Raw genomic sequence first — 72,089 nt, 5'->3', positions numbered from 1 at the left:
ACTTGTTTTCTAAAAATGCTTGATGGTCATGTGAAAACTTTACATCCAAACATACATGGGGGTATTCTTGCTAGAAGAGACCAAAAGCATCACATGGAAGCTCTTAATGAGCATGGAATTGGTACTTTTGACGTGGTGGTGGTGAACTTGTATCCGTTTTATGATAAAGTTTCTTTGGGGGGAATTGAATTTGAAGATGAAATTGAGACACAAGCTCAAGATTCTGATGAACCGGTTAAACAAAGTCGAGAAGGTTGCGACGCTCAGCAACCAAAGTTTACTATATATTGAAGGTATGAAAATGATTGTTGAATGCAAGATTCAAAGGAAGAAAAATGATGATCCATAACAACTTCTTGAATCTATTGAGAGAAAACAACAACTTTATGTTGAAAGGGTGCTTAATGTCTTGAAGAAAATGAGTGATGAAGACTACATTTTGTTGGGACTAAACACCAAGTACGCTCGTCCGAATTGGATGATTTTGCAAGTGCTCTTAATTCCATCACCTCCAGTGAAGACATCCATAATGATGGACACTTCATCACGGCGTGAGGATGACTTAACCCATTAGTTGGCTTAACTCTAAAGGCAACAACGAATTTGGTCAAGTAGACTAAATAGGCTAGTTGCATGGACAATGGGGCGGGTTCACTGATGGGGCTCTCCTTGAGAGATATTCAATATATTGTGCTGCAAGGAATGAGAATTGTTTTTCTCATTTGGAAAGATCAAATGGTTGGAACGCAAGTGTTAATAAGATAAATGTTGTCACTAAGCAAGGAATTAAAACCACCAATATCAGCAGAGCAATCCCGATTGCACCTCGGGCCCCACTTTCGCATGGCCATGCATAGCCACCCCCATTGTATTACCCTAAAAGGCCAAGTGTCGATCCTCTTAATTCTTTATCTTTTGATGTTAAAAATTTAATTTTTTAAAAATTCTGTTCTCAAATAATTTTTCAAAATTCCAAATTCCAAATTTAATTTTCAAAACTTCCATTTTCAAATAATTTTTCAAAATTCCAATTTTCAAAATTAATCTTTAAAACTCTCATTTTCAAATAATTTTCTAAAATTTCAATTCTCAAATTTAATTTTCAAAACTTCCATTTTCAAATAATTCTCCAAAATTCCAATTTTCAAATTTAATTTTAAAAAAGTTCCATTCTCAAATAATTTTTCAAAATTCCAAATTCCAAATTTAATTTTCAAAACTTCCATTTTCAAATAATTTTTCAAAATTCCAATTTTCAAAATTAATCTTTAAAACTCCCATTTTCAAATAATTTTCTAAAATTTCAATTCTCAAATTTAATTTTCAAAACTTCCATTTTCAAATAATTCTCCAAAATTCCAATTTTCAAATTTAATTTTAAAAAAGTTCCATTCTCAAATAATTTTTCAAAATTCAAAATTCCAAAATTCCCATTTTCAAATAATTTTTCAAAATTCCAAATTTTAAATTTAATTTTCAAGATTTCAATTTTAAAATAATTTTCAAAACTCTAGTTTTTTTTTTTTTTTTCCAAATAATTTTAATTCCACTCCAGTTTTTAAATATTTTTAATTCTACAACTTTTCATCCTTTATTAGGGTTCTAGGTCACCAAAAATCTTGAATTTAGTAAACTTGCTATCATTCTTCTTCTAGCATGCACTTTTTAAAAATTTTCTTTGATTTTCAATTTTTTTTTCTTTTTTTCGTTTTTTTATATAAAAATGAATACATTTTCATAATTCCAAAATAATGGAATTCATGGGAATTAATTCATAACAAAATAAATTGGGATTTGGTGGAGACCCTACATATTGTGGACCCTCATTTTTCACGATCCGTTCCCACTCGATTGGTGAGAATCGCTTTTGATTAAAGTGAAAAACTAATTTTATAAAAAAAAATTGGAGTCACCACTTACTTTTATTTATTTTTAAAGGGGAAAACAAGTAAGAACAAAACCCCTAAAAGGACTCCTGATTTTTTTGGAAAAGTTGACTGCGAAAAACCCAAGTTTGAGTCTGATGATCAGGTTACCTATCAAGAAGGTATATCCAAAAAGGTAGAACCTTTCTAAGCCCTAACAAGGTCTCTACTAGCTTAATTGAGGGAAATATGACTATAGACCCTCCATCTTGTCCTACTAGCACATGCCCTATTGTGTGTTCGTTTAGTACTTTACAACAATTCTCTAGTGGCCCATTACTACTCATGTAGTCTATATTTTCTAAGCCACCTTGGGAACTTTGGTTGAGGGATTTATCTAACCTCATTGTGACTCTAAGCAGTCTTAATTTAGACTTAAGCTTGCTTAGATACTCTTGGCACCACTTTAGGCTCATTTAGATACACTTGACCCATTAGGCACCATACTTGGCCCTTTAGGCACCAATCTAGACCCACTTAGGCATCCTAGGCCCATTTAGACACACCTAACCCATTAGGCACCAACCTAGGCCCACTTAGGCACCCTAGACCCATTTAGACACACCTAGCCCATTAGGAACTACCCTAGGCCCACTTAGGCACCCTAGGCCCATTTAGGCACACTTGACCCGTTAGACACCACCTTAGGCCCACTTAGGCACCCTAAGCCCATTTAGATCATTTTTTGCATGGATGCATGGTTTGCATGGCTTGCATAGTTGCATAGCTCATATGACTTGCGTGTGCTTGATTTTTTATTTTTTTTAGTTTTTTTTTTATCTTTCTCTATTTATTAGTTTTATTCATTTATTTATTTATTTTTAGGAAAATTGCATGAGCTTAATAATCAGATTCATTTTGTTTTTATTTATCTATTTATTAATTTGTTTTGATAGAAAGTTGCTTGAGTTGATAATTCATTTTAGTTTTGCATGTGATCTATATTTTTAATTTTGTTTAAAATTGCATATTTTGGATTTTTAATTCTTAGTTACACGTTTTTTTTTTTTTTGTTATTATTCTAACCTTTATTTTTCTTTTATTGGAATTTTTATTTTCCTATCCTTTTTTTATTTTATTATTTGTTTTGCATGGATCCCATGTGCCCCATAAAAGAAAAAGATTAAGAAAGAAAAGAAAAGAAAAGAAAAGAAAAGATGGAGGCAGTCGGTGGATTGGATAGAAAAGAAGCGAGAAAACGAAAGTCAAAGGAAAAAAGGAAAAAAGGAAATTGAAGTGGATGGAGGGTGATTGGAAGAGGAGAAGGAAACCTTTTCTACTATTTTTTTTTCCATCACCGTGGCTGCAGAGAAGCTAACTAAGTGATGGAGAATGGATTAAGAAAGAAAAGAAAAGGAAAAAAAACACACCATTAAAGGGAGGTTTGATGGATTACTGAAGGAGAGGAAGGGTGATCCGAAAGGGGGAAGAAGGATTGTTTCTGTTGTTCCTTCCATTACCATGGTTGGAGAGAGAAACTGATGAGAAGAGATTAAAAAAAAAAAACACGTGGAAGAGGATCCAGCATTCTGGATGGATTACCGAAGAAGGGGGAGAGACAGCCATACACAGGGAGAAAAGAAGAGATCTCCAACAGTTTGGGGGAGGATCATCGAAAGAAGGTTGGAAGGTGGATTCATGGATGAAAGGTGGATTTTTTATTTTTAGAGAAATTGACATCTTTGGGAAGGGAACCATCGACCAACCGCACCATTCTTTATACACTTTTAGTATGCATAAGAAAATATGGAAGAACGGAAGGATTTTGAAGAAAAATAAGGGAGACGACATTTGGACTGACCGATGGTAAGATCCTGAACACCCAGATTGTTTTGGTCAACCCCGCCGCTAAAGTTGACGTAGCCAAGCCGGAATTGGTGTTTGTGTCATCTGAATTTTCCTATTGCATGAGTCTTCTGAATCTTCATTTCGCCTAAAATCGGGAATCAACCGATCAACAGCCCACCCATCTACGCCTCCTTGAAAGCGGTAAACTCTCAAATTTCCATCATCGTCAAGGGTCAATCTACGCAACTAGGCCGCACCGAGATCCGAAAGAATTTGCTTTTCTCCATTCTCCTGCCATACGTCTTCATGTTCATCCAACTTCTGGAACGCATTATCTGTATTCCAGTGACTATCAGAATAGTTGAAAACCAGTTGCATGGAGTTCTTAAATTCATAATTACCGTTCCTTGAGATGAGCTTTGTATCGTTTATTTGTTGATTTGAAAGAATAGTATTGGTTGAAGAACCAAACTCGATCAACTCCCATCAACCAGTAAACCATTGTTCCCGAGCATCATTGGAGAAGTGAAAACAGCTACACACCACCAGGTTGTTTTGGTAAGTCGGCTAGGTAAGTCAGTTTTTTATATGGGTTTTTAGTAGCATTTAAAGTTTGGTTTATTTTTCAAGTGGGATTATTATATTGGGTGAATCCTTTGACTTATTGACTTATATTATTGGCTCCAGCATGTATTCGTTTTAATATGGCAGCATAATCTCACTTTTGTTTAATTTTTGATTTATTACATTAAAGATTAGAATTGTGTTTAAGGTTAGTTTTGATTTATTATATTAAATTCAGAAAATATGATTTTATGTAGTTTTACTTTAAGAAAAAATATAGTTTGATCTTTCTTTAATTTAGTTTTGATTCATTTAATTATTAGTTGTTTGTTTATTTATTTATTTGCAAATAATTTAATGATTTTTAATTAATAAATTAATTTATTTATTTATTAATAAGATTGATCCTATGGGTTAAAATTTCAATTTTAAATATAAAAAAAATTATGTTGTAGGTAGTTTGAATCGGCTTTAGGTTTAAGTAAAATTTTAGTTTGTTGAAATGATTGATTTTTATTTTTTAAATATTAGATTTTAGACTTGCCTTGATTAGTGTTAAAAATGTTTGTTAAGCTTAAATTTTATTTTAGTAATGTAAGTTTATTCAAAAAATTTAATTCCATGAATTCGTATTTTGTTTTAGCTATATTTATTTATTCATGCGTTATCTATTTCATTTATTTATTAATAAGATTAATTTTATAGATTAGAAATTTAGTTTCAAATTTAGTTTTGGATAGTTTTCAATTTAATTGTGGGTTTAAGTGAAATTTTTGTTCTTTAAAATAGTTAATATTAAATGTTAAATATTTGATTTTAGGGTTACCATAATTGGTGTTAAAAACCTTTTTAAGTTTAGATTTCATTTTAGTAATGTAAGTTTATTTAAAAAAATTAATTCCATCAGTTCATATTTCGTTTTAGTCATATTTATTTATTTTTGTGTTATCTACTTATCCATTTGTTAATGAGTTTAATTTTATAGGTTAGAAATTTAGTTTTAAAATTTGTTTTGGGTAGTTTTATAATTTAATTTTTGGTTAAAGTAAAATTTTAGTTTGTTGAAATAATTGATCTTATGTGTTAAATATTTGTTTTTAAATTTTCTTTAATTAGTGTTTAATTCATTTTGAGCTTAGATTTCAATTTAATAATGTAAATTTATTTAGAAAACTGATTCCATGAATTCATATTTTGTTTTTAGTTTCCTTTCATTTAATTTGATTCATTTTAATTATTTTAGGTGTTTTTTTTTATATAATTTTAAGTTATTAATGAAATCAATTCTATATTGAAGGTGTCTGTCTTTAGTTTGCTTTGATTTAGCTTCACTCATCTATTCGGTTTAGTTATTTTCAATAATATTAGCTCATTAATAAAATTAATTCTATGATTGAGAATTTATGTTTACACTGATTTAATTAGGTTCATTTTAATTAGTCTAGATACGTTTGTGTGTTTAATTGATCACGTGCTAATTCGTGATTATTATTCTTAATTGATATGTTTCTTGAATATTAGTCATTAATTTAATTGATTTAAGTTTGAATAGTTTATTGCTTTGGTGATCTCTAGTGATTGTTATTCTCAATTAACGTGTTTCTTGAATATTAGTCATTAATTCTTGATGGATATCTCGTTAGCTTATTTGATCTGAGTTTGAATAGTTTATTGCTTAAGTAGTCTTTGGTAAAATTTACTTTTCGGAAGCCATAGGAAGATAGTGAAGATTGGCCTCCATTCTCACCACTTTAATTTTTTCGGTTGTCAAAAATTCTACTTGATGATTTTGTTTTCTTTTGTTTTGCTTGGTATTTTGTCTCATACATTTTGTTGTTTTTTCAAATTAATTTTTTTATTTTAAAATAAAATACTTTTCTCAAAATGCTCCTCTTAAAAATCTATTTTAAAAATTCATTTAGAGTCCTCATGATCAAAATCTCATTTTCTTAAAATAATATGCGACAATTTCTTGATCGGTTTGCATCTTTCTCAGTTTTCAATGAAAATTTTGGTTTTGAGCAAAACATGAATCAAGGATTGTGGTCCCAAATAAATGGGATAATCCTAGGCTTGATCCATGTACATCAATTGCTGAATTGGTGGAACCCTTATATAAAATCTTCAAAACCCTTCCTTGCTGTCAGTTTTTACTCAATCACCGACCCTTAGCTTTAAAAATCGTTACGACAACTTTAGAATATTTTTAAAAAATTTCCAAAGCTTGTATGACTTTCCTCACTCCTTGAACTTGAATTTAAAGTTTCGTTTGAATTAGAAAACAATTCTGGGATAGAAAATATAAATGAGTCTTTAGGGGGGCTTCGTTTTCACCCAGTTCTGGACATCCTAGACCTTTTTGAAAAAATAAAATACCAGACAACTTTTTAAATTTGATTCAATATTTTTCTTCAATTATAGGCTTTTTAAAATTGATATTAGACATATAAAATTTTAAAAAATATGCCTTTTTTAGGGAGATATTTTTCAAACTCGTACCTTGTGCATGATGGAATATGGACACTTAATTAGTTGGAGCATTTTAAAAATATTTTTTAGTATTACCTGACCCTGAATTTATTTTTCTTGTGATATAGACACCTTGAAAGATGTATTTGATTTTTTATATGAATTTATGTGATCATTTATTATGTTTTTTTAAAAAAAAAAAATCGTTTATGCATGTTACTTTTTCTTATATAATCTGGACTTTGTAGAACTTTTAGGTGTTTTTGCTGCGATGTGTCATTTGAATGAGTGCTTAGCTTTCAATATGTTGATCTAGATGTGTAGGAATCATTTCCTAAATTTCATAATTAAATTCCACCCTAAGCCATTTTTTTTTTAGAAATTGTTTTGTGATGATTCTTTTTCTAACTACATGCTGATGGTTTTATACTTCACTTGAAATTGTTATTATTTTCAGAGTCATTTGATTTATCTTAGCTCAATTTTGGCTTTGGAACTATATATTAGACATAATAAAGATGTTATATGATATATACTTTCCCTAACCACTCTAGCCTTTTTTGAGGAATCTTATAAATTATGCATGCTATCCAGGTACGCTCTCTTTCACCTACTTTTCAGAATTCCATGAACATGCATGTTGTTATGAGCCTTATTTATGCTTGATATGATCCTTAAATGCTTAGATGTATGCTTGATTTGCTTGGATAAAACACATGTTGTGTGCTATATTTCTATACTAAATTTGATGTTTTATGATAGCGCTTGAGAATTAATTCAGGTACGCACCCTAACTCTCTTTTATTGTGATTTGATCTTGTTTGGCAACCTTTTTTTTTTTTTTTTTTAAATCACCTTACTCTACCTAAGTACCCTCAATTTATCAATTAATTGTCACACTTCCCTCAACTTAGTCATTAGAGACCTTTGTAAGGCTTAGAGGGGTGTTACCTCTTTGAGGTACCTTCCCAATAAGTAACTTAATCTCTGAACTTAGACTCGGGTTTTTCAAAGACACGTTTTTCCAAAAACTATGGAGTAAGTTCTTTAGGGTTTTCTTTCTTGTTTTATTTTCCCTTTTCAAATAAAATAAAATATGTGGCGACTCTAACTTTTCCAAAACTAAATTTTTCACTAATAAAAGCGAGTCTTGTCGATCAAGTGGGAACGCATGTGAAAAATGTGGGTCCACAATGACAATTAATCAGTTGATTGTGAATACCTAGATAAGTTAAGGTGATTTCAAAAACTCTACTAATTCTAACATGCCAAACAAGGATTCAAACCACTATCATAAAGAAATGATAATATGCATACCTAGATATATAACTTAAATGCTATCATAAAACACCAAAATTAGTTCAAGTATTATATTACTCAACATGCATTTTATCAAAGGAAATCAAATGAACATCAAGGCACCCAAAGTCAATATCAAACGAGGATATAGTTCTGAATACATATTCATGGAACTTTAAAATGGGAAGATAAAGAACATACCTGTGTAGCAAGCGTCAGTGATTCTATAAAAATGAGGTTAATTCACCAATAATAATGATAAGATTAAAAAATAAAAAATAAAAAATAACTAAACCTATATATATATATATACACTTAGCATGTTTCAAGTCAAGGAAAGTTCACAAGTATGATCAAAAGTGACTAAATTATCAAAAGCCAAGGAAATATCATTAAAAGGGTATATTATTAGTTCACAAAATAAACTCCAAATAAATACCGAGAAAGGTTATCTCACCAAAATAAAAATTAGGTAACATCTTTAACATGTCTAGATTAACATCCAATAGGCCAAATTAATTGATTATATTCCAATTAATAACAAATTTATTCACAAATGGGTTGCTTCATAGAAAAAAGTCAGCAAACAATTGAATAGAAGACCATACAAAATACATCTAAAACAAATACCTAGAAGTTAAGTTTCACCAAGAAAATTTTTAAGGTATGTCTAGTTTATCATCTAAGTGACCAAATTAATCATCCAACCCTCATTTAGTACTAGATTTCATAATGATGATAATAGGTCCATAACATAGCATCTTTTTAAGGTGTTCAACAATTGATTTTTACAATTAACTTATAGATGTCTTAAAATCATACGAAAATTCAAACAACTATCTTAATGTGTTTATTTTATATTAAAAATAATCTCAGGAGACAAAACATTCACAACATATTTAAAGATAAATAAACATATCTCAACTCTAGGATAGCACTCATGCAGTGGGTGCAAGAATAAAAAATTATATCTTTTATTTCAGAAATATTTATCAATATTTTATATATCAAAAATTAAATTTAAGAAGTCTAGATTAATAGAAAAATATTCAAAAAAATTAAAGAGATCATTTATTAATTTAATTTTGAAAAACAAGACCGAGTGTCAAAAATAAGTTGAAAATTGAACCTTCTAAAAGATTGATTTATATCTTCCATCTCAAAATTGATTTTTAATTCAAACAAAGTTTTAAATTTATTTTCAAGACGTCTATAATATCATAAAATCATTGGAAGAATTTTAGAAACATCATAAATAGATCAAATCAAATTTTCTTTTCACAGACAAAGTAAATTGAACAAGCTTAAAATGTGCATGTAATGACATGAAAACAATTTGTCTAATCACCTTAAATTCTAAAAAGTATTTGAACTAACCAAGATCAATCAAAAGCTAATGCTAAAAATCTTAAAACATAAAAAAAAAAATGACATAGAATCAGTTAATCTAATCAAATTAAATTTTAAAAGAAACTCTTAAACTAAAAAAAATAATCAATCAAAAACTAATGTTATCAACTTGAAAACATGAATATAATGACATAGAACCAATTAATCTAATCAAATTAAATTAATCCACTACAATTTTAAAGCATCACAAGAATTAATTAAAATAAATTCGGAAACTAAAATTAAAAAAAAAATGATAATGACATAAAACCAAGTAAATTAATCAACTAAATTTTAAAGATTAGGAAACTAAATTGAATCAATCCAAAAGAAAAAAAAAATTACAATAAGATAACAAAACGAAATCAATATAAAAATAAAATCTAACATTCAACTTTATTAAAAAAACAATAAACAAAACTCTAACTTTTAGCCCACTTAAAATAAATGAATAAATAAATAAATAATAAACAAAAGTATAATTTTCAATCTAATTTAAAAAAACTAATGAACTAATAATAAATAAAAAAATCAAAACTAAAGAACAAAGAAACCCACTTACCTCTTCAAATAGATGTGTGGACTATGGCAATGTCTCCAAGCTATGCGCGTGTGGTCATTCCAATATGCAACCTCTACTTTCATTCTTTAATGGTGCAACCTACCTTTCATCTTATTGTGAGTCGTGCGGAGATATTCTGTGGTGCGGCTAGTTATTTCCCCTCAAAGTTGCAGCCCACTTGGAGGTGCGTTGGACTATGCAACTGCTATATGCTGAGAGGAAGCCCGTTTTTTCTCTCAGAAAATGTGGGCAACATCCCTCTATATCCTAAGTGGTGCATGCTTCTTTTAAAATTCTAGTAGTGATACCCCTGAAGATGGCAGCCCACCCCCCTTTTAGATGATCATGGAGAGCTTTTCAATGGGTAGCCTTCTCCAGATTTCTGTGGGTCGAATCCTCCTCAAAAATCATTGTCCAGAACACTTGATATATCTTTAAAATATCACTCATCAGAATGCTCAAAATCCCCCTTCCTCTAGACATGGTAGATCTTCTTTCTAAAAGTTAATAAATCTTCACCTTCCTTATGGAGTGGTTGCATTTCTGAGCATACCTAGAAATCATCACTACTCAATACCGGATACTTGCACTGTTCCCAAGCTTGGACTCGAGATGAAAAGCTACTCTTAAGAACCTTGTAGTGGAGGTCAGATTCATATTTCTTGATGGTTGTTATAGTTGGCGTAATGCCAAACATACATGATGGTCATGAGGAGGAGAGTTGGGAGGATGGGTTTGGACCAAAACTGCTATCTAGATCTTCTTTAGCTAAACTAAATGGTGAAGTGGGTGACAATGAATGCAAAGATTGCATGCACATAGGAAGCTTGAAAAAAACTGGTAGGAAATGAGTGGTGGAGGAAGTGGACCCCATGGAAAAGGAATTCCTCTTCTTTTTCAGTTTTGGGACTGTCCAAATGATTCTTTCATTAAGATCTTTAGTTCTTGAGCTTATTGTTTAGATGCATGGAAACACAGTGAAACATGGAGCTCGAGACCCACATTTTGAAACATTTCAACGACTGCAAGGTAACCAAACCAAACATACTTTCCCATGGCTTCGTAGTCTCAATATTTACAGGCTCAACATCTGGGTACGAATTATAAGCATTTCCATGAAATGCGTAGGAGAGATAGATGAGTATTACATGATTCTCAAATAGTTGAAATCTTGCATCAACTATTCTAGCATCTTTAAGAAAGAAAGCAATCTATTATTTGAACATTCCTTAGATACAACTCCATGAATTCGAACAAGTGAGAGCTAGTGCAACAATCAAGAATTCCAAAATATGATAGATTTAAAATTTGTGGCTTATCTTAGAGAGGTGATGCCATACATCAATGTGCTCTTCCATGAATACCAAAGCATCAAATTCACTTTTCAACAGCTTCCAATAATCATCGAAGTGGATAATTCCAGGAAAACCCAATTTTCTCGACTAGGACTTTTAGAACTACCTTGATCAGTCTTCTCCTTGTGGAACATTTGACTGCAAAGTAGCATCAACTGGCCCATTTATAATTTAACCCTCTTCTCAATTATTTTCAACAACCCCATGAACCTCTTAGGTTGGAGTATGGCCACCCGTGGGAAGTTCATCTAATAAAATGATATGTAAGATAATGGGATAGACCCATAATGTTCAGAAGATGAAGACGTGAGCATAGTTGCATGCATGGCAGGAAATGCTTCTACACCATCCAAAGTTGTAGCAGACACAATCTAACACCATCCTCAACAATGGGGGAACGGAGAGAGGATAGAGAGAACCAAGTACAAATGAACAAAATGTCCTCAAACAGAGTACGGTCAGAAGAACAAACAAAAGACCCATTAAATGGAAACCCATTTCATGTAGAAATCAATGGGATCTATGATCAGTGGCACAACTGAAACCACATCCAAACTTATCATCAGATGAAAATCAAAAGAAAATGGGAAGAAAATCATAGTAATAACACAATTTCACAACCAAACAATCCAACAATGTTCAGGAACCAGAAGAATGGATGAAAAATAGAGCAATAAATGGGAACAAGCAAGGGAATCACAACAAATGTACCTGAAGGTCCTCCTCTCAAGCAAGAATATGTTTGGCTTCCAGCTCTTCTTCATTCCCTCTTTGTTTTGCTTGCTCCATTTCTACAAAAATTTTCTTCTTCTCTGCTCTAGAACTTTTTTTTTTCTCACTTTAGAACTTCATTAGAAATTTTTTTCCTCTCTCCAAACTACCCATTTTCCCAAGTATCATTTTTCACCACTAGTTTTTCAAAAATCAGCTTTTTTCCCATGCAGTCCACCGGTTCCCATGTAGCCACTCATTTTCCTCCTTCCCAATCCTCTCTCTTTTTCCGTGCCTCTCCATTGCTTTCACAACTTCTAATGTAGCCCCATTGGGTCGCCATTGGAATTTTCAAGATTGTGATGGGCCTAGTAATAGGAGAAAGAAAAGAATGACCCGATACCGATACATGCAAGATGATGCATCAAAAGTGGCATTGGTAACTGAACCGTGCATGGCAACCATGTAGTTTCTAACGGACTTCATTCCTCATCAAAAATAATTCTTTCGTTTTTCTTCAAGAAACTCTTTTTTTTTTTTTGCCTAAGTAACTAAAATAAAATAAAATAAACATTTTGAAAAAAAGAAATGAAAATAAAATAAAATAAAATGAAATGAATAAAATAAAAAAAATAAAAACATAAAGTGAATAAATAAATAATAATAATAATAATACTAATAATAATAATGATGATGATGATAAAATAATCAAAATAAAATATAATGGTAAGAATAATAATGATTATAATAAAAATAATGATAACAAAAATATACAATGATCATATATAAAAAAAGTAAATAAGAATAAATAAATAAATAAAAAGATAAATAGATATAAGTACATAACGCATATTCATGCAAGCTACGTAAGTCATGTAAGCCATATAAATGACTTAGGGGTGCTAGAGCAAGCCCTAAAGGACTATGCATACCTAAATGGGCTAAGTGTGTCTAATGAGCCTAAATAAGTCTAAACAAATTGTCATAAATGTGAATCTAGTATCCAGAATGACTCAAAGAGGTAAGATATGTGAGTAATAATAGGCTTCCAAGAATTGCTATAAAGTATTGAAAGAGTACTTAATCAAGATATGTGCCAATGAGACAAAATGGAGGGTTTACACATATGAGTTTTCTCTTTTGACTGTCAACTGCTATACTTAATGAATATTGTTTGATCTTTATCCTACTCTTTGACATGCATGTGTTAATTTTATCATTATGTTCTAACCTTATTTCCATGATAGCACGTTCTTATTTGCTGATAAGGTACACTCTCACTCCTACTTCATTTATTTATTCATTCTCAGGCTCGATTTATTTTATTATTTGATCATTTCATTGGTATCCATTGATTTAGTTATCAATTGTCACACTTGTCTCACCTTATTTAGTAAAGATGTTATTATAAGGCTTAAAGGGGTGCTACGACTCACCATCATACCTTCCCAATAGGTAATCTGACTCCCGGACCCGACTTTAGATTTCCATAAACTGTCTTTTCCAAATAAGGAGTCACACTTAGGGTTTTCTTTCTTATTTTGTTTTCCCTTAAAAAAATAAAACAAAAATAAGTGGTGACTCCAAGTTTTTAAAAAAAAAAAAAAAAATCAAATTTTCACCAAATAAATAAAAAAAAGTGAGTCATGCCATCGAGTGGGAACGCATCATGCAAAATGCAAGGTCCACAAAATGGTGACTTCGCTGGGGAACTTAAAAGGTCAAACTTGAACTTAAGTTTAGGCAAATGTGGCGTTTGATTAGTCAGTTGATGGATACCTTCTCCTTGTTCTTTTCTATGCCTGAGTGTTTATAGCACATTGAGAGTTTGATGTGATGATTTCCTCTGATTGATTGCTATATCCATTTGGGACATTGACATGTTGATGATATTGATTGATTCTCTTAATTGTCTTAGCCTATTGATTATGCTATTGCCATGATTATCCTGCTCACTTTGACATGTATGTTTACATTGTTATATATCTTGTTTGTCTCAGTGTTGACTCTCTTGCTTGTAATATTATCTTGGTCATTTTTTAGCATGCTATCCTTGTTACTATTCATCTTGATTATCATATTCTCGCTTAGCTTGTGTGTGGACATGGATGGTATATTTGCGCTTTTCTTGACTACTTGTTGCATGGCTGTTCTTCTCCTGTGTGATTGCATATTGCTTGTCCGTGTGGGTCGCACATCTATCCCCTTACCTCCAACTCTCTAGTTTCAGTCATTTCCTTCATTTTGGTTCTTACATTTGCAAGTGTGAGGTCTTGTGTGTGCTTGTTTCTTTGACCGAGCTAGTGGTTAAGAGTAAGGTCTAGTGACGGGCTATATGTTTGAGAGCATTCTGAAAGAGGTGGACATATTAATGCTGATTGGAGTCTGATATTTGAAGACCTGTATAGCCCAAAGCTAGATTTCATGGATATTTATGTGACCAATGTGTTTCCTTTTCTGCTTTAGCTTCATAGGATTTTCAGATGCACCCACACCATTCAATGTGCACTTTAGTTGAACACTGAGTGCTGAGAGTTGCGAGATCTTTCACTATAGAAAACTCCTTGAGATGTTGAGATAGTGCATGTGTGGAGGAGATGACCACCTTGTATGGAAGCACCCCATCTCTTCAAAGACATGTAGAGGGTTGCATATCACCAGGGGGTATGATCCTTTCTACTAGGGATCTTTTAAAGTCCACATTTCTCCTTTTAGAGCCACCCTAACCCTATAGGGTGAGCCTTGGATCATTCGATCAAGATTTCCTATCCTACATGTGGGTGCATCTGAGAGCCTTTAGAGCCTCTTTAGTTACAGTACGGATCCAGTACTTTCTCTTTTGGTTTCAAGTTGAGAGTGCTTAAAGATCAGTACGAGTTTGAGTTACAATTGGATCACCCTTCTGCTTTGTGTTGACTTGTTTCTTCTAGTTTAGATTAGCATTTCTTTCATGTTTTCCTCATGTCATACCTAATCTCGCGTTTCATGCTTTGTAGGATTGACTTTTCGTTCTTAGTGTGGATTTACCATCTTGGGTCAGAGTAGAGGGCAGATTGGTTCGCACTTTTGTGAGATCAAACATGGATCAACAGTCAGTCACAGTTGACCAGTTCACAGCCACCATGGTTTCTATTCAGGAGGCCTTGACCATTCTTGGATAGGAGATGGGTAGTCAATAGAGGAAACATCCTATAGCTTAGGACGAGGTGCCTCATGATTCGCTACCACCTCCATCACTACCACTACTCGATTAGACGACACCACAGGCCTCACCTTATCTATTACACAGTCAATCTGAGGTTGCCACCTATAGCAGTACACACCACAGTCCCTAAGGATACTCACACACACATGAATTGTATCGAGCAACGTATCAGGCAGTTGAGAGTATTTGACAATTCACTTGTTTGTGATGATCTTGATAGTATACCAATGGCCAGTCTACCGGACAAGTTCAAGATGCCTGACATTGAGAGGTACATAGGTGTTGGTTGTCCCTACATTCATTTTCGACTCTATAGCACTGTGATGAGGGCCCATGGGTTAGACGAGTTGCAGATGATCACCATGTTCCCTTTATCTCTGAGTGGCATAGCCCAACGTTGGTTCGTATCTTTAGAGTCCTCACGACATAAGACATGGGATGACTTAGCTTAGGAGTTTTTGCGATAGTTTTCATTTAACACTGTTGTAAATGTGTCGAGGAGAGAGCTCTAGTCTTTGAGATAGTAGAGATTATTAATAGACCATCAGAGAGAGATCAGATACAGATGATTTTGAGGAGTCTACAGCCCAGGATTGCTAGACATGTGGTCGGAGTACCTTTTACAAACTTTGGATCTCTGGTTTCAACGTTGTATGATGTGAAGGATGGCATTTTGAGAAGGTTATGGTCTGATTCTTCCCTTGTTGATGCTAAGAGGAAGAAACTAGTTGGAGGACAGAGATCAGTTGATGTGGGTGTTGTTTCTTCTACTAGTCAGAGGCCTCCCAAGCGTCATCAACGAGTACTACAGCCTACTGGGACCTACCCTTCCTATCCACCTCAACAACATAGGTCATGGGCACTTCCTCAACTATATGATCAGGTTTACTTGCCTCCCACACTAATACTATCTTATTACACCGCACAGGGGGCAGAGAGACCTCTGACTTCATATCCTACCCCAATACAACCATGCTATACAGCACAAGTTGCAGTGAGACCTCTAGCTTCATATCCTAGACCTAGAGCTCCACAGAGATCTGCTCATTTCGCTTTGAAGACACCCAAACAATTTTCACAATTGGGCATGTCGTTGAGTCAGGCTCTTCGAAAACTCACAGATGCTAGATTATTGATGCTTCTTGCTCCTAGGCCATTGTCTCAGCCTATTCCGCCACAGTTTAGGATGGATCTATACTATGCATATCATCAAGGGCTAGGACATGAGACTGATCGTTGTACTGCTTTGAGGCACGTCATCCAAGACTTGATGGATCAAGGTTTGGTTCACTTAGGTCAGTCAAGTGTAACCACTAACCCTCTCCTAGCTCATACTTCACATGCAGTCCTTCCGCCAACCGGCGATATACATTTCATGGATTTCACTAAGCCGGATGATCGCATTCACATGCTGAGTTGGGATGATTCTGAGCCAGAGCCTATAGTAGTGAATGAGAGTTATGAGGTTGATGGAGTGATCTCATACACACAAGCATCTGCACCATTTAGATTGGTTCCTAACACACCACTAGTGCAGTTGACTACGGTTGGGTCGTTGGTTCGCCTATGCTATAACATTCAGTCTCCGTTTATATTGAGTTAAGATCCTGATGAGACGACTACTCAAAATGTTCAGTATGTCATCTGTGGAGGCAGGGTAGTACGACAACAACCTCCCATAGTTGCTAGACCTTTGGAGAGTGATGTCACTCGAGAAGAGATTAGACGAGAAGATGATGAGATTTTGAGGCAGCTTCAAAGCACTCAGACCCACATCTCCATTTGGAGTCTTTTGGCATCATCTACATCTCATTGGGAGACACTAGTCAGGGCGTTGAGTCAGATACGAGGACATTGGACTTGCAGATTAGATGATTTTGCAAGTGGTCCCAATTCCACCACCTCTAGTGAAGACATCCGTAATGATGGACACTTCATCACAAAGTGAGGGTGACTTAACCCATTAGTTGGCTTAACTCTAAAGGCAACAATGAATTTGGTCTAGTAGACTGAATAGGCTGGTTGCATGGACAATGCGGTGGGTTCATTGATGGGGCCCTCTTTGAGAGATATTCAATATATTGAGTTGCAAGGAATGGAAATTGTTTGTCTCATTTGGAAAGATCAGATGGTTGGAACGCAAGTATTATTAGGATAAATGTTGTCATTGAGCAAGGACTCACTCCTACTTCATTTATTTATTCATTCTCATGTTCGATTTATTTTATTATTTGATCATTTCATTGGTATTCATTGATTTCCTTATTAATTGTCACACTTGTCTCACCTTATTTAGTAGAGACCTTATTATAGGGTTTAGAGGGATGCTACGACTCACCACCATACCTTCCCAATAGGTAATCTGATCCTCGGACCCGATTTTGGTTTTCCACAGATTGTCTTTTCTAAATAAGGAGTCACATTTAAGGTTTTCCTTCTTATTTTGTTTTCCCTTTAAAAAAAAAATGAAACAAAAAGAAGTGATAACTTCAAGTCTTTTAAAAAAAAAATCAAATTTTCACCAAATAAAAAAAAAATAAAAAATAAAAAAGCGAGTCATGCCATCAAGTGGGAACACATTGTTCAAAATGCGGGGTCCACAGTCCTCCACCAATGGCAGCAAGAGTTCTTCGTCACCTTTCTTCAAACAAAAGGTGTTATGATGGAAGAATGTTGTGGTGACCATTGACAATGGCCAACTTGGTAGATCAACTCCATGGGGATTTACTACCAACTTAGTTGATATAAAAAGCCTGCAAAGTTGGTTCATAGTGAAAATATAAGAAAGATAAGTATGAAATTTTACAACGTGTTTCGACTTGTGATTAAAAAATAGTTTTTTTATTTTGAAAACAAAAAATTGTTTTTAAAAATTCATAAAAGTGTTTGATTGTTGTTAAAAAATAAATGAAGTAGAGAACAATCTTTAAAAATTAAGCACAAGTTTTCATCGACTTTTAAAAATAAAATAAAAACATAGAAAAATTAAAAAAAAAACTATAAAAAAACAAATAAAAGTGAATATGATATCATTCTTTTCTTTTCTTTTCACCATCTAATACCAATGTCGTTTTTCTAATTTTTTTTTTCAAAAAAAATTATTAAATAAATAAATTCTAAATCAAACTATATTTGATACATAAAATCTATTTTTGAAAATAACTTATCCAAACAAGTTTTAGTTTTTAAAAATAAGATTCAAAACAAGGGTACTTATCTTCTTAAAAACAAGTTTTAGTTTTAGTTTGAAATATGTCCCATTCTAGGATATTCATATAAACAAATAAAGAAGAAAATAACAAAAATTATTTGGCTTTATCCAAAAACTACTTATCTTCTACCATCCTAGTGCTTCTACTATTATTAGAAGAATTTGTTAGCTTTTATAAATACTTTTAATTTCATAAAAAAGGAAAAATCATATTAAGACAATGTAAAAGGATTAGTACTGAAACTTAAAATTAACACAATATAAAAGATTAGAACATTTGGGTAAAAAAATTGTTGCTAGTTTTTTAGTACTCTCTAGTAGTAGAAGAAGCTATTAATTGCTTGTAAAATGAGTTAAAGCCATCAAGTGATGATCTCAATGGATGAATTAATATTCTTTTGAACCTTTATTTTGGCTCTTCAAAGTCCCAAAAGTGTTTGGAAAAAATGAAATCCATTTCACGTTTCCACATCTTTATTGTTCCATGGGAAAAAAAATAGAAAGAAGAAAAAAAAAAAGCTAATTTAAAGTTAATAAATTATTTTTATATATTTTTAAAATTTTATTTCACTTTTTTTTATTCTGTAGTAAATAATTTGAAAATATATAAATTTATAACTAATTTTAAGTTATATTTAATTTTCTTTCTTATTTTTTATAATAAACTAAATGTAAAAAATTTATTTTTCTTAACTCTTTTTCTTTTGTTTCATACTTTTCAAGGAACCAAACAGGGTCTTAGAGTATTTATTTGCAATTTAAGTGACTTTCTATATGATATATTAACTCTAGGTTTTCTTTAAATTATGAAAAGTTGAAAAAAAATAATAAATAAATAAAATGGAAATAGAATAAAACAAAAAGTGAGGGGAATTAAAGAAATAAGTTTGGACTCAAAATTGTTTTTCTAGGTCTGTTGAAAAATAGGTTTTGAAAATGATTTTTGAAAATTGTTCTCTTATATTTTGTAAAACAAAAGTATGTTTGAAAACCTGAAATATTTTTAATTTATTTTTAATATTTTTAAATATGTTTTAAAAATAATTTTTATATCTAAACCTTTATTTTTAATATATATTTGTATAATTATTTTTTAAAATAATTTTCAAAAAGCAAATGAAAACAATTAAAATATGTTATTTGAAAACATAAAATAATTTTTTTTGTTATCAAAGGCGTTTTCCAATTTTTAAATTTTGAAAAACCGTTGTCAGAAAACAGTTGTGAGACAAACCCTTTTCTTTTGTGTCTTTTTTGTTTTTAATATTATTCCTATGTGGCATGGATGCCAAAGAATTATAAACTTTTAAAATTCTTAATATTTTAAATTATATTTTATAATTTTATTATTTCATGTAATTTTGATATTTCTTTTTGTCTGAAAACTTTTAACTCTTAAATTTCTTCTAATTATATAAACAATTTAAAATTTTGAAATGCTAAATATATTTTAATATGTAATTTAAAATATTTAAGATAAAGTGAAACATATTTTTTTATTTATTTTGAGTGCAGTGTGAAATTTGGATGGGCATGCTTACATTGATGCAAATGAGATTGGATGCCGGCTTCACACGTCGTGGTGATCCAGTGTAGAGGAAAGATAAAACGACGTCGTTCAATCAGGAGAAGAGGCAGGTAAGCAAAGGTAAAAGTAAAACGAGGAGGAAATGCCAAAAAGACGCCGTTGCCGGGGATCGAACCCAGGTCACCCGCGTGACAGGCGGGAATACTCACCACTATACTACAACGACTTGTTATTTTATTAATAAATTATTAATTTATATAATTATGGTCGGTTCAGAAATTTTGATAATAATTTCATTTTTTCCCCTTTATAAATATGGTAGTTGAGAAATGATTTCCAATTCTATGATAGTAGGTAGAAAAAGTTTTTTAGAAAAGAGAATTCCAAATTTTGGAGTTTAACATTCAAAAATACAACTTTAAATATTAAAATTTCTACTTAAATCTCTTCAAAAGATAGTTTAATATTTTTATTTAAAAAATTACCTTAAATTTTAAAATAGTTTTTCAATGACCACAAATTTCAAATTATTTTATAACTACCTTTTTTTTTTACAAATATTTTATTTAAAAACTATATAAATATAAATAATAAAAAAAATGCTTTATCTAAGATAATTTTTTACTTTAAAATTAAAATCATAATATTAAAAGACAATATAACACAAATTTTATCAAATGTAAATTGATTTATTGTTTGAGTCAAAAACTATATTCACGAAAGGTAAAAATATTAAGGAAAGTCAAGCTGCGAAGTGTTATATAAATATAGCACCAATTTCATTAATCAACCTATACTTAACAAGTAAAAAATTTCGGGGTTTCTTTAATTTATGTGGAACAAGTAGACATAGCCCTAATTTTCAAATCTTAGAACCTTGTAATTTTTCATGGATAAAACAAATAATGAAGAAAACATATCTTGATCCATGAAATTCATCTTGAAGAGAAATTCTTTTAAGATGAAAACAAATTAGAGAAAACTTGATTTCTCTTTCTCGACCCCTTTAGTTTTGATGTACGTTTCTTGATGGAGAGAAAATTGTATCGATATTAGTAATAGTGAGGACCAAATCTAAAATGGGGTCTTTTTTTTTTTTCTCTCTTTCACGTTCCATCAACGTGAATAGTTATTTAGACTCCTCAACTAACCAATAGGATTTTAATACTTAATATTATTAACCATAATTATCTTTTAAATTAAATAAAAGATAATTAATAATAAAATAAGCCACATGGGCCACATTAAAAAATAAAAATCTAACATTCTCTTGCTTTCCATTTAACATAATATGCATATTATAAATTAAATAATTTCTTACATTGGTCACATTATAAGTCAATATTAAGTAAAAATTAATAAGGATCATAGTTGTCATATATCATTATCTTAACATAGTCCCTTCCATATATCACAATATTTAGTTTCAAACTTAGCATGACCTATAATGAGATATATCATAATGGTCCAATAATAATGTCTTTGTCAGAGCAAATCTTGTTAAAACTTACATAATCCATTCATGTATGTACTAATGAAGAGAAACATGATATTCAAATGTCAAAAATAACATTTAAATAGGCTTGAAGTGTTGAATACATAAAAGCATAAAATAATAACATAATGTCAATAATGGTACCCAATAAGGTCAATTGTTTCAACATGCCCATTAGATGTCTTTGGATGCAATCCTTTGGTTAATGGATCCATAATCACAAGGTTGGTGTTAATGTGCTCAATTGACATCCATTGTTTCTGAACTTCTTTAATTACAAAGTATTTAACTTCGATGTGTTTAGTACCCTTTAAATACTTGTCGTTTTTCAAAAAGAAGATTGTTGTAGAGTTATTACCATTATTTTAAAACCTGGACCGGACCGGCAAGTCCAATTGGTCTGACCGTCAGTCGGTGACCTTTGTGGTTCGGTCCACCCTTTTGGACCAATGACCTATTGAACCGGCCTCGAACCATCGAAATCAACGATCATACCGACAAACCGAGTGAACTGGGTGATTTGTAGTGAATCAAACGGTTCACTTCTTTTTTTTTTTTTTTTTCATGATAGAGCAAAATGGTAGGAATGGGAGATTGCTAGTTGGCAATTTGGTAGTCGCGCTCGAGCTACCGTCGATGGTGAGGTGGCCGCTGGTCAGGGTAGGCGTGGGTCTAGTGAGAAAGAGAGGGAAAGAAAGAAAAAGAAAGAAATGGAGAAGAATAAGAGAAATGGGGGAAATCCAAAAAGGAGAGCAAGTGGCTGGAAGAGAAAATGGGGAAGAAGAAGAGAAAGAGGGAAAAGGGGCGGTAGTTGGTGAAGAAATAGAGGGTTTTAGGGTTTTGTTTTTTAAACGAATGGTGGAGATCAAGTATGAAAATAGAGGGTGCATATGGGTTCTCTAAAAAATGAGTGTAAATGGGCCAAAAAATTGGATTATCTAAAAAATTGGGGTTTTTTAAAAATACATTTATATTTATTTTTGCCATTTAATTTGATATATTAAATATAAAAATGACATATTATTAAAATTTTAATTTTTTTTATATTATTTAATTACTTATAAGTATTTTTATTTTATTAAATTTTTTAATTATATATATATATATATATATACATTTATATTTATTTTTGCCATTTAATTTGATATATTAAATATAAAAATGACATATTATTAAAATTTTAATTTTTTTTATATTATTTAATTACTTATAAGTATTTTTATTTTATTAAATTTTTTAATTATATATATATACATTTATATTTATTTTTGCCATTTAATTTGATATATTAAATATAAAAATGACATATTATTAAAATTTTAATTTTTTTATATTATTTAATTACTTATAAGTATTTTTATTTTATTAAAAATTTTAATTATATATATATATATATATATATATATATATATATATATATATTTAATTTTTTATAAATATTTTAAATTTTAATAATATTAAAATTATATATTTATAGCGTCATTGGTTCAACCACCGATCCGACCAATGAACCGTGAACAAGTAATTTTTTTGGTTCAATAACCGGTTCGATTTTGAAAACATTGGTTATTACAATAAATTTTCAATGGCATGACAATATTATCAACAATTCTAAGTTCTGAAATAAAAGTTTCATAACCATAATCCATGAACAATGGTCTTAAAGCATGCCACAAATTCAACTTCCATAGTGGATGCAGTAATGACAAACTACTTTGCACTCTTCCATGAGATCACACCTCCAACCAAAATGAACAAATAACCAAATGTGAATTTTCTTATATCAATACATCTAGCATAAACTGAATTTGAATATCCAATCACCTTTAAATGATTAGATCTAGTAAGCATGTGATCCTTCATTCCTTACAAGTATCTTAACACTTTCTTTGCAGCTTTCCAATAATCCAAATCTAGATTACTTTGATACCTACCCAACATTCCAATAGTATAACCGATGTCTGGCCCAATACAAGTCTGAGCATACATCAAGCTCCCAATAATAGATGCATAAGGAATTCTTTCCATTTTTGTGCATTCTAATTCATTCCAATAGATTAAATTTATCTCCTTTTTGAATTAGAACAACACTTACAAAACACTTTTCCATCTTCAATTTTTTTTACAACTTTATTAATATATGCTTTCTAAGGCCAAAAAACATCATTGTCGAGGATCAAACCCAGGTTACTTACATGACAAGTGGGTATACTCACCAATATACTACAATAACTTGTTGACATGTGGTTGTTTATTTAATAAATAAATCAATAATTTTATACATTATGATCCTACATTAATTCTCCAAAAATAAATAAATACACTAGGGGATTTTGAAAATAATATAGTTTTTTTTTAACTATTGTAGTTGAGAAATGATTTCCAATTTTGTGATAGTAGATAGAAAAGTTAATTAGAAATTTATGTTTTGAAGAGAGAATTTCAAATTTCGAAGTTTGATATTTAAAAAAATAATAAACAACTTTAAATTTTAAAATCTTGAAAAAAAAAACTATTGTAGAGTTATCACAATAAATTTTCAATGGTCTGACAATACTGTCAACAATTCCAAGTCCTGAAATGAAGTTCTGTAGCCATAATCCATGAACAGTGGCTTCAAAGTATGCCACAAACTTAGCTTCCATAGTGGATGCAATAATGATGGACTGTTTCACACTCTTCCACAAGATTGCACCTCAAACCAAAAGGGAAAAAATAGTTAAATGTGGATTATCTTGCATCAACACATCTAACATAATCCGAATCTAAATATCCAATCACCTCTAAATGATCGGATATCCTATAAGTGAGCATGTGATCTTTCGTTCCTTGCAAGTATCTTAATACTTTCTTTGCAACTTTCCAATAATCCAAACCTAAATTACTTTGATACCTACCCAGTATTCTGATAGCAAAAATGTTGTCTAGTTTGGTACAAGTTTGGGCATACATCAAGCTTCCAACAATAGATGCATAAGGAATCCTTTCCATTTTTGTGTATTCCAATTCATTCTTTGGACATTGCATAAGATTCAATTTCTCTCCTTTCTAAATCGAATCAAAACTTATAGAACACTTTTCCATCTTGAATTTGTCTACAACTTAATTAATAAATACTTTTGTAGACCCCTTATTTTGCCCATTACCCATATAGGTTACTATCCTTGTAAATAATTATAATTCATTGACTTGTAGTCTTTGATTCTTCCTTGGGAGCTACTTAGAGGACTAATATGGATTTTTGATGTGATCACATAAACTTCTGATTTTTAGTTTAGAATTCTTTGTTGCTTGATCTTATTATTTCTTTTAAGTATAATTAGAATTGTAAAAAGTAAATTTTTGTCATGATTTAAATTAAACAATAATTGATTTCATTTTCTTTAAACATATGAAATACAATAAGGGTTTGATAATGAATTGGGATAAGATTTTGAATGAGAATGATTTAATATGATTCAAGTATTTTGTTAACATTATCTTATAAATTAAGAAATCAAGGTATTAATTAAGATTGTTAAATGAGTAAATTAAAAATTAATATGTTATTTTTAAGATTTACTTTTATGCTAAAATATTTATTTTTTCTTTTTAACATTTCATAAATCAAAACTTGAAAAAAAAAAAAAAAGATTTGAGTTTACTATGGCTATTAAATTCATGCTCTGAAATATACAATAAAATAAGTTATTTCTCTTGATAATAAACATGCTAAACCAATGTTTCCGTTAATATGCCATTGAATCATAAATAAAAATTTTCATTTATTATAGCTATTAAAATTCATACTTCAAAACATGAAGTGAATTAATTTTTCAAGTAAAAAACAAATATGCAACTTGTAAGCTTTTATAAAATATTCTATACTCAACCTCTATATAATTTAAAACATGTCAAACACACCTAAAACTAACCCATGCATCAACCATCCATCAATAACCCCCATAGGTTGTTAGCCCAGCTGCCCCTATTCTTTTCATCCATCTGCTATTGTCCCATGTTACAACTCATCTTTTAGGCTGCCCAAGCTATCCTAACTCATTCACCCATCAATCTGTCCCACTCCTCTTGCTATGAGCTTTGACCCAAAATGCCACATTTTTAAAACAAAAATTCATAAAGTAAACTGAATTTGAAAATAATGCCCAATCTAGTGCGTCTGTGCCACGTAGATTGCCACATCATAAAACTGTAGTTGGTGACTACGATTTTTTTTTAAAAAAACAGTCAAAATCGTAGTCACCAACCACGATTTTAACTTTAAGTTTAAAACCGTAATTGGTGACTACAGCTTTGACTATTTTTAAAAATAGTCAAAATCGCAGTCATCAACTACGACTTTAACTTTAATTCTAAAACCGTAGTTGGTGACTACGGCTTTGACTGTTTTAAAAATAATCAAAGTCGTAGTCACCAACTACGACTTTAACTTTAATTTTATATATATAAAATTATGTTGCTTGATTTAAAATATTTAACTTTAATTTTTTTAAATAAAAATATTATATTATTTTGATTTTATATTGACTAAAAATATGTGAGTGGTTTAATAAAAATATTTAACTTTAATTGATCTCATTATTTAAAGAATAGTAATATATGAAATTAAATAATTGATGTCTTTAATTTGATATAAAAATATTTTTGTTTAATTTTATTAAAATATTTGGCACTATACTCAATATAAATATAATTAGCTATAAATATACTATTTTATGCCCTCGTAATGAAGAATATTATATTTTTTTTGTAACTTTGTGCAAAAATTAAACCCAATTATGCATTTGTACAAAATATAATATGACTTCAAGTGGGTAAATAATTGGAAAATTACTTAAATACAACAAAAATAATTTTTTTCCTTTCAGAATGGGATCAAAATGGAATGGAAAGGCTTAAAATTTTAAACTTAAAATGCCAACCTAATAGAATTTGTTTTTCCACTTCTTAAAATATAGAATTGTAGAAAGAAAATACCTATGTTTTCCAATCAATTCACTATTTAGTTTAACTGTTTTGGTAAATAGATGAAAATGCTTTTAGAATATTTTTGTAAATTCATGGAGAATAAGAAAAATGTTCCTTATTGGGTACTAATGGGAGTTTTGGACAAAAATGATTTCTTTAAAACCAAAAATTCATAAATTAATTTTATTCTCAAAATAATTTTCAATGTGATGTGTGTCTTATTCATGAGGGTATTCACATCACAAAACTGTAATTGGTAACCACGATTTTTGAATTTATTTTTTAAAAATTGTCAAAATAGTAGTTGGTGATCATAACTTTAAATTTAAACCTAAAACCAATTTTTTAAGTTCAAATTTTAAATCAAGCGAATGTTCAATTTTTTAAGAATTATTTTGATTGGAGGTTAAGATTGTAAATTTTTTTTAATGCATTATTTTTTCTATATTAATATAGTGTTGTTGTAACTAATTAGTTATAAATATAATTGCAGCCACAGCAGCAGTAGCCACGGTTAATGCTACAATAGCAGCCATGCTCAAAGATACTGCTGCATATTATTCTCGAAAGGCTTCAAACTGGATCCTGGAAGATTCATGTCCAGATTATATGTTAAAAGTTGAGGAGTGTTTGAAATGAGAGAAAGATAGGGTTTCTCATTATCTACATTCTAGTAGTGAACCAAAGCTACTTGAGAAAGTCCAGAATGAGTTGATGTCGGTATTTGCAAACCAACTGCTTGAGAAGGAGCACTTTGGGTGCCATGCATTGCTTAGAGATGACAAGGTGGATAATTTATCAAGGAAAACCAAGATAGGAAGGAAGTGGCCACACAACACGCATATAGTGGGCTATAAGGGAGATTCCTTTGGGTTTTTTTATTAGAAAGAAAAGTCAATTGATCTAACCACTTACCAAACAACATGCAGCTGCATCCTTGGGAGATCTCCAATGTGAACCACATGTATGCACTTTCCTATATCACGTGCATCGACGGAAAGGAAAGAAATATTAAAGTGAAGCCGCCATATAAAGGAGGAGGCGGCCATATGGACAGGGGACTTTTTGGCTTGGAGAATGAGACTTTTTCTTTTGGAGCAGAAATTCACATACAAGGGTGATCTTTTCTAGAGAGGACACATCAAGAGAGTATTTTTCCGGTACAATACAGGTTAGTTTTCGATTTTCGATACAATATTTCTTTTTTAGTTTGGGTTTTAGTTGATTGGTTTAACTAATTGTTTGTGATAAATTCTTTTAAATCTTGATTTCAAACAATCTTTTATTTTTCTAGATTAAATGTTTCTCTTTTATGATTAATTTAAATTTTAGTTTATTTTTAATTTGAATACGTTATTGATCTTAATTCTTTAATTTAATTGATCTTGGGAGGTAAAATTCATATTTTTAATTTCAATTAGTTAAATTCTAGTTTATTTTAAATTTGAATATGTTAGTGATCTTAATTCTTTAATTTAATTGATCTTGTGAGGTAAAATTCGTATGTTGTGGCTACAGCTGCTGTGGTTGCAATAATTAGTTTAAATTTAAACCTAAAACCAAAATTTTAGATTGTCGGATTGCTATATGTAAGTGTTATAAGTTTAAAATTTATCATATTTTCATTTAAATATATAATAATTTGTTCATAATAATAAAATAAAAAAAGTTAACAATATAATGCAAATGAAAATAAACACAAAAACTAAAAAACAGTCCTCAATGAGTGCCACATGATGGGGTCTTCCTCTTTCTCTGCAGACACCTATGATACAGAGACATCTTTGTGGAATCTATCTGTGCAATCTACCATGTCTTAGTATGTATAGGTTGAGATGGAGCTGATGGAGGCAAGACTCGACGTCTACGTGGACCACGACGTCTCCTAGGTGGACATACATCTAACTATGTAACATGTGTAAGGGTATGATGCATGGTAGTCTCTATGGGAAGAGGTGTAAGTGATGGTAAGGTGGTAGATGGTGAGACGATCTCAAGTATAGTGATATCTGATATGGTAGCATCTAGGAGAGGTGATATAGGAGATGGAAGAATGACATCTACTATAGTGGTAGCTGGTGCAATAACATCTGATATAGTGGGCTCGAGGAAATGAGATATAAGTGATGATGGTAAGGTGACATGTGGTGTAGTGGTCTTCTCGAGACAAGGTAGAGGTGATGGTAGATTAGTAGATAGTGGGGTAGTCTCTGGTGTAGTGACATCAGGTATAGTGGCCTCTGTGGGAGGAAATACATGTGATGGTACAGTGGTATATGATACGACATGCTCTAAGAGAGAAGGGTTAGGTGAAGGTGATGGTAGGGGTGAAGGGGAAAGTGTGGAAGCCTCAGGTGCAAATTGGATAGATGATGTGGATGGTGCTAACATGGTCTCGAGTGGATGCATAGATCGACGAGGTTGTTGACCACCTCGCCCATCATCTCTCCTACTATCTCTCCCTTGGCCTCGAATAGGCTGCATCCTAACTGTAGTGGCTGACATAGGTGGTCTCATGGATGGGTATGATGATGTAGGAGATTGACGAGAAGAATGTATGCGATGGTCCTTTCCAATAACATGCAAAATATCAATAGCAATCCGATGAATGTCGCCTAATGCACCTAAAGTAGGCCTAGCATATCAACTAGCAATCTCAACCATACCAGTGATCTATAAAAAAAAAAGTTAAACAGACGAAAATGATTTTTAATTAATTATAATTTAATAAACCATTTATAAATTAAAAAATCTTACCAACAATTGAATGGTTGTTGTTGTACTATGATACCTCATCTGATCTCTATGGAGAGAGGGTGTGATCAAACGTCGTGTAATACATTGGTACCACTCCATATATGGATCATGAAACTACATAGCACCCACCATAGGTGGTGCCATCACAATACACTACGCACGACTAGTCCATAAGGTAATATACTGTGCATGGAATGCCCTTTAATCATACTTATGTCGTCCTCACCTATCCATGGAATGGAGGTCTTGCTCTATGGAACAAGATGTAGGTATCCCTTGTTGGAGGCCAAATTGTCGCAGTACTCGCTCCAGTCGATGCCACTCGACAATGTCAAAGCAGATAAGTGGTGACATCGTCCACCAAATCCCCTAGTCTGCTAGAGATATCGTCGGAAGATGGGCAACTAAGTCTCCCATGTAAGCTTCCCATAAAACCTGTTAAAATCAACATTTGAAATTAATAATGTTAACGTTTATACGGTTAACAATAGCACATTACATCTTATATGTACCTGGTCATGGGTCTATGCATCTAATTGGCCTCGATAAAATGTCAACACACGTGATGAGTTTTGAGCCCATGATAAAGGTACTCTCCACCTACATCCTAACGGATCAACTAGTAAACCCTCGTCTAACAATGTCTCATCCTGTAATCCCTAATCTAAATGCTTAGCTGGTAAATCATCGACTACATCATGCTCTAAATGCTAGGCTGCTAGAGGGGCTGGTGGTTGACCAAAATCGGGTTGACCTAGGTGGAGTCTCTCCCAAGACCACAATTGGAAAAAATGTAACATTAAAATTTTACTTAAATTATAAACTTGAAGCAACTAGAAATTTTAATCTAATGTGAATGATTAATTATACCTATAATAGTGTCACACATCCAGCAATATCAGTGGCACCATCCAAACTCGCTCGATACAACTCCCTATATAGGTGTGCTAATACTGCACTACCCCAACTATACATAGATGTCTGAGTCAAGTCTCTAAGTAGTGAGAGATAACACATATGGATGTGGGTACCCTTCTTGTTGGTAAATAGCGTTGAACCTATGAGTCTTAATATGAAAGCTTGTGCATACCGCTCTAATATGGCATCATCTTAATCAACTAGTGGATGAGAGAACTGGTGACAACCATCGTGTTGATATCGTCGATCCTTTAATCTCAGATGTAGGGGGAGTCACCCCTAAAAGTTCATAACATAGCAGTGACCAATCTATGTCATATGTGCCAGTGATGGGAAGCACATGAATACGAAGTCCTAATATGACAACAACATCCTGTAAAGTAATGGTCATCTTCCCAACAGGTAAGTGAAATGTGTATGTCTCAAGACGCCATTTCTCAACTAAACTAGTGATCAATCCCCAATCTAGTGTAATGTGTCCAATACGGTATACACCATAAAATCTAGATCGAATAATATAAGGTCGAAGATGAGGATCCATCTCCCATTCCCTCATAAACCTAGATATATGTTGTCGACAAGTCAAGACTGAAGCAAGCTGTAAAAATACAAATAAATCATTTAGATAATAAACTGCAAATTTTTTCATTTTTTAAAGAGATATTATGTGCTTTCATATACATACCTGACCAGAGTTAACTGAATGAGACATGTGTCTATCCTGTAGAACCAAAACAGACGTATCTAATGGATCTGGATCAAAATTATTCCTCTATACTCCATATCTGTAACAAGAATGATAAAGCACGTCATGGAGATGAACAAGCACTTGCAATAACGTTTACTAGATTTAATGCAGAATCGGTTGCTCTTATCTGTAGACTCAACCGCAACCAGAAAGAGAAAAAATGTGATGCTTGAGAGTTCAAGGATTAAGGAAGAGGAGCAATCACAGTTGCCAAGTTATCAATGACTAGGATTTTTCTTTTTTCTTTTTATCAATGTTTTTGGTGTGGGGCTGGGAGGAGTGGTAAAAATGACAATAAAATTACCCTTAGGAAGTTTCAATAATGCATGAATACAATCTTGGTCAACCATTATTATCCTTGAAACTATTGTACTATATGATATAATGTTGTTCTCTTTGTGTTTGTTCCAATATATTTGCTATCAAAGTTCATAGTATCTACTGGTAGTTCAACAATCATATTGTTGGTGTTTTTCTAGCCATTATAATAGTAGAATACCTCTGATCCTATGTTAACACAAAGCTCACTCAAATAAAATACATTGTTATGTAGGATGGAGAATGCAAATTTCATAAAAGATGACAGAAAATGAGTTCTAGTCTACCTTGGGAAAAAGGCATTATGAATGAAACTACTACTGAATATCTGGGAAATTTATTTGGACACAGTCTTATTTTCACTTATATCACATTCTTAGATATCATTCCTCACATATTAGAGCAAGAAGCAAAGGACAGAGTTCAAATGGGGCTTATCTGAAAACAAATGCTTTCATAAAGGGGTTAGATTGGTTGCTAATTTATTTAAGAATTTCCTTTGTGGAGGGGTCAAATTGAAATAGTCAATATGGTGTGAGGAAGAGAATCTCTAGTTTTTTCCAGCAACATTTTTTTATTTGAGGATTTGTCATCTTGGGACTATTTTTTTTTTACTTTCCTCTATTTTCTGGGCAATCAAACATTCCCAGAATTTGGAGAATGATGTAGAAACCGACCCCACACCTTCAATCTCCTAGCTTAAGATAAATCTGGCCCTTGATAAGTGGAGTACTCCTATTTTTTCTATTCTTATAACAAAAATCACCGCTTGTCCCGTTCATTTTTGGAGTTTTTTTACAATGGTCCCCTCCATTTTTAGTATCTTTAACAAAAAAAAAAAAAAAAAATCCATGTTGGCCCCCCATTCCATATCTGTTTTATTTACCAAAAAAAACCTTTTTTTCTTTCTTCTAAGCTCATAATCAAAATAAAATCAAAAAAAAAAAAAAAACACATCTTTACCAAACAAAAACCAAACACATTTACAACAACAATGTGAAAACCAAACAAATTTACAAAAAAAAAAAAAAAAATTAAAATTTACGTAAATTGAAAAACTCATAAATCTTACTTGATCAATGACTTCCAAAATTTGAATTGAGCCAAGGATGCAACGAGAAGGACGAAACCCCAAAAGTAATAAACCTAACAGGGAAAGGAAGAAACCTAATTGGGAAAGGAAGAAACCTAACTGGGAAAGGAACGGAAAAGGATAAAGGATTCAAAACCGTAATTGGTGATTACGGTTTTATGATGTGGCAATCTATGTGGCACAGACGCACTAGATTGGGCATAATTTTCAAATTTGGTCTACTTTATGGAATTTTTTTTTTAAAATGTGGCATTTTGGGTCAAAGCTTTCATGCTATAGCTTTTCTTTAGTTGCTCGTGACACTTGAACTCAGCCCATTAGCCATCCAATCCCCCATAACTGGCCATCACCTAACAGCCCCATACCCATACCAGCCATGTATCACATCAAACCCATAACCCTAGCACCCTAGTTGCACTACATAGGTTTGGAGATTTTCAAAATAATATATATACTCAATTCATACATTTTCCTAGCGAGTCAAAACTCACTTTTTCTAGTTGCACTGGATAGGTTTTGATATTTTCAGAAATATATATATATATATATATATATATATATATATATAGATATAGATATAGATATAGGGGAATCTCAATTCATACATTTTCGTGGTGAGTCAAAACTCATTTTTCCCTTTTAAAAACAATGATAATAAATTGGAAAAAGTAAATTTTTGTAGATTTATATAAAAATAATTATAAAATAGAATTCTTTAAAAATAATTCAAATTTTATATCTTCATGGGTCAAAGATACTACTTAGAATAGTTAAATGTATTATTTATATCATTAAAATATAGTAATTTTGATCAAAAAGTATATAAAATGTTAATTATTTTTACATAATTATTTAAAATTTATATTTTATAAACTTGAATTCTTTTATGATAGTGTATGAAATATACAAAGAACATAATAATGAATGTGGTAAAATTAAGAGAATTAAATATTATTGTACCATAGGTACAATAAATGATTTGAGGGAATCAATTCTATTCTATGCATCTCTTTTATTATTTTTATACTATATATTATGAATAATTTCCATTAATATATTCAACTTTACTTAAATAATAACATTTTAATTTCATTTAATTTTTTCATATTATTTCAAATATGAAAAAACTATTTTTCTTACTTGTATTTGGAGATGTGAAAGAGAGAAAATAAAGAAAAAAAAGTAGAAGAAAATGAATGAAAGAAAAAAAAATTAAAGTTAATAAATTATTTTTATATATTACTTTGAATTTTTTTTTTTAAAGGTTTTATATAAGATTAAATAATTTGAAAATACATAAATTTTCTAACTAATTTTAATAAAATTTTATTTGTTTTAATATTTTCATAAAAGACCCAAAAATGAAAATTATTTTTCTTAATATTTTGTAGAAAACCAAACATTGCAAAACAATTTTTCCTTTTCTGGAAATCAAACATAGCTTCATGACTTATGGGAAAGTAGGAGGAAATTGGAAAAAAAAAAAAGGGAAACAATCTCCGAATCCAAATTATCTTATTTTAAAAATCAAATATGTTAAGAGATAATTTCATATGGTTACAAGATGAACATGTCTCATATGCTCATTGGTTTTATTCTATTATTGTTGGATGAATTGTTAAAGAATTTGTTAGTTAGGTCTACTATATATATTACTCTGTAAATAGTAGAATAAAGAGAGAGAAAACTAAAAACAAAAAATCACTTTACCATTCTCAATTTCTGTTACCTTCCTTTCTCATCTCTGTTACTTTCTTTACATGGTATTAGAGCTCACATCCATGGCCAATTCCCTCACCCCCACCTCTTCGTTCTCATCCCAATTTGTTCCGATTTCCTTCAATCACTCAATCTCCATAAAACTTGATCAGAATAATTTTCTGATTTGGTGTCAACAAGTTGAAGCTACAATCAAGGGTTACAAGCTCTCAAAGTTCATCAATGGAATTGATACCGTTCCTCCAAAATTTCTTTCTTCCACATATGAAACAAGTGGTAAAATCAATCAAGATTTCTCTGATTGGGAACAACAAGACCAACTACTAGTCTCTTGGCTCCTTTCATCAATGTCCAAAGGGCTTTTAACAAGAATGGTTGGATGTGTAACTTCTTTTCAGATTTGGGAGAAATTGGAGGTTTTCTTTGCTGCTCAAACTCGTACCAAGATTGATCAGTTCAAGATGCAACTCAAGAGCTCTCAGAAAGGTTCATCATCCATGAATGATTATCTCTTGTGAATCAAAAGCATGGTTGATAGCCTATTATCAGTTGGCTATTCTATCTCTACAATCAAGGGTTACAAGCTCTCAAAGTTCATCAATGGAATTGATACCGTTCCTCCAAAATTTCTTTCTTCCACATATGAAACAAGTGGTAAAATCAATCAAGATTTCTCTGATTGGGAACAACAAGACCAACTACTAGTCTCTTGGCTCCTTTCATCAATGTCCAAAGGGCTTTTAACAAGAATGGTTGGATGTGTAACTTCTTTTCAGATTTGGGAGAAATTGGAGGTTTTCTTTGCTGCTCAAACTCGTACCAAGATTGATCAGTTCAAGATGCAACTCAAGAGCTCTCAGAAAGGTTCATCATCCATGAATGATTATCTCTTGTGAATCAAAAGCATGGTTGATAGCCTATTATCAGTTGGCTATTCTATCTCTACTTCAGATCATATTGACGCAATTTTTGAAGGATTACCCTCAGAGCATGACACTTTGATTACTGTTGTTACCACACGCACAAATTCATATACTGTTGATGAAATAGAGTATGTTCTTTTGGCTCAAGAAAGGTGCATTGAAAAAGGCTACTAAAGCTTTAGATTCTAATTTGAGTACTAACTTAGCAACTCAGAGCCAAAATAACAAAGACAAGAAAATGTCTAATAATTCTTTTGAAAATGGCTTTTCTACTTTTGATCAAGGAAATTTTCGTGGTCTCAATAATTTTCCTAGTAGAGGAGGTTCTAGTAGTCGTGGATTCAATACATTTAGAGGTTCTAGTAGACGAGGTCGTGGAGGCTTCAATGGTGGTCAAAATTATTGGAATTTCAATAAACCTCAATGCCAATTGTGTGGTCATGTTGGTCATTTAGTGCAACAATGTTACTACAGATTTGATCCATCATTTCAGGTCCCATTTTCATTTCAGAATGGATTTCATTCTGCTCAAGATTCATCACAAATGACTACCATGGTTGCTACTACTCCTGAATTTGCCTATGACTCTGGCTGGTACCTAGATTTTGGAGCTACAAATCATATCACACCAGACATTCATAATCTGATGAATAAAACTGAATTTGCTGTGCAAGATAAGATCATGATGGGTAATGGAACAGGTTTGAATATTAAACATATTGGATAATCATCTTTTCAATCTCAATTTACTTGGAAATTGTTCTTTTTAAATCATTTTCTTCATGTTCCTTTTATTACCAAAAATTTGCTCAGTGTCTCTAAATTTGCCAAAGATAATGCTGTGTATTTTGAGTTCTTTCCTAACTTTTGTTATGTCAAAGATCAGGCTTCCAAGGAAATTCTCATGGCAGGGAGAGTTAAGAATGGACTTTATGTATTTGATGATTTCACACTTCTGCCTTCAGCAAAGCCACTGTTAGTTCCATCTTCTACAACCTCTTGTGAGTCATCCACCTCTTTATTTCAAAATCATGTTTCTAGCCTCTTTCAATATAATCCTGAATGTTGTATTGCAATTAAGGATTCTTCCGGTTCTTTGAATACTTTAGATCTATGGCATCACAGACTTGGACATCCATCCCTTAATATTGTAAAGTTTGTTTTGTCTAACTGCAATATTTATGTTCCTAATAAAATGCAGTTTTCTTTTTGCTCAGCTTCTTGTTATGGCAAGATTCACAAACTTCCTTTTTATTCTTCTGACACTATTTACACTCAACCCCTACAACTTATACACTCTGATTTATGGGGCCCTTCTCCACTTCAATCCTCTAGTGGTTATTACTACTACATTCACTTTGTTAATGTTTACTCAAGATTTACTTAGATCTACTTACTTAGACGTAAATCGGATGCATTTCAAGCCTTTCTTAATTTCAAAACTCAAGTTGAATTACAACTAGGTTTTAAAATCAAGGCCATACAAACAGATTGGGGTGGAGAATATAGAGCTTTTACAAAAATTTTAACTTCAAATGGCATTCTTCATAGATATTCTTGTCCTTATACTCATGAACAAAATGGCTTGGCTAAAAGGCAGCATAGAACCATTGTAGAACATGGTCTCACCTTGTTAGCATTTGCTTCAATGCCAATGAAATATTGGGATGAAGCCTTTAGAGCTTTTGTTTATCTCAAAAATAGATTACCAACATCTATTCTTCATCATAAAACTCCTTTGCAAGTTTTGTTCAAAACCCTACTGGATTACTCTTTCTCAAAAATATTTGATTGCTCCTGTTTTCCTAACATTCATTCATCTAACAAACACAAGCTTCAATTCCGATCCACTAAATGTACCTTTTTAGGTTATAGTCTCAATCATAAAGGCTAAAAATGTCTTGATTCTAATGACAAAATTATTATTTCTCGAGATGTCATTTTTAATGAGTCTTCATTTCCTTTTGCTCATAAAATTCAGCCATCCTTATCTAATTCTGTTTCACCCTCTTTTCATTTCTCTACTGCTCCCCCAATAATTTCTTCCTTTGGTAGCTTTGCTCATCCAGAAATTTTCCAATCTGTTACTAATGCTTTAACACCTACCGCCTCTCCTCTTGCTACTAATACTTATGACAATGTTGCTGGTCATAGAGCTCTTTCATAGGACCAAATACAAGAAGATTTAGCTTATGTTCCAATGCAGCCTTACAAAAATACTCATTCTATGGTCACTCGGTCTAAAGTTGAAAATTTTAAACCAAAGGTTTTGGCTACCACATGTGAACCTACTTGTGTTAAGGAAGCTTTACATGTACATCATTGGAAACAAGCAATGACTGATGAATAGATGGCTCTTTTGAAGAATAATACATGGTCCTTAGTCCCATTACCACTGGGAAGAACACCTATTGGCTGCAAATGGGTATTTAAAGTGAAAGAAAACCCCGATGGCTCAATTCAGAAGTACAAAGCCAAGTTAGTGGCAAAAGGGTTACATCAAGTTGCTGGTTTTGATTTCATAGAAACTTTCAGTCCAATTGTTAAACTTGCAACTATTCGGGTTATGCTTACTATAGCTTTGTCTAGAGGTTAGTTAATTCATCAATTAGACGTTAATAATGCCTTTTTTAATGGAGTGTTGCATGAGGAAGTTTTTATGGAACAACCCCCTGGATTTATTCAGCACAACCAATCTCATCTTGTTTGTAAATTGCATAAAGTTTTATATGGCTTAAAACAAGCACCAAGGGCTTGGTTTGAAAAGTTAAGTACAACCCTATATTCCTTTGGATTTATCTCTACCGAGTCAGATCAGTCTTTGTTCATTCATGTGACAAAAAGTCATTCTACCTATATGCTTGTGTATGTAGATGGCATTCTTATCACTGGTAAACAAGTTGTGATGCATCTTATTACCAATTTGAATAGAGAGTTTGCCTTAAAAGGTCTTGGAGAAGTCAACTATTTGTTAGGGATTGAAGTGAATCATACTTCTGAAGGTATCCACCTTTCTCAAGGAAAATACATAACTGATCTATTATGCAAAGCCAAAATGCAAGGTGCCAATCCTATTTCTACTCCTATGACCACTAGACAGAAACTTTTAGGCTATGGAAGTGAATCGATTCAGGATGTGAAGTTGTACAAATCAATTGTAGGAGCTTTCAATATGTAATAGTTACTAGGCCTGAAATTACCTATAGTGTTAATAAAGTTTGTCAATATATGCAAGCTCCATTAGAATCTCATTGGAAAGTAGTCAAAAGAATTCTCAGATACTTGAAAGGCACTCTTCATCATGGATTACATTTAAGAAAGTCTCCTACTCTTGATCTTGTAGCATTTTGTGATGTTGATTGGGCCTCTGATCCTAATGACCGAAGATCAACTTTAGGATTTTGTGTATATTTTGGTTCAAATTTAGTCACTTGGCAGTCAAAGAAACAACATATTGTATCTAGATCAAGTACAAAAGCATAATACAGAAGCCTAGCTAGTTTGGTTGCAGAAATCACTTGGTTACAATCTCTTCTCTTAGAAATTAAAATCACTTTGCCTACACCACTAGTTATTTGGTGTGATAATCTCAACACTGTTTTGTTAGCTACTAATCCAATATTGCATGCCAAGACAAAACACATTGAATTGAATTTATATTTTGCCAGGGAAAAGGTTCTGCAAAGAAAGGTTTTCAGTCCAACATGTGCCTTCCATTAATCAAGTAGCAGATGTCTTGACTTAAGCTGTCTCAAGCACTCAATTTGTAAATCTAATAAACAAACTCAAAGTAGAAAATCTTTCTACCTTAAGTTTGAGGGAGAATGTTGAGAGATAATTTCATATGGTTACAAGATGTACATGTGTCATATGCTCATTGGTTTTATTCTATTATTGTTGGATGGATTGTTAGAGAATTTGTTAGTTAGGTCTACTATATATATTACTATGTAAACAATAGAATAAAGAGAGAAAAATAAAAACAGAAAATCACTTTACCAATCTCAGATTCTGTTACCTTCCTTTCTCATCTCTATTACTTTCTTTACAAAATCTAATAAAAAATATTTTAAAAATTATACATTTATATTTTAAATTATATGCCTACAAATTGACAAAAGAAGAATATATGATAAGCATCTTATAAAAATTTATTCTATTTAAACTCACTTCTTATTTTACTTTACATTTTTTTTCCCTCAAACTTTTCAAGAAGCCTAAACTTTTTTATTAATTAAGGTCGCCCTGACCAATAGAGCTACCGGATTCATATATTCATATATTCATATACACATATAGACAAACACAGATATATACCACAAAAATTTTCAAACACCACTGTGAGAAATGATCTACTCTCTTCGAAGACAGCACCAAATAATGAAATCAATGCTGGAAAGATTTAATCAGGAGTGTAATATTTCCTTCCTGAAAATAAAAATTTATCTCAAACATCTATACATCACAAATTGAACAACCCACCATACTACAGCCTAGAAACCTGGGTTTCCTCATTCATCTGTGGTTGTATTCCTTGTCAATGAATGGCTTGTTCTACCTATAGAAAAAAAGGGATTGTTAGATTTGCAATGTTCCGAGTGTTACCCTGCTCGCTGGTTTCGGCAATTTCCCTCAGGCTTGTCCAAGATTTTCTCCTTCGTTTGTTTGATGTGCTGACAGATTTCTGTGTGTCAGCTGAGGCAGAGTTGCTTTCAGGTTCAGCTTGTTTGCTAGATCCCGGTTTGTTTCTTTTTCTCCTCTTTCCCCCCAACAGAGTATTACCTGTTCTCACAAGTGGAGTTGCTGGACTATTTGTGATGGGAGTATCTGTAGCTACTGTTGGAGTTGCTGGACTATCTATGATGGGAATATCTAGGGCTGTTGCTGATGAAGCTATCTCATCTGTTTTACAGACTTCAACTTCATTTTGATGGACTGTCTGTGGGTCAGCAGCATTTTGAGGCATTGGATTAGTATGCTTGGAGACCGGAGATGGCTTCACCTTTGGACATATCTCTTTCATATGGCCTTTTGGGGTTCCCCTCTTCACATTATGATGTGAACAGAAATGGCACCAGTAGATGACATTGTTTTGAGTTGAAGCATAAGATTTCTTGGTTCCATGTTGTGCTCTTGCTCTATTTGGTTTAATTCGGACAGTGCAGTTTTGGCCAGGCTGAAGAATTGTTTCACATCTGCAGAATGGTAAAATTGCCAACTACCAATGTCAGACATAACATATATGGCAGATGTATTCAACTTATGTACTATTGGTTAACTATGTGCTTAACCAAGCATGCAAGCAAAGAGAGAAGAAAGAGTTCCTAAGTCATTGCAAGTTATATTCTAATCTGTTCTTTTTATCTTTCCGTTCATATAAAATATTGACCCACTTTGGACATCCTATACTATATATATAGGATGAGAAAAACGTATTAAAAATGAAATTGGGTTATTTAGTCATGTCTCTGTGTCTTAAGATTTTGGGGCTTAAATGAGTTTCAAACCAAGACAAACACTGATAACCGGCACTTGCACCCACTTCTACCTAATCAGCAGCAATAGTGTTACATCACACAATCCTTGAAAAGCACCAAGTGCCACAAACTACCCAACAAGTCATATTAGTGCTAAAAGATTCTAGATGAACTCAACAAGTCTTATATAGTTCCATAAAAGATTAGAAAAAAAATAAAACGATTCTGGATGAACTTTGATCATACAAGGTAGAAACAGATTTCTCTCCCAAGAAATGGTTAAAAAAGAAATAGAAAAAACACAGAAGTCTAGATGAAACTTGATTGTAACAGGCCCAGAGTTCACTTTCTTAATTATTCAGATCACTCAAAATATGGGGGGAACAAGTTATTTTCAGCTCAGGATTGTTCCTTGATTCACAACATAAACAAAGACACAAGGAAATTGAAAGCACCATAAGATTGGCAAGAAGATTAAACTTCTCAAGTTAATCAACAAACCGTGCTAAATACAAAAACACCTTGATCAGAAAACCAACCCGTGACAACCCAAATCTTTACCCTAAAGGTCAAGACAGTAGTATAGTACATGGCCAACATATATACATATATATACATAGAGAGAGAGAGAGAGAGAGAGAGAGAGAGAGAGAGAGAGAGAGAGAGAGAGAGAGAGAGCTTACATAGCTAAGGTTTCACAAGTAAACCCGACTATTATTGATTCACAACACAACACAAAGACATAGGGAAATTGGAAGCACTGTAAGATTTGCAAAAAGATTAAACTTCTCAACTTAATCAATAAACTGTGCTAAATACAAAAACGCCTTAATCAGAAAACCAACTCATGACAACCCAAATCTTTACTCTAAATGTCAAGATAATAGTATAGTACATGGCCAAAATAAAATAAAATATTGATCTTACATAGCTAAGGTTTCACAAGTAAACCCAACTATTCTTGCAACAATATAATATAATCAATACAGATATATATTATATAATAAAACTGCATCAGATTTGATCTAACCATTCCAGGGAATTGATTAATCAATAGGCTGAAGCCCAATTTCCAAAACACTTACAAAAAGTTCGAAACACCACCATTCCAACAAAATTGAAAACTACATGCAATAGAAAAACAATGAACCATCAGTCACAACAACACACAGAGAACTTTAAAGAAAAATAGTCAAACCTCTGGCAAGGAAACAAGGATTGATCTGGGACTCCACATGACATCAAACGGTGCCCAAAAAAGGCACCTAGAGAAGGAATGGATGCTTCCTGACTAGCCCACATTGCCAGACTCTTCAAGTGCTGCAGTTTCAACATGGACTTCATATTGGTGGAACCTCCTTTGGCTTTATTTTGCTTTCGCCCACTGTTTTCTTCTCTCAGTGTGATTGAAGTGTGGGATGCAGAAGGAAGACCTGACCCTTTCCTCTTGTCTCGGTTCTTAGCCATGCCTTGCTGGGATGTTTCCTGTGGCAATTTGAAAAATGACTGATGGGTGGACAAAAAAAAAGGATGACAATGAATGACAGAAGTGTGTGGTAGTGTTGTGAGAAGTCAAACAACAGGATGAAGGATAAAAAAGATAAGAGCTCCAATCCCCGGTATACTGGGTGTTGTTGCTAAGATTCAAATTTCTCACCTGAAATTGACAGAAAAGACCATTTTAGTTTGTTCTTTTCTCTTAAGAGGTAAAACTGGACACAAGAGATGGTCTAGTATCCTCGATATGCCAAGCTTGAGCTTGACTAAAAGCTTGATTAAGAAAAATCTTCTCTTGGACCCAAATTTTGGCATATCTTAGTATGGAAAGAAGTGAAAAGTAATATTAAAAAAATATCTTAATTTTTATTGCTTTCCTCGAGTTTCTGTGCAACCCCAAATGAGAGATTGGAACCGGTTGCACCATTCATGCATCCATCGGTACTTCTAGCAATAGAACCAGTTAAATCGATGAACATTCAAATTCATTCAGTAAATACATATAAATCCCATATACATTTTCAGCTTTGTGCTCCATCTATGAAAAATTGGTGTTTTGAGAGAGGCTTAAACTAAAGGATGAAACAAAACATCTTTAGAATGGCAGCAACTACTTATTGGAAAGTCTCAAAACATGCAATAAATGGTTCAAATAGAACAAAAAATGCATAAAACCACACCATGCACACACATTAATAGAATATTTTTCAGGTAATCAATTCACTAAAACAAAACCTATTTTACTGCTTTAAAACCTTCTTGAAACATGGAAATGTGAAGAAAAAAAAATAGCATAGATTAATGAACATATGTTAATGGTGACCATTTTCCATGGCAGCATTAGCATTGACATCACAAAATTATAGAGTTGAACAAAAATAAACATAGAGGTGGGGCAAGTGATTTTCAAATAAAAGAATTTATGCATGAATTAAATTTGAAAAATTTATACATGAATCAAATTTAAAATAGAAAGAACAAAAACCAATTCCACTACCCATGTGGCTCTATGTACATTATCTGAAGGTAATTCCATTCCATGAGGGGTCTAAAAAAAAAAGAACTAGAAACAAAAAATATAAAAAACAAAAACAAGCAAATTTTAGTCTTGTGTGGGTGGAGACAAAAGCTTAAAGAAAAAACAGAAAAAAGAAAGGATCAAATCATATATTCCATATTATCTGTTCCTTTTTTCTGCTTTTTATTTATTTATTTATTTATTTATTTTTCCTTCCTCTCATGCATTCCTGGGCCTGAGGCCTGGGACTTAAGAAAGAAAAACTCGCCCTTGAGGCCTAGCTCAAGTGGTAAAGGCATGGGGAGGGTTTGTGGAAGGTTCCGGGTTCAAGTCCCAATAGGGACAAAAATTTACCTATCAGAAAAAAAAAAAAAAAAAAAAAAAAAAAAAAAGAAAAACTCAACACTGGAATTTCTGAGAGATTATTATTGAACCATCAATTTTAGCATCCCCACCAGGTGCTTTCTCAATAACACAGATTAGAAAGCAATAGAGGAAGCTTCTTATAGCACTCATCAAATAGTTGAGAAAGCACACATTAAAAACAGAAATTCATAAAGATCATCACTTTGACCTAAATAAACTAATACTCATTATGACTGATGACTGCCAAAGATTATCAAATGAATTGAATCCTGGAACTCAGCAGAAAACCCAGTTCACCAATAACGTACAGAGTGTAAAATTTTCCATGTAGAGTCTGTAGTGTCTTGTAAGAGTAGTAAAATCAACAAGGCATCCACATGAAAGCAATTTAACTTCACCAGAAATCAGTAACCTGTGTTACATTCTTTAGTGAACCTTCTTCCTACTAACTTGATTTTGTTACTTATGCTATAATATAATCTTGAAACAGGTTTTATTTTACTCATCATGGACAGAAAGTTCATTGAGAGGAAACAAACATACATCATATAAATACATATCAACTTAAAAGACACTCTATGAAATCCGACAGTCTGTTTGGTCACCAAGAAAATGAAGGGAAAAAAAAAAAAAAGAAAACCACACTTTAATTGCTATGTTATCTCCCTCACTTTCTTTGCTGCCAAAGATCCAAAACAAACAAAAAAGAAATTTTAAAAATTAAAAATCTTACGAGCTTTAGATAAAGTGCAATTTTCTGCTCGAACCCTAGATGGCGAAAAGTTTATGATTAAAAAATTCCTTTAATTTTCTCATTATTTTCTCCGCAACCAAACGATTAATTTATATCTAACGTAGCAGACGATCAATTGGATTGAGAATAGAGATTGGAACAGTACCTTGAACTCAGAAAGTTTGTGTGAAAGAAGGCAGAGAATTAGGGAACGCAGCATTTGGACAAGGGATGGTTGAATTCTTTTGGGTAAATAGAGACGGCCCCTACATGGGTTAAGTCAGGTAATAATAGCCTCGACTGGACCGGTCCAATTTTCAAAGTGTTAGGCTGTAAGTGGGCTGATTTCTAATGCGTATCATCTCCTTATTCAAGTTCAATCCAACCCCACCTTCGTTTTTAAGATTTTCGATTCGTGCTTAATTTAATTATGTTTAAGTTGGTGTCAAGTTTTTACAAATTGGATAAACAATTTACGGTCTGTTTGGAAACTATTTTCAAGAATAATTTTATGTTATTCAACAAAAAAGACAAACACGTTTGACAACTAAAAATTGCTTTCGGTTTTATGTTCTTAAAAATAGAAAATATGATGTTTTCAAATAAAATCTTTTAGTTCTTTTCAGTTTTTTTTTTTTTTTATGACTATTTTAAAAAATAATTATATAAGCAAATAGAATTATTAAAAAATATAACATTGCATATAAAAATTATTTTTAAAATATATTAAAAATAAGTTAAAGACATTTTAGATTCCAAACAAACTTTTATTCTACAAAACATCATAAACTACTCTCAAAAACTAATTTTCAAAATTGTTTTTGAAAACAGTTACCAAATAGGCTTTAATTTTTACATTTATATGTAATGTATTAGTTTTATAAATAATCAAGGAAGTTTTCCTTAAAAACTTAGATTTTAGAGAATTAAGAAGAGCCGATTATAAATGTAATGGATGATTCTCTTTAAAACTCATAACTCTCATCCTATTAGTTGCAAATATTAAAGATCATCAATTATAAATTAAGAGACTTTGACTTACCAAATTAATTTGTATAAAATATTTTATTTCATTTTTAAAAATAATTAAAGTTTTAAACTTTATTTTATCAAAATTCCAACAATCTCCCATAAAGTTTAAAACTTCAATAATAATAATAATAATAATAATAATAATAATAATAATAACAATAATAATGAATTAATTAAGAAATTTAAAATAAAAAATAAATAAATAAAAGATTAGGTAGCTCTATTCTATGTAATTGGTGTAGGGTAGTGAACTAAGTCTTGAACTAGACCCTTGAACCAAATTTCAACATGTCTCACACATAGTATTGATATAAAACTTTGTTCTAAGTGGTCCGCACTGTTGATGGTCATGTGCTAGTATCTTGATTCTCATGAGAGTTACTACGAAATAGCCCAATCCCATAGCTGCGGCCTCATAACCTCTTTCACTTAGGTGAGTCCTCTAAGGGCACATGCAACTTGTACCTTACAACACTTTTTACCTCGGGCTAATTCAGAGCAAAACCCTTCCTAACATCACATTGGTAGCACTATTGTCATAGGAATAGGGAAGAGACTCTCTTTTCAAAGTTAATGTTGCTTACAAGTCACTCATGCAAATTCTTTCTACCCATTAAACCTTTTTTCATAGGATCTCCAATCACAAAGATTGGGTTACCTCTAAAGGTAACTCTTTTGTGAGTTTGGTCCATCCTTCTCGATGAATATGGATCTAACTTACTTGCTAGTCCGTTTCTCATCTTAAATACTTCTGCCAATTTCTTTGCATCATTATGGTATTAGAACTTTTTGCACATTGAAGAACACATTAGTAAGATATCACATACAAAAATTATCACAAAGTATCTAGTATTCTTCAATTTCTATAAATACATTGACATCACACATGCAATCCTTACATCTAAGATATTTATTACTCGTATTTCATATAAAAAAGCACAAACAAGATTGCATTTACCATTTTTAGTACCAAACATATTTTCTTAAAGTTATTCATTTAGAAGTTTTTTTTCAAGGTAATAAAAATATTTTTAGTTGCATCTTTAATTACTTTTTTTGTTTCATTACCACAAAATAATTCTCATATCACCAAATAAATCACTTTTTTTTTTCAATTATATTTATATATTCCAAAATTATCTCAATAAATTCCTATCGAGGAATTGTCTTATTAAAAAAAAGGAAACAATGTAAGGATAAAGATATTCCTATCAAGCCCAATTAAGTAAACAAGTATATAAGAAGATCATAACATTAAGCATATTTTACTTCTTATGTTCAAACATTTTTCCTTCTTAATGTTTGTCATTTTATACTTGTTTCTCTTTTAATATTAATCAATCACTAAATTAAATTTTCCTTAAATAAAAAAAAAATTGTCTTGTTTGGATTCTCTAACGTATTTTGACAAGTAACCCTTTCTTTTTCATCATATCACAATCACAAAAATATTTTCTTTATAGTTATTTATTTATGAAAGAAATATTTAATCTAGCATATGCAATATTACTTTCTATATTTGTTTTGAATATTTATATTTTCATAAAAAAATTTCATATTAATAATCATTCTATTTATTTATTTATATTTTTTTTCCTCCTAAATTCAGCTTTACTCTATAAATCCAACTTAAGAAGTAACATAAAAAAGTTTTAACTTATTCAAATTATGGAGGAAAACAAGGAAAAATTATGTTTTCACACACTTATCTAAAAATAATTACAAAATAACAAAGCTCTAAAGATAATTAAAGTTTGGTCAAAGTAGTACTCACATTATTAAAAAGTAGTCTAAGATCATGTTACTCATATTATAAAAAAGTAGTCTAAGATCATGTTTGGTTCGCAGGATATACCAAGAGATGAGATAAGATAAGAATGGGAATATTATATCCTATCTTGTGTTTGGTAAGTATGTGCAGTGTTTGAAATATCGAAAAATTTCGACGACATTTCTACGGAAATTTTTGTAATTTTTCGGAAATATCGGAGAAAGAAATTTCGCTCTGCTCCGATACGATATTCCTCACCGATTATCGGTCGACGGAAATTTCGGTAATTTTTCAGAAATATCGCCGATATTTCGGTATTTTTACCGAGTTTTCGGGAAATTTCCCGATATTTCCTACTAGTCCAGCCCACGCACAGGATACAAAATCTATCCAATTTAAAAATAAAAAATAAAAAAAAATAAGATGCTATTTGGTAATCTGATCATGATTTGCAGGCAAAGGTTGTGTTTTTCAGCCTGGCTCAAAAATCGTGGATTTGGGGTTCGTGAAATTTAAATCCAATGGCATAAAAGCAAAGAGACCCCTAGAACAGATCCAGAAAACACAGGAAGCAAAAAAAAAAGCAATTTTTTTTTATTTTCCTTGGGGGTTTTGCATGGATTTTCTCGGAAATCGAATGGGGAATGGATTTTCTTGGGAATCAAACGGGGGTTGCAGAAAAAAAAATAATAACATGATTAGATTAGTACCTGCGAGGATTGAGAGTGGCAGAGGAAATTAGGGCCTTTTTAGGGATTCTCTCGTGTGAAGGGCAACTTCAGAAAAGGGCTTCTTGATGCCTCGAGTGAGAGAAGGAAACAAATCATGAGAACAATTTTCCTCTGAAATGCAGTCGGGGGTTCGAACCCTTGGGTTCAGTCCTTGGCTACCATTGGATTATAATGCTCTTTGATAATTGATAATATATGTTCAATTTAAATTTGTTAATGTTAATAATCATTAAAAAAAAAACCAATTCTAATTATTTTATTTTAAATTATATTTAATTGATTAATAAAAATTTAAAAATCAATTCTTAATTTTTTAATGTCTTTTTTTATATTATTTATATGATAATTAAATATAAAAAATATAAATATTAAAAAAATCATATAAAATTATTTATTTTACACTATTAAAAGTGCGTTGAGGAGTGATTTTAGGAAGTGTTTTTAGCATTCTAACACTTGAATGATAAAAATTTTCAAGTATTAGAAATATTAAAAACGCTTCGTAAAATCACTATCAAACGGGTTCTAAATATATTTGAATTAAATAAATTATAGTTTTAATATTAAATGTGTCATAATTTATCTCATTCTAAAAAATTATTATCATTTCATTTTTAAATTTTTTATATTTATCATTTTAATTTTGAATGTTTTTATTTTAAAATATTAAAAATATAAATTTATTTAAAAAAACTAAAATATAAATAATAATGATTATAATAAAGTTCTAATATTTTATAAATTAAAATTAATTTGATAAGATAAATAATAAATTATATATTAAAACCGATATATCCTTGCATATAAATATTTTTCTTCATAACAATATCTATGTCAATTAAATTTATAAAATAACTTAAAAATGTAAATTTTTATTTATTTTATAATTTTTTCAAATATTTTCATGAATTTTGAAAAATTTTACTTTACCAATATAAAATATCCACATATATTTTCCGATATCCGTAAATTCAAGTACCGATATATCCATATTTACCTTTATTTTAAACTTTAGTGATGTGATATGATAAGTTATTCTTACTTATCATATCCTATTTTTAAGAAATATGAGATATGATAAGTGGTGGAATACATTATCCATTTTTTTTAATCCGCTCCACATGAGATATGTTAATTTCATACTAAGATATGAGATCTGCAAATCTCATGTGTCATAAATTTATTTTTTTTTAATCAAAATTTTCTTTTTTATATTCTTATTTTGTAAAATAATTATTTTATTATAAATTAAATTTATGGTTAAAAAAACTAAAAAATATTAATAAAATAAAATAATATTAATATTTGATATTATAAATTATTTTTATATATTGAATAACATTATCTAATTTTTTTTATTTATAAAGTTTAAATATTTTAATCATAAATATTGTTAAATATAAAAGAAATTTCATTTTTTTAAATAAAAAATATTGGTATGTGACATAATTTTATTTTAAATATTAAAAATAATATATATTTCATATTATATTTTTATTCATTTTACAAATTAAATATAAATATAATATACTATAATATATCCCATTAGATATACCACCTTAAAATTCATAGGATATATATATTTATTATCATATCTTATTAGAAATCATATCTTAAGATATTTATTTTTCATCTAATCAAATACGATATGTTAAGATATACCTATCATATCCTATTTTATTCTGTCAATCAAACATAGCCTAAATTAATATTCTTACATTTTTTATTTTTCAACTACCATAACATGTACACATGACTGTAATAAACATTTTTTTATACTCATAAAAACATATGATTATCAAATAAACGGTAATCCTATTTAATTATAGATTCTTTAAATAAACTTCTCATGTCAACTTCCTTATTTGAATATAATATCACTTTTTTCTTTTATATTTTTTTACTTAAACCATAGAAAACTTTATAATAAAGTAATACAAATATTTCTGTTTTTAAGTCAATGGAGAACTTACGGGATAGGGAAAATGGGATGTTGAAATATGGCTCACAAATTTTAACCAAATAAACTCTATCAACTAATTCTAATAATAAGACTCAAACTAAATTTAATATTATTTTCCACCTTCCTTTAAGTAATTCACAAGAAACTCATTTTTTGTTTTTTTTTTTTCTTTTTTCAAAAAAATAAAAATTATGTAGCAATATTATATTTAGTTCCAATTTCTCACTTTTGAATAATAGTAGCTTTAGATTGTTAGGAAATTATTACATGTTGACAAAAAAACTCATAAATTTAAATGCATAAATTACACAATAGATCAACATTGAAATCAACAAATTTAAAAGAGAAAAAAAAAAAGTTGGCTTGATTTGGAGAGACATATATAGACACGTTATCTAAAAACTACTATTACCCTTCCAATGTGCAGGTACCAATAATTAATAATTGCTTCATGATACAACCTCAATAACTCTTAATTATGTCTTCTCTACGAGAATGTTCATAAGAAGATTGATTAAACCATCCACATCTCATTTCTCAAGAAGAGAACAAAATAACATAAAAAGAGAACATTTAGGTTTTAGAGAGTTGACAAAATTTTTCTTTGTCAATCCAAAAGGTAAGGAAGACTTTCCAATTAAAGGTAGACTTCAGAAGAGATTGTTATTTAAAGGTGACAAATATTAAAGATTATTAATTATTAATTAAAAGATTTTGACTTACCAAATTAATTTGTATAAAATATTTTTATTCTATTTTTTAAAATAACTAAAGTTTTAAACTTTATTTTATCAAAATCCCAATGATCTTGTGTTTAAATTTCTCTTCGTTCTCTTTTTTACATTTGTTGTCTTATTTATTGCCTAATAGTTGATTAAATTGTCATTGCATTCATTTAATTAAAATTTAATAAAAATTGGCCTTCACTCAATTTACCTCTCCTTTCTCCTCTAGAGTGACTAATCTAGGTAGGGCTAGTTAGACTTCACATTTGGTATCAAAGATAGACCTCTTATAGAAGACTTAATCTAAGATGATATGACTAATCCTCACACTCATCCCATATGGAAGAGTTCTCGATCAATAGACCTTCATTCTTTTCGAGAACTAATTATTCATATTGGAAAATTAGGATGACTTAATTTTTAATATTCATTGATGATGATTTATTGGAATTCATCCAAAATGATCCAAATGTTCCAACTAAAATTGAGAATGAGGTGGCTATTCCAAAATCTACTCAAGAATGAAATAAGTTTGACAAAAAGAAAGTTCAATTGCATGCTTGAGGTATATACTATTTATATTATGTAGTTGATAGGAATGAGCATAATTGTGTTTACCAATGTGAATTTACCAAGGATATTTACAGGTTGTTGGAAAGTACTCATAAAGGAACTAACCAAGTTAAAGAGTAAAAAATTAGCATCCTTATGCCTAGTTATGAATTTGTTAACATGAAATATAATGAGACATTGTTGAGATGTTTACTAAGTTTATAGAAATAGTAAACAACCTTCGAGCATTATGAAAGGTCCACATAAAATCCGAGAAAAGTGATAAAGATCCTGAGATCCCTTCCTAACCAATAAGAGGCAAATGCGATGGCTATTGTGCAACATGTTTAGGCCATTTCTTAATCTTTCTAAAGGACATACATTCCTTCTTTGGTAGGGAATTTGATGTTTTGGTAGTATGAAGAGAGAGACACTTGTAGGTTATGTATCTAGGACATCCCATGTTGATGTTTTATAGGGACGATCTATCTACCATCATGAACAATGTGCAATACGTGATAGGTCTCACTACTATGAGTAAGGTGATTTCTCTTATGGGGGTCAGATTGATTTTCCATCTAACCTATTGAAGGGATATGAGGGTGGTTTTATCATTTCTTCTATGAGTCCAATCTGTTTGCATATTGGCCAATAAAAGAGATCAACAACATTGGTGGGACTCCATTGCGCTTATTTAGAGTTTGTGGACTCTCGCTAATTAGGAAGATGACTTCTTTGGTATTTAGTCTTTCTAACTCAACTTTTTGTGGGGGATGGCTACCTACTAGGGAGGCTTGTCCATTGATTGACTTCTTGTAATTTCTCCATGAGTCAAGCATTTTCATGAACAAGTTCTTAATTGTGTTTGTTTAACTTATTGAGTTATTTTTTTTCCCTTAAGAATCTTCTTTCATTTCCTCAATCTTTTCTTAGATTTATGATTGTGGAGGGTCATCAAGTGGACGCCTACTATTTGTTCAAATTTGAACCATGACTAAATTGATTGAAAGAGAATGATGGCTTTTACATTTGATTTTCACAAATGAAGCCAATTTGTTGCAACCTCTTTTAGCTTCAGTCAAACTTAACACATTTTTCTCTTTCTGTTGTGGATCTGCATAGATAGGGAAGTGAGGGGAATGGAATGGTTAGGTTGAACCATCTATGAGGATCAAGTTAGCCATGACTTGAATTGTGAGATCAATAGTTAAAAATGAATTGGTGTATGTAACTTGTTTTGGAGATCAAACCTCTTTTGTAAGTGGAGGCATTAGTTATGCATTGCTTTGAATGGTATCAATGACATAAGCTTTGAATATCAATTACGTAATCAATAAGATGTCTCATTTAAGGCTTTGGTCTGTCCCTAAGGATTTGACTGTTACGTAATAAATTAGGGGTCATCCCTTGTGAAACAATGATGTTGGTTGTCTAATCACATTCATTGTGATATAGTAGGGTGGGTCTCTTGATTCTGTCTTGGATAACTAGCATATAAAGATAGGATGTTGCTCTTTAGATCTTACCATGTGACATGAGATTTTTGTTCTCCCACACATTGCAAAAGGTAACAATGAGTTTTAAACTTTATTTAGCCTTGAATATGGGATCCCCATGCTTATAGCCATATACTTTTTAAAGTTTGACACTAATGGTTACACTTCTCTATTTATGGAATGATTGACCATTGTCAAACTTGGAATGTTGATATTGAGGCTACTAAAATTGCTTGTATTAAGCTCTAATAGATTTGATTTCCTTTGAGCTTTTGAATTATCATTTAGGGCTTAGTCAAGGTTGACTTATCATAAATTTCTTCCTAAGATTGTCCTTCAATATCGTTCTTAATTTTATCAAAAGAAGAGTTTAATTAGATCTCAAATCCTTTTACATTTCAATGTTTTAGGGTTATCCTAAACATCTAATGGTTCATAAGAGCTTTTAGGTAATTAAAATTAGGCCCAATAATATTTAGAAAAAAATTTTGAAAAGAGAAATTGAAGAATCTATTTTAGCTTTATGACATGTCAAAAGGCTTTTTTTGGCAAATGGTGGATTTAGAAGTGCAATATTACATCTTACTAATTTATGCCAACTCGAAAATAATAATAATAATAATAATAATAATAGAAACTTAACATTCAACAATGTCCAAAATAAATTGCAATTGCCCCTTAGCCTTTTGTTATTGACTAAGTATTTGGGCTGGAGAGCTTAGACCATCTAACAAAAGAGCTTAGAAGTTTAAGACAACCATACATGCATAAACATCAAATTAACCTACAACTCTAGGGAAGTATATGATATTAATCAATTACAAATAACATCATAAAGATCCCATAATCTTTTAGATCCTTGAATCCAAGTCCATGATGGTGCTTAGGTTCATGGGGTACATGTACTCGGTTGATCCTGTCAATATGCGTTGTACGATGATTCTATTTGCCCTTTCTGAGGGGTGGAATGCATCCCAAAATGCATATAAATTTCGGTTTGGGCACAAACTAGAGGCCACTGTACAAAGTCCGAGCCCATTGTAAGGTCCTTGCCCACAACATGCTACCTTAGATGTAACGAATCCTGCTCATATATATAACATTCATATTAGGATGATATTAAAGGATACATTTCTAATTTTACCAAACAAAAAAAAGAAAAAGAAAAATAGTTTATAAATATATATTATTAAGTTCATGCCAAAGTACCTAGAAATATTTATCATGTTATATGCATGCTAAGCCCTTACATTTTCTAGTAAATAGTTGAATTTATTAGATCAAGGTAGACTTGATTAGTAATTAATCAACATTTTTTTAGCATATGTCCATAAATATAAGTCGTATTATTTTATTTGCATCAATGTTTGATTTTTAATAACAAACATAATTCTAAGCTTTGTTTGATCATAAAAAGTATTGGGAAAAAGAAAAATAAAATAAAAAAGACATCTAAAATATCACATTTGATTTATCATGAAAAATATGAAATTATTTAAAAGATTATTTTCTTTCTAGATTTTCATTTTCTATAGAGAGAATAAAATAAGAGAAATAAATTTGAAGATGCGTGTGAAGAAGAAAAATATTTAATCCAAAACTATATTTTATTTTTCTCCATTTTTTCTTTCTTCTATTTTTTCCCTTGAACCTCCATTAACTTCACATTTTTCATAAAATAATACTAGAAATGCTATTTTTCATGGTTGCATTTGGAAGAAGAAACATGTGAAAAGGTACACAAAAGGGTAATAATTTTCCTAAATTTTCTTTCTAATGTTTGTTTGGTGAGAAATTCATGAGAGTGACCCCCTAATAGGTGTCCTAAAACTCCAGGGTGAAAAGGTGCACATTAATATTTGTCCAAAAGGGTATATGATTTTCCTAAATTTTCTTTCTAATGTTTGTTTGGTGAGAAATTCATGAGTGACCCCCTCATAGGTGTCCCATGGCCCATACCCCTCATAGGTATCCCATGGGCCATAAAACTCGACGGTGAAAAGGTACACAGTAATATTTGTCCAAAAGGGTATATAATTTTCCTAAATTTTCTTTCTAATGTTTGTTTGATGAGAAATTCATGAGTAACCCCCTCATAGGTGTCCCATGGCCCGCAAAATTCCCAGGTGAAAAGGGTACACATTATTATTTGTCCAAAAGGGTATATAATTTTCCTAAATTTTCTTCTTAATGTTTGTTTGGTGAGAAATTCATGAGAGTGATCCACTCACAGGTGTCCCATTCCCCATAAAACTTTGAACCCTATTTATAATACAGGGATGGTCCCATATATAATTAAGATGGCTAGCTACCAAGTTGACCCCTTCTTGCCCTACAATGAACCAACCATGCAAAAAAACTAGAAAAATATGCATGCAATAAGGCTAGTACTAGTTGTTGCACATACCATATGCTTGAGGATTACTGATGAAATCCATATGCATACCAAATGCATTCGCAGCAATAAATACTTGTGAACCGATTTCATTGTTGAGCCCGTCCAACATTTGAAAAAGCTGGGGGTTGAACAAGCCTGCCGCACGTTGTAATTCGATGGCACATTCTCCAGTTCTGCTCCTCAGGGCCAGCTCTGCCGGAACACACCCCAATGGTCCCGTAGCCGTCACCAGAACCCTGCGAGCTCCCAACTCGAATAGCCTCTGCAATGTCCAAGCTTGTTAATCTTTACCTACTACATCTTGGGTGTTATTTGTTTTGTAACTTTTTGCGGGAAGCAACTTCCTTTCAGACTTCAGATAGTTTTTTTTTTTTTTTTTTAAATTTAATGAAATAAAAAAATAAAATATTTGACTTTTCTTAAATGCTAAAAGTAAACCTAGTTTTTCTTTATAATTTTAATTAAAATAATTGAAATAAACATATGGCAAAACACATCATTGTCTTATATTTAATGAGGAAAATAAGGAAAGACCCACCAAGCATGTTATTAGAAAATAAAAAAATAAAATTAAAGAGGCATGTTGAAGAAATGATCATAAATGCATGAATACAATGACTTCAATGCACATTTATGTCCAACACGATGCTTAATGGTTTCACCAACCACACATGACTCTTCCATTGATTCCTGAATTGTCGTAGTCTGCCTTCTCACTACCCATTCTTGAGGTAACACGTATTTAAAAACTTTATATATCCACAAAAATCAATTAAAAATGCAAACTATTTAATGTTGACTTTGTCAAACTAGTACCCAAATTCCTCAACCTGGCTACTATTCAAGTCAATTAATTCTGAGTCATAATTAGCCTTTTTGCATGCATAATATAGAGATTGAACTGTTTTTGAAACTTATAATACGTAAAGTAGCCCTTTGGATCCATGTTAACTAAATTATTTTTTTATTCTTTTAATTTACTTTATTCTCTCTATAAAAAATAAAACTTCAATTGTGAATTGAGAGTTCAGTTAAAAAAAATAAAACCTTAATTTCTAATTTCGATTTTTGTTAAAAGAAAAATGATTTTTATTAAAAAAAAAATGAAATATATGTTGGCAATTGAAGTTTCAGTTCACAAATAAAACCTTAATTATCAATTACGGTTTTAGTTAAAAAAAAAAAAAGAAATATCAGTTTGTAATTGAGACTTTAACTTAAATTATTTCAAAAAATATTTTTATGATATGACTTCTTAATAATAGAGAGATTAATTTGAATATAAGTTTTAAAAACCATTGAACCTTATATTTAGTTTTTCTATAAAATGACTGTTTTACCCTCTAAAAACTTAAAAAGGGGTCAAACTAAAACAAGTACTTCTCACTTATATTTATTTATTCTATAAAATGACTATTTTACCCCTAAAAACTCAAAATGCGGGTCAAACTAAAAAAGGTACTCCCTTATATTTATTTTTCTATAAAATGACTATTTTACCCCTAAAAACTCAAAATGCGGGTCAAACTAAAAAAGGTACTCTCCTATATTTATTTTTCTATAAAATGACTGTTTTACCCCCAAAAAGTCAACAAGTGGGTCAAACAAAAAAAGTACTTCTCCAAAATGACATATAAAATAATAATTCAAAAGGGTAAATTAAAAATCAATTCATAAAATATGATATGTTTACTTTTCAATTATTTATTCCATGTCCAGCCAAATTGGCCAACTTGAAAACAAAGGTTAACTCTGTGAAGATCAAGCAACAATGGACATAAAACGAAGTATAAGAGATGAAGAGAATTACTATTAGAACTTTTCGATACTCAGAGATGAGGTATCGGACGTAATCTGGTAGAGAAAATTGGCGAGATCTGGCTGAGTAGGGGACCAAGTAGTAGTTATTGACGAAATCGTTGCCCCCCAGGGTGATGAGGACCAGCGCCTGGTTTACTAGTCGCTGAGTCTGCTCCACTCCAATCAGACCACTCACCCTTTGCTGGTATTGTCGGAAGTACTCCAACTGCTTCCATATTCGGATTATGTTAAGCTGAAAATGTACCATTTTTAAGGCAATTGTTAGTCTAGTGTCATATTATAAAAGTACTTTTCTTATTTTTTGAAGTAATATTTTGAAAACAAAGTGGACTCACAAACTGAATTCCAGTGTCGTTTAAGATCCCAATGCCTGCAGATGCAAAGTTGGCACCGACGAGTAGCCTTTCTCCGGTGAGCTCAGGGCTCAAGTATGGCAAAGTTGGTTCAGACCCAATTTGCTCACCTAGTAGAATCACGCGATATCAGCATTAAAATGCATGGTAACGACATTGAAACATCATGAACAAGGTGTATATATAAACGTAAGATAAACCAAAATAAATAAATGACAGATTACTGAGAATGTCAGGAATGTTAAGGCCATTGGAGAAACGTCCAGTGGGACGACCAGTAGGGTAATCAATGCCATAAGGGGGTGAATCAGCGCGGGCGGTGGTGAACAAGTAGTCATTGTTTCCGCTGTCAACAAGCGAGTCACCGAAAACGAAGAAGGCCCTAGCCTCAGCTTGAGGTGCAACAAGTGCCCATGCCAGCACCAGCCCTAAAGCCAGCCAGGAACCTGCAAAGACTGAGGATTTGTCCATGGGGGAACCGTTAGAAACAACTGGGTTTGTCAGTAGAGACACCTCTGGCATGTTGTGAAGAGAATGTGGATGGATATATATAAGGGGTTGATCAATTAAATCCCATATTAATGGCTTCTTCTACCACAGTTGAAGTGGAGGTGAGGGCCACCCTGACATGAAGATGCTAGCTAGGCAACTCCAGCAAGTTGTGTTCAATAGTATGGCCTGGTGGTAGGTTGTTTAGCTGGATAATTCTCCATGCATGGTGCCCTTATGCTCCGTTTCGAAAATGCTTGAGAAAAATCAACTCTTAGCCTGGTTTTGAGACAGCAGTTTGACGGTGATTACTGATATGCTCCATTGATTGTCACCGACGAACCTTACAACCAAAAATTAAGGTTTTATTTAACAACTGTTTTTGAAACAAGTTTTGGTTCTCTCGAAATGAAAAATAAAAAAAATAAAAAAAGATGTTCAACGACCAAAAAACTGTTTTTTACTCTTAAAAACAGAATACATGTTTTTAGGAACTCCTATTTATTTTAGGTTATTTTCACTTATTTTTAGAATTGTTTTAAAAAATAATTATATAAATATATAGAATAATTGAAAATAGAATGTTAAATATAAAAATTATTTTTAAAATATATTTAAAAATAGACTAAAAACATTAAAGTCCATTTTTAAAAATTTAACTAAGACTCTAGATTTGGGTCAGGTGATGAGCAGTTGGAACGGGGATGGAAGATTCCATATTTAATTAATTAATCTAAGCTGAAAACAAATGAAGGATAAAACAAAAGATGGTTCAAATATCTATCTGAAATTAAGAGCAAATATATAGTTCAAAAAAGATATCATTTTCCAAATCCTGATCAATCATAGAGGCAGCATAAATGCAGCACATCTTTCATGCTCCTATAATGAAGTCCACAATAAATGCCTTCCAACATCCTTGAGTCATCATCAACAGCTTCCACCTAAACACTTGAAAATTATTTTAGCCTAATGTGACAATCACACATAAATGATTTGCAAAAGCAAAGACATGTCTCAAACCTAGGCTTCAACATATTTTTTTTAAAGAAATTTATTTCTCTTTTGGGTTTTGAATGATACATTTTTTGGGGTATTGCTTTTTAATTGGTCACTTTCATAGCTAGGATTATGAGAAGAAATGAAGCTATCAGCCTTGTCATTTTTGAACTAAATAAAGACTGATTAGATGCATAGAGATTTCTTTGGGTTCCAGGGAAACTTTATTATTTATGAGGGAGGCAGATACATGGGTTGAGATAAAGTTGCCATGTGATGATCATAAATGGGGTGGGGTCCAATCTACCTACCCTCATGAATCATCAATGAAACATTTGAAAATAAAATTAGACTTTAAAAAAAAAATGACACCAAAATATCTTAGTTAATTGAGAGTAGATATGTAAGAAAAAAATTCCTAATTCTTTTTGAGTTTATTTGGTAATTATTTTTTAAAATAATTTTGAAAAATAGTTTTTGAAAACTATTTTATGATTTTTGTAAAATAAAAATTTATTTAAAAACTTAAAATGTTTTTAATCTATTTTTAATATTTTTAAATACGTTTTAAAAATAAATTTATATCTAGTGTTTTAGTTTTAATTATTCTATATATTTGTATAATTATTATTTTTAAAGGGTCCTTAGAGAATAAATAAATAAAAACATAAAATAACTAAAAAATATTATCTAAAAACAACATATTTTCTATTCTTAAGAATAGAAAAGAAAAAATAGTTTTTGTTTGCCAAACATTTTTTTTTAGAACAAAAATCTATTTTCAAGAATAGTTCCTAAATAGACCCTTATTATCTCCACTTTTATGTTTTTAAATTATTTAATCTTTATATAAAAAAATAAAAAAAAATCTGAAGAAGTATATAAAAATAGTTTATTGATTTTAAATCAATTTTTTCCTCCCTTCTATTTACTTTTCCTTACATTTTCTTTCAAACTTTTCCCATAACCAAACACAACATAAAGGAATTTGGATATAAGTGAAAATGGTAATTAAATTTTCTTTGTCGATTTGTTTTTCTAAAATAATATTAGAAGCTCAAATGAAAGTTACTAGTTTTTTACAACTCAAATAAATTTTCATTTTGGTTGTGCAAAAATTTCTAAAGAGCTAGTGAATGTAATCAAAGCATATATGCATGGAAACTTTGGAACAGCCTAACTTTGAGGCTCATAAATTCTCACCTAGCAAATGTCTTCATATTTCTGTTCTTAAAACCATTGCTGTTACTGTTACTGAAGGCAACCACAAGAATACTTTTACCTCCTCAGTGGCTTTAAAATTCGGAATATTTACAAAATGTTGGTGAAATTTGGTTGACACACGACTGCAATTTTCTTAATTAATATGAAATGTACACTTTACTTATTTATTAATTATATATCTTTTGTTTATATTCAAATACTAAGAAAGTGTTTGTTTTTATAATTTTTGTTGAAAGTAATTTGTTTTTAAAATTTAAGTTACTTGTTTTTCTATTATTTTTATTGACTTATTGTAAATTTTTTGTTGAATAAAAAATTTTAAAATATTTAATTTTTTTTAATTCGAAAAATTAATATATTGATTTTTAAAAAAAAACCTTTTAATCGCTTAATATAAATAAAATATTACAAAAATAAATCACTTAATACTTAACACTATTAATTACTATTTAGTTTTAAGTTCTATTTAAAATTAAGTAAAAACACAAACACCACCTAAATGATTTTATTTTTTTAAAAAAATACTATTAATAAAAACAATTCAAATTAAAAATGATTTAATCTGTACCACTTTAAATGGACTAAAAAATAATGTAACAAAATTTATTTCACTAAAACTTATCTAGAACTTGTATTTCTTTAACCCACCTTTCATCCATTCCTTAATGATGAACTATATATAGGCCACAAGTAGTATGCTTGTAAATTGTAATACCATATATCGAAATTTAATTTAATTTAATTTTTCAAAAAATATAATAAAATTATTTCCATAGGTCATAGTCTTGACACACATCCACAAACCTTTATTGCATTAATTCTACATTATGGGTCCATTTATTTCAATTATAAATTAAAAAAGACAAAGAAAAAGAGGAGAAGAGACTACAAACATTTGAAAAATCATAGAAACTGAGTATAAGATATTGTGATCGTGACCAAACAGATGTAAACTGGAATCATATATACCCAAAAATTCCAAACTAAATTTCATTTTCAATGAAATTTATAGAGCCAAATCACATCATTTTTGTGGGTTTAGACCCTATTGAAAATTGATATTTTTATATGAATACATAGCTGTGTTATCATACCATTAATAATGAAACAAGAAACAAATGGTCAGGGAACATACATATTGATGATATTGGTGACGTGCCACAGAAGTAGCTATTCATGGTCCCATATGAAGTTTTGGCTTGTGCCCTAATTAATATTTTTGCCTAAAGTTATAGATCAAATCAATGGAGGGGTCAATGAGGTCTGATTTGAGCATCTTATATACTATTAGCCTAACTCATTTCAATGGCTGTGGACTCAGAAATATCTGGGTCTTTGGGGATATTTTTTCTCCTTTTGGTTTAGTAAGATAAGAAGTTGAAGTAGAAAATGATCAAAGCCATAATTTTAGAAGAACAGTACGTACCATATGAAGCCTTAGGCCGGACTTATGAAATTGCCATTTGTAAGTATTTGCTTTTGGGTGCTATATTTAATTCTAAAAAAAATTATTAGAGAATTAAAAAAAAAATTCTTAAGAGTGCATTTGTAACTGTACCATATCTTTCAATTTGCACAAGAATAAGAAAACATATGATTGGAAATTATTTGGAAAACTTGTATGTTTTCAACTTTCAAGTTATTTATCCATATATAGAGGAAAATGGATGGTTGATGCAGATCATTAAGAGTGCATTTGATAGAGATTGTAGAAAGTGTTTATACTCATTTTAACACTTAAAATTTTTATCTTATAACCATAAAAAATGTTAAAAATACTTCATAAAATCATTATGAAACGCATTGTAAGCCAATATTTTGTTTCATTAATTAGTTATTTGAAACCTTATATCAAATGGGCATGGGCATTTTCTTAATTTCCTCTTTCTTTCTTTTTTTTCTCTTTTTTTTGGGTGAAGTGTAGGAATGAAAAAATTGACATGATTCATGATGAGATGCGTTGAAAATTCTCACATGCAAAAACAAACTGAAATTGCTCATATATATAACTGCTTCCATACAAGTTATTGATGAAGAATCTAACCTTATGCTTGCCCACCGGTCAATACATTTAATTTTGAGACATCACACTTCAAGTTTCTTAACATCCAAACACACAAAACGACAATAAAAAGACATATTTATATCCATATATAAATATATAGAAGCTAAAGGAAGATTAACAACTATATATTAGGTCCTTGAATCCAATGCCATGATGTTGCTGAGATTCATGGGGTGCATATAGTCCGTTGAGCCGCTCAGGATCTGTCGCACAATGTATCTGTTGGCCCTCTCTGATGGATGAAATGCATCCCAAAACGCGTATATGTCTCGGTTCGCGCACAAGTTGGAAGCAATGGTGCACAGCCCTAGCCCATTGTAGGGTCCTTGCCCACAACATGCTATCTTTGATGTAACAAACCCTAGCCAAGCCAAACATCACTCGTTGGTATAGATTTTGAATAAGACCATGTCTCATTATCTAACTAATGTATGAAGAACACCTATAGACTTATGTTGATGTGTCTACAAAAAAGAACCAGCACTTTTAAGATGATGGGAGAATTGCTCGATCAAGCTAATTATGTACATGTATTCAATTGAGTAGGCCCCTCTACTAATGCTTTCCATGGTAAAATGTAAAAGCTCAGAGTCAAATTACAGGCTGTTTTGGCCTGTGTAGGGTCGGCCTAATTAATAGAGATGGTTTTGGTATGTCCTTTAATGTTATATAGTATTTGTTTGCACATGCTTATATAGTATTAAGTCCTTTAATGTTAGCAATGAAAGGAAGGGCCTAAGGTTCTCTAACTATAGAGGGTAGAGGGTCCATCAAAGACTCATGGTGGTCCTAGCATCCGAATCAGCCTCTAGCTTCCACTTCTCAAGAGCAGTTGCCATTATTATGGCTGTGTTGTTGCATCTTTTTAACTCTTTCTGAAATTGCTTTGGCTTTCTCTATATGGGAAAAGTAATTGAAACAAAAAATTAAGCCATGGAGCTAGCTACGTTCAACGTACCATATGCTCCGGGGTTACTGATGAAGTCCATGTGCATTCTAAATGCATTTGCAGCAATAAACACATCTCCACCAATTTCATTGTTGAGTCCATTGATCATTTGGACGAGTTGCGGGTTGAACAAATCTGCAGCCCTCTGCAGTTCCACTGCACATTCCCCGTTTCTGCTGCGCATAGCTAATTCTGCTGGAACACAGCCCATTGGCCCGGTGCCTGTCACCAGGACCCTTCGTGCTCCCAACTCATATAGCCTCTGTCATAGCATAACAAGTAATATTATTTTGTTAGCTAGCTTGATATACATTAGTTTCCTATCTCTCATTTTCTAATAGGTCATGCTTTTGAGGTGACCTATGCTTTGAAAAGTAGAGGAAAAATGTGTTCGTAGTATATATTATTTTTCTTTAAAATTAAAGAAATTTGTGCACTATTATAAAAGGTTTAATTGTTTAGGGAGTCGTGCATAAAATTTATTTTTACTATTAATGTTGGTAGGATATTGACTTTTAACCACATTGAATGAAGGGAAGGTAGCTAGGCTAAATATTAAGTGTTTCATCTAGTACATAACAAGCTACCATGGCAAGAGAGTAACTAGCTAAAAAGAAGAGGATGACAACCTATCATCACTGGAGTCAACCATACTGATTCAGGAAAGACGAAGAGTGTTTGGCTTGGTTCAAAATAAGAAGCTGATGACGATGGACCGGGTAAAGCTTGAGCAAAAAGGGGGATGCTAGTCGGGTCATTTATGAATGAGGGCGACTCGGGCAATGAAGAAGGATATGCAGGATTGTCACTACTTTAAACATGTGCATAGGCTTAATGTGACCTACTCGATTGAAACCCAGCAATGGTGATAAGGAAACTATACTTACCCTTAGGACTTTTCGGTACTCAGAGATGAGATAGCGAACGTAATCTGGGAGAGAGAATTGGCGAGATCTCGCTGAGAAGGGCACCAAGTAGTAGTTGTTGACAAAATCGTTGCCACCGAGAGTAATGAGGACGAGCGCTTGGTTTACTAGTCGTTCAGTCTGTGCAGCTCCAATGAGAGTTGTCACCCTTTGCTGGTATTGTTGGAAGTATTCCAATTGTTTGTAGATTCGAATTATGTTTAGCTGCAAACAGTTTATAAAATAGAAAAATGAGACCGTTTTCAAAAGTAAGAAAAATACTTTTAGACAACAAATAAACAAAGATGTTTTTTTTAAAGAAAAAAATTAGACGTACAAACTGAATTCCAGTGTCATTAAGTATTCCAATTCCAGCAGAAGCAAAGTTGGCACCAACAAGTAGTCTTTCTCCTGTAAGCTCTGGACTCAAGTAGGGCAATGTGGGTTGTTCCCCGATTTGTTCACCTGAAAATACATGCGATCAACATTAATATAAACTAGAAATTAATTTCATGCCATCTGTATGACCAAGTATTCTAGTCTAACATGGCACAAATTTTCCATTCAGTACCAAGAATGAGATTGCACTCGAAACAAAAATGCAGCATAGATGAAAACCGTAACTGATAATGTCTGGAATGTTGAGGCCATTAGAGAAGCGGCCAGTGGGTCGGTGAGTTGGATAATCAATACCATAAGGAGGAGAATCAGCACGGGCAGTCGTCACCAAGTAGTCATTGTTGCCACTGTCAACAAGCGAATCTCCAAACACAAAGAAAGCTCGAGCATGGGCTTGAGGAGCAGTTGTTCCTAATGCAAGCAATAGAGCTAGAATCATCCAAGAACTGAAAAAAACCACTGAGCTGTCCATTGACATGGTTGTGCAAACCTAGAGCTGCTCTGTTATGTAAACAAATTACTACCTTTGATGCTGTGGACTAAGGAACATGGGGGGGTGAAGGGGTTTATATAAAATCTAGAATTGTCGTCACTTGAGACTATATTAATGACTATTTTCTACCAACATTGAAGAGAGAGAGAGAGAGAGAGAGAGGAGAGGCCCACCAAACAAATGAAAGCTGATATAAGTAGTTACAGTTTGTTGTAGTGAAGGGTTGTGTAGGAGAGTTGAATTTTCTCTACATTGGCTTACAGTTGTGCGTGACACTGCTGATAAGAATGCATATACATCTGATACAGCCAGTTCTATGACAACTTTCTTTGTGACTTAAACCTGCTTCTTTGATGAGAATGCTGGTGACTACAAAATTGAAGATATATCCACCGATTAAATCTAATCTAGGGTCACCATAAATGCAACCAAATATATGATGATTTTAATATTCTCTAATGTTTGTAACACATCAAAGTTCAGTAAAAAATGTGATGATTCCTTAAATTCGGATTGTGTTTCTTCTGCAATTAGGTCAGGAATGGATGGACAAAAGAAAAAAAAAAAATCAATGGTTGGTCTCTTTATTTTCATCCTTTTCCCCTTCATCAAACATGCAACATTTTCAAAATATTTCTCTATTTCCATATGTTGGGTTTTCGATTCAAATTTGTCATTTTCATACTAGGGTTGCAGCACAAGCACAAATTTTAATTTGATTAAACTCTCCCATGCATACTAAATAAACAGATGAGTATCATTTGGCTAAAGGGTCTTCTAACCAAGAGATTGCAGATGGGAAAGCCGTAAATAAGGTGCCCATGTGATCAACATAAATAGGGTGGGGCTCCATTTCAACAACTCTCAAGCATCACTTTCCTCCCCATTGGATCATCTAGTTGATACAAGGATATGGTCATATATTCAAATATGTATGATACATATGTATATAATATCACACTGCAAAGAATGTAATAATAGCTTATGGAAATTGAAATTTTATGTCATTTTGTATTTCATGTATTCATTTGGAAAAAAGCAATCTAATAAAGGATGCAGTTAACTTATGGAAGTCAACATAGACAGTTGGCAATTAAGAAAGTTTTAGATGGAAATCCAGATTCCTCAAACCCCTTTTGAGACTAGCTAGCATGGAACTTTTTGAAAATTTATGAAATACACTAGGAAAACCTTTTAGAAACCTTAAAAAAAAAAAAAAAAAAAAAAAATTAAGAAAACATTCTGGAGATGTCCTCAAATTTCGTAACATACTTTCGTTAATTCTCTTCTTATCTTTTCGTACGTTTTCAAAACCACGCTTTAACTTCTGTTCAACATATGATTCAAACCAATTTTTGTTCATCTTCAAAATAATATTTTATGCGCCCAAGTTATTAACTCCACAATGATTCCGTTCTTTATTAATCATAGTATTTGTATTTTCAATAAGAAAAAAGATTTGGTAACTTGGACAACTTAGCATTGTGTCCAAAATATACGGCATAGCAAATAGACAGCAACTTACAACCTACTCCTTCACCTATATTTGGTTGCAAGAAATATTGCAGCTTTAAAATTCAAATTCCTACTCCATCTGTTCCACTCGGTTCTGTAAATGGCATAATTCAAAGTCCATGAACCCCAAATTCACAAAAATCAATAGCTACTAGGATCAAAAACTTTTTCCATACTGCAAAGAAACTGTAAAAATTGGAACTTGAAGGAAACCACCCCCCCACCCCTTTTTCTCTCCACCAAACTGCCAACAAACATAATGGCTGAGCTGCACGCAGGCATTGTTGATCAACAAACAGTCTTCAAACTTGTTCAACTATCTCTCACTTGAACCCAAATTTTCAGGCTCTTAAATTCTCATCAACAACTAGGATATGAAGAAATGAATGTAACATCTTTTTCGTCTATCTTGTATTTCACAGACAAGTACAGCAGTTCTTTACTTCTTTCTTACGGCAGGTAAGTACAGAAATTTTTACTTTGAACTCAGTACTATTGGTTCAGTGAACACGTATCTAGCCAAAATTCAATGAATGAAATTGGCATTGTTAACATGTTTGTTTTTTTCTCTTCTTATTTGCTGGTATTGAAATTTCATTTACATCTATATGGTTAAACTGCAGGCTTTAGTACATAGACTGACGAGCATGGATCATGTCCATGCCATTTCTTGTCTTCACACTGAGAAATAGGACAGGTAATGAATAACAAAAGGACAAAAACTGTCTAAGAGAGGGATTTTTTTTTTTTTTTTTTTCTGTCACTTGAATTAGGGTTATATGTTCATATGATTGAGATTAATTCTGAATATGTACTTGTTCAAAGTTTCATTAATTGGAAAATTTCCAACATCTGAATATGAACCTTTTAGGGAGTTGAATTCAAGATTCAATTGAATTGACCATGCAATCACCAATGCCTTGCATGCAAATTTGTTTACAGTATGATTGATTTTCCACATTTTCTTTTTGTGTGGTTCAAAGACAATATGGACATGGTTATCATGTAGTACCTAGTTGAGAATATTTTCTTCCCCACCTATGATCAACGTATTCAACAACAAAGCAGAAATTAACAATATTTTTTATTGATCATGGATCAAATGTTTTGAAATTTCTGTGGGAATATTATGATCATATATATAGGGTACCTATCATGTCATTTTCTTTATAATTTTGGATTAAGAACTGATTTTATTTGATAATGAGAGAAGAAAAGGGCGGAAAGGTGACAAGCATTTGAATGAATGAAACTTGCATTGACATGGATGTGGACGGGTACAGACCATAGAAGATGGCCAACCCGTGGGTCAGCCTACTTGCTCGGGTTGGGTGGCAGAAAGGTTGTGCACCAACAGGATGTATGTTGATTGAACGTTATATATGATTGTGACCTAATTGATGTAAACCACAACCATATTTTGGAATCGAAATAAATAGTGCTTATATCTTAGGGTTTGGGCTCGACTTAAGACTCGACAAACTTTGTGGTTAAGTTACACCATAGAGATACATGGACCCAAAGTTCACATCAACTCTGGTTAGACCATATTTAATTCCAAATTCATAGCTGTAATCACTCAAGGAAAACTTTTTTTCATTATCGACAAAAGAAACATATTGGGGGAAAACATCATAGATGATGCACTGTAATATCACCTGCATGAATTGGGAAGATTAATATTCCCATGCATGAACTTTTGGCCCCGCCCCCTTCATTAATAAATTGGCTATAGTTGTTTTTGTATATGCAAAGTCACATTTGAGCATCTCAATGTGGGCCTACCCCTTTGGTTAACTATTTTCCAAAGATGGCTTGATGGGGGATTACGAAGATCATTCTGTAGGTTCTATTCCTGTTTAGCAATAAACATTTTATATATATAAATTATGTCAAAAAAAAAAGGTTCGTTAGAAGTTACAATTGCATCAAATAGTCTGACAAAAGAAATAATTCCCAAACTTTAAAAACCCTAGCATTTAAGAACAATTAAGCATGAAGTTGTACTGATAGTATTTTCTTGCATTCCAAACATGTACTGGAGCCACTAGGGATTATTCACTATTTTTCCTTCAGTTGTTTCTTTTGGAATCCAAGGTAGTAAACTAAAAATGAAAAAAAGTGAAAAACAAATTATTAGGAAGTTGTTTGGAAATTAGATCCTTGTCAAGAGAGGGACAGCCAAACAGGGCTGTAAGGTTCACTTTAAATGGTGGAAGTCAAACACTCCAACCTTTTTCGGCTATTAATTAATAATTATTCAACTGGTGATGGTAGGAAAATTGATTCCCCTCTTTTCTTGGTAGGCAGACAACAACCTCACCTACCTCAATTTAAGTGTTAATATATTTTGAGGACTCAAATCCCTTGTAGAAATGATTGCCATTTGGAGATAATGAATTGTTGGATTATCATTACATTAGCTAAGCATATTTGTACCATACTTCATATTTCCAGCGAGGAACCTATTATCAAGGGGCTGCTTCTTTTTTGTCATGTTCTATTTATTTATTTAATCTTATTCTGCCTTTTCTTTGGGAGAGAGGTTGAAAGAGAATATGAGAAAAAGTAGGTGTTTTGTGTTCAACTTTTTTTTTTTTTTTTAAGAAAACTTAATTTGGGAGAATACATAAAGTTTCTACATGTTTGTATCTGAATATTATGTGTATAAAACAAGGCTAAACAGAATTTTGTAATGGTTATTTAAATTATGTTAACATTAGCTCTAGGCTGTCATGGTTTTGAGCCAAAGTAGAAATTGAGAAATGAAGGTTGAAGATATTGTTTTCTTTTTATAAATATATTTTATTGAAAAGAAAATTTTCATGTATGCATGTTTCCATGGGTTCATATTATGGTTAATCATGTTGGAATACCAACTCTTTTTTTTATGGTTATGTTTGGTTCCCGGAAAATACTAAGGAAAGAAAAAAAATGTAAAGAAAAATTATTTTTTCATGTTTGATTATCTTATGAAAATATCAAAGAAAATCAAATATAATTAAAACTAATTAAAAAATTATGTATTTTTAAATTATTTAATCTTTATATTGATGAGTTAAAATAAATAAAATAAGTTTGAAGTAACAAAAAAAATAATTTATAAACTTTTAATCTATTTTTTTATTTTCCTTCATTTTTTCTTTCTTTCTATTTTTCCTTTGTATTTTTTTTCCTTTTCATTTTCCTTCAAATTTTCTGAGAACCAAACATAACCTATAGGTTCTTTGAAAGGAGAGTCTCAACAGAATGATACAATAGAGTCTCATGTGAAACCAATAGATGTACTCAACCCTCCATGGAGTGACTCTCATGTAAGCTTTTAATCTCTTCTTGTATGTTGTCCTCTTTTTTTTTTTTTTTTTTCATTTGGTTAAGGCTGTCCACCATCAATTATCTGTAAATTTTTATTTGAGGTTAAGATTCCTCCTCAGAGTTGCTTGGTGACTATCCTAAATGAAGTATATTGGAAAGCATGTTTAGTTTATAAATGCTTCACTTTGGGATGGGAGAATTTGGGAGCAGGAAAAACATTTGTTGGACAAAGTTGAATGCGCAATTTTAGCTTTACTTGAACATGTGTAAAATATGAATTTGATTGAGATATGAAAAATATGATTAAAGGTTTAAAACTAGAGAAAAGAATGTACATAACTAAAATACGAAATAAGTTGCTAAGATACAATGGATATGGTCAAGGTATAACAAAAAAAGTGATAAGAATACGAATAATGTGACGAAGATATAAAACTTTAATATGATCGATACTCCTTCAATGTTATAGAATTTAGAGTGAAAAGAAATTAGGATTATTTGATTAAAATGGTCATTGAAAACCCAATTTTATAAATATAAAACCTTTCATCATTTTTTGGTCTCATTTTAACAAAAAATGTTCTTATTGTTTTCTTGTAAAAATAACAATTTCTTTTAAAACATATTATAAATACTAAAAATAGTCAATGACATTTATGTCAAAAATGGATTACTCTTAAAACAAAAACATGAGAATGGATAAATTCACATAGATGAGAAGTATTTCATCCATTTTAACAAATTATTAGCCCAAACCTTGTGAGGCTCATTATTTGGAAAGGAGAATTGGGAGGAGCAGGAATTGAAAGAATTTGCATTTGTAAATTGTACTATTTGAAAGCAATTTGTTTTATTATCTACAAGTTTCCTTGTACTTTTATTTTCTCAAGTTTTTTTTCCTAAGATACAACTATAGTACCAAAAAGGTCTTAATAGAGTGCCTTTTTATATTTCCTTTAGTAAGAATCAAAGAAAATTCAATATCTTTCAACACCATGTTAACCCCCTTTAGACCTCATCCATTTTTTAAAATATAAATAAGAACAAAAAATGATGAAATTACCTTCTCCAATCTTAATCCACAACTACAAACTAGAAAATCCTAACCTTAATCCTTCCCTTCCCTTTCCTTTCCTTTCCCTTGCCTTTTTTTCCCTTCTCTTTCATCCTATCTTCTTACACACTTCAAATTCAAAAATAAATAAAAAATAAAAAAAGGGAGCAACCATAGCCACTAGTACAATTTGTAGTCATAGTCTATCGGCATATGTAGTTGCTCTTTTTTTTCATGCTCTTTTTGTCTTTTTCCTTTTCTTTTTTTTCTTTTTGAATTTTTAGTGAAGGGGAAGAAAGAAAATAAGTTAGAGGAAGGAAAAAGATAGGAAAGAGAAATAAGAAACAAATGAAGAATTAAAACTAGGGTGAATTTAAATTGAGGGTGAAGAAAAGGGTAATTTCACCATTTTACATGACCTTTTATTTAAAAATAAAAGTAAAAATTTGGTAGAGCCTAAAAGTTGGTCCAAATAAAAAAAAAATAAGGAGAAGGTATAATAAGTGCATAATGATCAAGAGTGAGAAACAAGAATTTTCCACAAGTCTCCAATTCACTTCTTTTCAACTTAAAAATATTTCTTTCTTTAATGGCAAATTTGGGAGGACTTTAATCTAGGTTGCGTGAGGTTGATTTTATATGAGTTTATGTCTTAGGTAGGTTTATCTAAATTAATGACTTTAGATTTATGTTTGAAAGAATGAAGATTAACCTAATATAATTATTATGAGTAACCATGATCATTTTTTTAGAACTGAACCGAATCAAAAAAAGTTATTTATTCATGGTTTAATGGTCGAACTGGTAGTTAAAACTTTGATCAAATCAGTGATATAATAAATATATAATTTATATTTTATACAAAATTAAAATTATTTATAAAAAAATAAGATTAAAAAATATTTCAATTTTATATCAAATTAAATTATAAGGTTAAATATAAATATATTAATATTTTAAATTTTATTAAATAAAACAAGTATAATATTTTAGTATGAAGATATATTTAGGATGAAAGAAAACTTACAATATTTAATTTTATCTACATGTTAAAAGTTGTATATCTTATTATCTTATAATTTTAAAAAATATCATATTATTTTCATACATATTATTTAAGAGTGTTAAATAATAAAAATTTGAAGGAAACATTATTTCTATATATAGTGTTTGACAACGCTAATCATTATTTGCTCTTATATCCTTCTACTACTTTTAATAACTTGGAGATCCAAGAGTTGATCCTTTACAAGGTAACAAGTCTTTTCTACATCTTAAACAAAACAAAGGTATTCAATTTAAGGTGATTTTAAGGCATTACAAGAAGTGGTGCCTATAGAGGCGGTCAAGACTCGCGCCTATAGATAAAATTGTTGCCATCATACCTTATTGTTGCAATAAAATGTGGCCACAACAAAGCGTCTTAATAGGTGGTACAAACAAAAGGTTTATGTAGCCATGAACCTTTTCCCCTATTATAATTACTTGAATAAGGGAAGTATATAGTTGTAGGTGTGTTTTTCATACTACAAAATATCAAACATTCATCGGTGGTTATGTATGTGGTTGCCCACATAGAGAACTTTCAATGGGGGTTTTGGTTTTGGCCACCTCCATAGAGAACTTTTAATGGGGGTTTTGGTTCTAATTGCCTCTATAGGTCTTATTTAGTGGGGGGTTTTATGTCACCACCTCTATAGATTATATTCAATGGTGGTTTTCATTCCAAGTCACCTCCATAGGTCACATATAATGGTGGTTTTGGTTTTAGCCACCTCCATAGAGTACTTTTAGTGATGGTCTT

General features: G+C 31.3%; 4 protein-coding genes, 2 long non-coding RNA genes and 1 other non-coding gene across 7 annotated transcripts; 2 read left to right on the top strand and 5 right to left on the bottom strand.

Annotated features, from left to right (window-relative positions):
* Nucleotides 1-20,160: 20,160 nt before the first annotated feature.
* TRNAD-GUC (transfer RNA aspartic acid (anticodon GUC)) lies at nucleotides 20,161-20,232 on the bottom strand. The gene has a single exon. It is a non-coding gene; the product is annotated as a tRNA-Asp (tRNA).
* Nucleotides 20,233-30,340: 10,108 nt separating this feature from the next.
* Nucleotides 30,341-30,856, bottom strand: LOC104879106 (serine/threonine-protein phosphatase 7 long form homolog). Its single transcript, XM_010650668.1, has 2 exons — nucleotides 30,830-30,856; nucleotides 30,341-30,742 (listed from the first exon to the last, which is right to left on the bottom strand). Exons 1-2 carry the CDS (start codon nucleotides 30,854-30,856, stop codon nucleotides 30,341-30,343), a joined length of 429 nt encoding a protein of 142 aa, XP_010648970.1.
* Nucleotides 30,857-33,989: 3,133 nt separating this feature from the next.
* On the top strand, nucleotides 33,990-38,862 carry LOC132253641 (uncharacterized). The gene is made up of 2 exons (XR_009465525.1): nucleotides 33,990-35,946; nucleotides 38,614-38,862. It is a non-coding gene; the product is annotated as an uncharacterized LOC132253641 (long non-coding RNA).
* Nucleotides 38,863-39,284: 422 nt separating this feature from the next.
* On the bottom strand, nucleotides 39,285-47,761 carry LOC100243390 (uncharacterized). Its single transcript, XM_002267554.5, has 3 exons — nucleotides 47,550-47,761; nucleotides 41,621-41,907; nucleotides 39,285-40,140 (listed from the first exon to the last, which is right to left on the bottom strand). Exons 2-3 carry the CDS (start codon nucleotides 41,887-41,889, stop codon nucleotides 39,504-39,506), a joined length of 906 nt encoding a protein of 301 aa, XP_002267590.1. The 5' UTR covers nucleotides 41,890-41,907; nucleotides 47,550-47,761; the 3' UTR covers nucleotides 39,285-39,503.
* Nucleotides 47,762-52,925: 5,164 nt separating this feature from the next.
* On the bottom strand, nucleotides 52,926-57,657 carry LOC100265728 (GDSL esterase/lipase At5g33370). The gene is made up of 5 exons (XM_002268260.4): nucleotides 57,103-57,657; nucleotides 56,861-56,988; nucleotides 56,515-56,757; nucleotides 54,714-54,966; nucleotides 52,926-53,390 (listed from the first exon to the last, which is right to left on the bottom strand). The coding sequence occupies exons 1-5, from the start codon at nucleotides 57,398-57,400 to the stop codon at nucleotides 53,158-53,160; spliced, it is 1,155 nt and encodes a 384-aa protein (XP_002268296.2). The 5' UTR covers nucleotides 57,401-57,657; the 3' UTR covers nucleotides 52,926-53,157.
* Nucleotides 57,658-61,565: 3,908 nt separating this feature from the next.
* LOC100243401 (GDSL esterase/lipase At5g33370-like) lies at nucleotides 61,566-64,459 on the bottom strand. Its single transcript, XM_010650646.3, has 5 exons — nucleotides 64,134-64,459; nucleotides 63,847-63,974; nucleotides 63,492-63,734; nucleotides 62,614-62,866; nucleotides 61,566-62,016 (listed from the first exon to the last, which is right to left on the bottom strand). The coding sequence occupies exons 1-5, from the start codon at nucleotides 64,384-64,386 to the stop codon at nucleotides 61,784-61,786; spliced, it is 1,110 nt and encodes a 369-aa protein (XP_010648948.1). The 5' UTR covers nucleotides 64,387-64,459; the 3' UTR covers nucleotides 61,566-61,783.
* A 1,511-nt stretch (nucleotides 64,460-65,970) lies between these two features.
* Nucleotides 65,971-67,368, top strand: LOC109122489 (uncharacterized). Its single transcript, XR_002029897.2, has 3 exons — nucleotides 65,971-66,375; nucleotides 66,540-66,613; nucleotides 67,130-67,368. It is a non-coding gene; the product is annotated as an uncharacterized LOC109122489 (long non-coding RNA).
* Nucleotides 67,369-72,089: the final 4,721 nt, after the last annotated feature.

The sequence above is a fragment of the Vitis vinifera genome, chromosome 4, assembly GCF_030704535.1.
Source record: "Vitis vinifera cultivar Pinot Noir 40024 chromosome 4, ASM3070453v1".
NCBI lineage: Eukaryota > Viridiplantae > Streptophyta > Magnoliopsida > Vitales > Vitaceae > Vitis > Vitis vinifera.
Note: the sequence above shows the minus strand (reverse complement) of the source record. Positions and strands in the feature narration are given on the sequence as shown.

Bases quoted from the DNA above. Each gene is read 5' to 3' on its own strand.
- LOC100243390 (XM_002267554.5), bottom strand. From the start codon at position 41,889: ATGGCTAAGAACCGAGACAAGAGGAAAGGGTCAGGTCTTCCTTCTGCA. The intron at 40,141-41,620 runs GTTTGACTATTT...ACCATTCTGCAG, and splicing joins TCCTTGTTTCCTTGCCAGAG to ATGTGAAACAATTCTTCAGC.
- LOC100243401 (XM_010650646.3), bottom strand. From the start codon at position 64,386: ATGTCAATGGACAGCTCAGTGGTTTTTTTCAGTTCTTGGATGATTCTA. The intron at 63,975-64,133 runs GTTACGGTTTTC...ATGTATTTTCAG, and splicing joins CAACATTCCAGACATTATCA to GTGAACAAATCGGGGAACAA. The intron at 62,017-62,613 runs GTACGTTGAACG...TGGCTTGGCTAG, and splicing joins CAGTAACCCCGGAGCATATG to GGTTTGTTACATCAAAGATA.
- LOC104879106 (XM_010650668.1), bottom strand. From the start codon at position 30,856: ATGTCTCATTCAGTTAACTCTGGTCAG. The intron at 30,743-30,829 runs GTATGTATATGA...GTATTTTTACAG, and splicing joins ATTCAGTTAACTCTGGTCAG to CTTGCTTCAGTCTTGACTTG.
- LOC100265728 (XM_002268260.4), bottom strand. From the start codon at position 57,400: ATGCCAGAGGTGTCTCTACTGACAAACCCAGTTGTTTCTAACGGTTCC. The intron at 56,989-57,102 runs GTAATCTGTCAT...TGATTCTACTAG, and splicing joins TAACATTCCTGACATTCTCA to GTGAGCAAATTGGGTCTGAA. The intron at 56,758-56,860 runs GTGAGTCCACTT...GTACATTTTCAG, and splicing joins ACGACACTGGAATTCAGTTT to CTTAACATAATCCGAATATG.